Source organism: Sinocyclocheilus rhinocerous, unplaced genomic scaffold (genome assembly GCF_001515625.1).
Source record: "Sinocyclocheilus rhinocerous isolate Xijiao unplaced genomic scaffold, SAMN03320098_v1.1 scaffold366, whole genome shotgun sequence".
In the NCBI taxonomy this organism is placed as follows: Eukaryota; Metazoa; Chordata; class Actinopteri; order Cypriniformes; family Cyprinidae; genus Sinocyclocheilus; species Sinocyclocheilus rhinocerous.
The window spans coordinates 880,849-950,884 of record NW_015660877.1 but is presented as its reverse complement, the minus strand read 5'-3'; the positions used below and the strand labels follow the sequence as shown (position 1 = coordinate 950,884).

At 36.1% G+C, this 70,036-nt stretch overlaps 1 protein-coding gene and 1 long non-coding RNA gene across 2 annotated transcripts in view; both read left to right on the top strand.

Moving 5' to 3' along the window:
* The first annotated feature begins 9,348 nt into the window (after positions 1-9,348).
* Positions 9,349-62,863, top strand: LOC107725434 (KH domain-containing, RNA-binding, signal transduction-associated protein 2-like). The gene is made up of 9 exons (XM_016534676.1): positions 9,349-9,630; positions 24,985-25,112; positions 39,079-39,195; positions 43,847-43,993; positions 50,404-50,531; positions 52,642-52,840; positions 62,531-62,622; positions 62,735-62,793; positions 62,856-62,863. Exons 1-9 carry the CDS (start codon positions 9,540-9,542, stop codon positions 62,861-62,863), a joined length of 969 nt encoding a protein of 322 aa, XP_016390162.1. The 5' UTR covers positions 9,349-9,539.
* Positions 62,864-66,584: 3,721 nt separating this feature from the next.
* Positions 66,585-70,036, top strand: part of LOC107725499 (uncharacterized) — a 6,102-nt gene continuing 2,650 nt past the window's right edge. Inside the window, exons 1-2 of the long non-coding RNA XR_001638122.1 lie at positions 66,585-66,635; positions 69,723-69,845. This is a non-coding gene — a long non-coding RNA (uncharacterized LOC107725499). The remainder of the gene's footprint in view (positions 66,636-69,722; positions 69,846-70,036) is intronic.

The following is a 70,036-nucleotide window of genomic DNA, read 5'->3' as shown; positions in this document are numbered from 1 at the left end:
GGTGGAGGGAATGTAGACGGGCGAGTCCCTATCTTCTTCCTCACCCACCAGATCCAGTGCCCACTCTTGGGGTTCGGAAGCCCACACTGCGGTTCATTCCCCCCGGTGAGAGGGCTCGATGCTCCGCCTGTCTTCCTCCGAGGAGGTTGATATGGAGGGCGTCGATTTGCTCGCCAGTTGCACAAGCATCAGTTACACTGTTAAACGCTCCGCTCGGTTTTGATATGAATCTTATCACACCAGACCGTGTTTACTTGTCTGGGTTGTTGGCTGCATTTTATTCTGAGGAATTAAAATGAAGTATTTATTTTGACTATGAGAAGTTAGATATACAGGAGCTCTTGGAAATAATTAAATAAATAGGTCGTCATTAGGGGCTGCTAGGCAGGAGCAGCCCCAACCAACCGTGTTCCAGCTCCTCATATAGGGAGCGTCACTTCTCGTACTCCTCAGAATTTAGAGTCAGAGTGGCGCTCCCAGGCCGAAGACTTCTAGCGGAAGGTGGATCTGCGGACCGTCATTCCCACTGGATAGTCTTCAGCTAAAATGTCCTGACGCCTAGGGCCCAGGACTTCTGAGGGCCGGCCCCCTCTGGGGAAGAGTGGTGTACACCTCATTATATGGTGCCCGTCTCTCCTCAGTGCTCTCAGGAGATCGATCTGCCAATCCTGCCACCTACGGTGCATCAGGGCGCAGCGGTCTTTGGCGAGCACTTCTCTCAATCACCGCCCGGAAACGTAGCAGTAAGAGGCTCGCTACCTCTTGGGAGGTTTCTAGAGCAGCTAGTTCGGCCGTCCCCTGCCGGTTCGCCGCTTCAGGGCAACGATCTAGCCGCGCTGATTACACCAGAGATCAGTCTCGAGAGACTGATTCCCTTAGTAGACCTTTTTGGCAGCGTGGAAACTTCTGCCAAATGTGTCTCAATGGGTCCTGCACACTGTAGAAAGAGGCTACCAAATCAGTTTGGTTCTTCTCCGCCTCGTTTGAACGGGGTCATTCCCACTCTGGTGGGCCCCGAGCAGGCTCTGGTAATGGAACAAGAAGTTAACACTCTCTTGATGAAGGAGGCCATCGAGGTGGTCGCTTCTCTCAACAGACAGTCTGGGTTCTACAGCCGGTACTTCATCGTTCCAAAGAAGGATGGAAGTTCCTGAGGTTTGCTTTTGGGGGCAAAAGCTTACCGGATTCTTCCGTTCGGCCTTGCACTCTCACCCCGCACTTTCACGAAGTGTGTGGATGCTGCTCTGGCTCCTCTGTGACAGACTTAACGCCAAGAAAAGTGTGCTTTCTCCAGTACAGAGAACCACTTATCTGGACGTGGTGTGGGATTCGACCACGATGCAGGCACTTCTGTCTCCTGCTTGGTTCAAATCGATCCTCACTGCAGTCGCGAGAGTGAGAGAAGGCCGGTCACTCACTGTCAGCCGTTCCAGAAACTGCTGGGTCTGATGGCAACTGTGTCCAACGGGAGACCTTTTGGCCTGCTGTACATGAGACCACTACAGTGGTGGCTCAAGACCAAAGGGTTCTCCCCAAGGGGAAACCCGCTTCGCATGCTCAAGGTCAAGCGACGAAACCTACGTGCCTTAGACATGTGGAGTAACCTTGGTTATTGTCTCAGGGCCCGGTGCTGGGAGCTCCTTGATGCCGCTGCGCCAAGACGGACGCGTCCCTCACCGGTTGAGGAGCGGTCATGAGTGGCTGCTCAGCCCGCGGTCTGTGGAGCGGCCGCCATCTCACATGGCACTTCAATTGCCTGGAGATCCTGGCCGTGTTTCTAGCATTGAAACACTTTTTCCCAGACCTAAGAGGTCGCCATGTGTTGGTGCACCGACGACACAGCGGCGGTCTCTTAAATCAACCACCAGGGAGGTCTGCGACTCCCCCTAGTTACACGTTTCCTCCACGGTGCGCTGAGGCTGAGGCCTCTGGCCAGAGAAGCTTATGCTAAGCGGTGGATCAGGATGCTTTTTCATAGCCTCGAGTCCTCTGATCTCCCCTCTCCCTTAGGGGTCAAGGCTCACTCCTTCTGAAGTTGGCCTTCGGGACGCTGCGGGATGTCCCCGCCCACTTTGTCAGGTGCCTACCTGCATTCTGCGCCACTCCTGGCTCCTTTCTCTAGCCTTAGCTGTGCTCTTCCACACTAAGCAGGGATTTGTAAGTCTGGCCGCGTTGGCATACTCGTTCCCAAAGTGTTTTCTGACGCAGCTCGAGTTCCTGAAGGGGAACGTCTCCAGGTTACGAATGTAACCATGGTTCCCCAAGGGAACGAGACGCTGCATCTCAGTGCCATACTTTCGGCATCCCTGTGAGCGCTTGCTTCATTCCTAGAAGCTGACGCCGGTTCCACCATACGTGCTTTTATAGCTTCCTGGTCGCAACGTCACCCGCCCATGACGTCTCGCCCATCTATTGGACTGATTTCATATGTGATTCAGAGCATGGTCACGTTGGAGGTGTTCCCAAAGCATTTTCTGACGCAACGTCTCGTTCCCTCGGGGAACCATGGTTCCATTCGTAACCTGGAGACGTTCAGTAACATGTTCAATGTTGCATGTTCGATGTTGCAAAATTCATTAATTATAAATGAATTCATTTCAGCTATAAAGCAGCTCTACAGAAGACAATAGAGTCATTATTTAGCTCAATTCATTTAAAGTTTTGTTCACATCCAATAGTGTCAGTGCCGTCAAATTGATGATATTACTGAATATTAAGCGTCTTTTAGATTCCAACTAAGCACGCCAAAGATAACGCTGGCAGAAATGGAGGGCAACATAAAACATTGGAAGAAGCCAGACACAGTCAGGGGACCAGTTCTCCTCTCACCTAAATGAACGAGCACGGTGTGATATTGATCAGGATACATCACACTGGCATTAGGTGGAAAGGTATATACTAATGTCACAATGTATGTTGGTAGTTGGACATCATCCTACCATGCCTAGCTAAATATATGTGTAGACATTAAGTGTCCAGATTGCTTCAGAGCATCTACTGATTATCCATTTTACCTTGTATGCATTATTTAGATTTGATAAAATATCTACAGTACAGGTTCATGTTTAGTCATTTTATTGAATAGAGTGAACTGTTTTTAGAATTTAACTAAATATAACTCAATATGCCATTATTCTTTCAACCAATACAAAATATACCATAATTCAGTGATCTGTTGTTCAAGAATCAAAGTTTATGTGTGTATGATAACAAATGTAGGTGACTGAGTTAAACAGATATGTTCATTACAAGCAGTGGCATGAGGAAAACTAAAAGATTATTCTGATTTATGTTTCACGTCTGGAAGTGAATCATCTAGCAATTCACGTCTTTCAGAGTGAGCTTGACAGATTTCTTTAGTGTATGAAAAAATGAAAGAAAATGTGTTTTAGAGCCAAAGGGCATGTATTAACCCAATCTCATTGGGTTAATGATGAATTAACGCATCATATTTCTCCTAGTGGGCCTTACATATTGATCTGAGCATCGCTCATGCATTTAAGAAGACAACTGGGAGATCAAACACTTAAGCTATGGATTCTTTATTTAGATGTGGTTTGTGACTAATGAGTAGGGAAATACTAGCTGTTGTTTGTCCCTGAGAATGCTAGCAAGCTCATTTCCTTTCCTGCCACACTGCAAAACTAATGCCAGACACTCCCGATGACTTGCACTATGATGTATGGGGATGCATATACTGTGTGATGCATTGCTCTCCACTTACACATTCATTTGCACCTTAGAACCATTTGTTTCTTAAAATCAATTCCATGTATTTTTGCTAACATTCTGTATGCTGTGCATTTGTGGCAATTAAATGTATTAGATTCCCCCAGCACGTGTGTATGAGAAAAATGGTTGGTTGTAACACTGAAGGGGTACACTGACTCCATTGGTTTAAGCTGCTGATTCTTGTAATGTCGCTGCATTGATTATGACCATTCATCATTTTCTCGACCTCTTCGTGCAGTAAATTTCACTTTGATTTTACAATATAGTTCATTCGTCATTTTCCTTGGCCAGTATTTCATGTGTAGCGCCCAGTATGACACAAACTGTACTTACGACTAGTGTGATGCTGAAGCCTCAAGCCTCAAGTGGAAGATAGTGGATCTAATGTAGTTTGCCTGGAATTCATTCTTTTTATAATGATTTCTATTATAAGTTATTACTATTATTATTTATTATTATGTATTCATCTCACCAGTTATTTATACTAAACACATTTGCTTATCAGTTTTTCATAACATATTGTTATTGCAACATCTAATATTATTATTATTAAATGCTTTTCATTCCATTTCTAAATATACTAATGAAACTAGATACTTTTTTTACATTTACATTGTAAGTTTAAATTTTAAAGCTTATAAACTACCATTCTGATTAAGTTTGTAACAGTATACATCTGTGACTATTTTAAATAAATGCTGTTCTTCTTTTGAATCCTGAAATTCTGAAAAATGTATCATGTTTTCACAAAAAATGTTAAGCAGCACAACTGTTTTCAACATTGATAATGTTTCTTGAGCAGCAAATCAGCACTGAATGATTTCTGAATGATCATGTGACACTGAAGACTTGGTTAATAATAAATTACATTTTAAATATATCAAAATAGAAAACAGTTATTGGTTAATTAAATGGTAATATTTCACAGTATTACTGTTCTACTGTGTTTTTGATCAAATACATTTTCCATGACAGATGATTAGGTCTCTTTGAAAACACAAATTGTTTTATAGACAGCAAACCCTCAGTTGTTTGAGTACTATTTTTCTTTTTCTCAGTAGTGGTCCTCAAAAGACAAGACACGTCCAGCACTGTTTACAAGTAGCCCGAGGAGCAATAAATTGAGTTAATCTTAATTCATCATGGAGCGCTACCTCAGTAGAATAGGCAAACTGTAATAACTGCTGATATATGGCTGCCCTGTGGGTCAAAAAAGCTATTTCAATTAGTAATGTAAGGTCTTTTATATGCACTTTTTTTTTTGCCCAGAGGCTCTTATTAAACTTTCTTTTACAAGGGAGCTCACAGTGGAAATTATTGTTGATGACAAAGGGTTTGGGCTTGTCAGGGTACTGCAGACTCACTATTTAACCCTGCGTGGACTCTTTTGGCCAGGGGCAGTGGCAGCCATTATCTACTCTGGTCTTCACCATTATAAGCCTAATTTAGATACACTGTCCTAACATTGCCTTAACACATTTTGCCTTAATGCTGACCTTTATGAATCATAATATTTTAATGAACAGTAACAAACAGCTGTGTGCCCACCACTCGCACATTCTACTGCTCAGTATAGGCCTATTTTATATAAGTACGTTAAAATGTTAAGGTGTCCATTATTAGTTATTCATTAGTTTCACATCAATTATCATTAGTTATTTGTAGTTACTAGAATGTTAATATTGTGTTGCCGATTTGTTCCTGTGTTATTTGATTATTCATAGATGATGTAAGAACAGTATTCTAAATTTTGACCAAAAATGTCCTTAACTTGTTTGTAACTAAATTGTTACTAAATAATATATTTAGCTTATTGGTCTTCTGTCATTAGATTGTCATGATATCTAACATAAAAATAGGAGTTTATGAATGTGTTTGACTGCATTATCTCCCATTAAGGTTATTTAACGTCTCCTGACCTCAGTCTGTGATTTTCATTGGCAACACAATTTTGGACAACAGAATGTACTACAGACTAAGACAGTCGGCACCAGCCCATGCTGTTTATAGCATCATCTCAATAGCTCTCTCCACCTGTCAGGGTAGAATGGATTGCTTTGTGTGAAACAGAGAGCTTGTAAAAATAAATAAATACATAAATCTCAAGCGAAGAAGCAGGAGGTTGATGTGACACAAGGGCCTGAGATGCCATGTGAACCCTTAGTCCTCAAATTGAGCAAAACTTAATATCCCATTACCCCATTTCCTCCCCTCTCCTGATTTCTCTCTCAGTAGTGCTGGTTAATAATTCACACTGTGGGCTATTGCATTTCCACAATCGGAGACTCTGCTAAAATACCAAAGCTATTGTCCCTGAGCTGATTACATTCGCTCAAAATTTTTGATACACGCCAAAAAAAGTGCTTCATTAAAGTGCAGCTCAGGACTTTGAAAATGTTGCATACTACTAAACGTTATTTGTTTTTAATAGTTGTTAGGGAACTTGCTCTGAGGTGTAAAGTCAATGTACTTTAGCTCTACTTTCTATTTTGACGATGTAATAAAGATTGATTATTCCTAACACATGGTGCTGTTACAGCCTTGCAATTCATCATGTATTTTGTAAAAAAGTCTAATTATCCTTCAGTGCTTGATGTGCCATCAATCCAGAATGAATGACTGGACCTTCTGAATGTTTTTTTAAGAAAAAAAAAAACAAAGTGCCAGAAAAACTGATTTAATGTTTGACAGTTATATATTTTGAATATTAAAGATTTTCTCTAAAGTTTTCATGACAGATGTTTTTTATATGTTCTTTTAAAAAAAATGTTTATGAAAGTTAATATTTGTAAAATGCATCACTTTTCTAATTAAACACGGTCCAATTTAGTGTTAATGTGACAGCAGGAAACAAAAACAAATTACAAACAACAAATTCTGTGCTGGACAGAATTTGTTTTGTGCTTTGAATTATTGGCTGCCCGCAGCATGAAACTATTGAATTTTAAGTGACAATTAAAAACCAAAATTATTCCTATTCAGATTTGAGAAATTTACATTTGTGTAGTGAGTTGCTGCTCATTTAATGTAAAATCTGGGACCTGAAGCAAAACCAACTGAAAAGCACTGGCCTAATCTACCTGATCCTGTTGTGTTATTTTTGGCCACTAGAGTGCTGCAGAAAGCCATTCTTACTAGTGTAATACATGATGCAACGGAATAAATGATGCCAAGCTGTTAAGTGTAACTATGCTCTAGTTGTTTTTTCTTGACCAGATGCCTCATAAGTTCAATATAGCTGCAATTTATTTATTTCTAAAGTGGCTGGTATGAATACAAATATGGTAAAGGAACTGACTGATGGTGTGATGTTGGATAACTGTGGAACAAATACCATAATATCACCATAAATAGTCATCAACTGATTTTTTTCTTTCACCAATATGAAAATAAAAACTTATATATCAATCAGGCAGATATTTTGTAAAAATGAGAACACAAAAGCCACAAATTAGGCTAAGTGAGAGACTTTTGATGAATCGCAATCTTTTGATGAAGCAATAAAACTATTTTTCATCTTGTAGAGCTGAGACAAAAGAAGCGTATAGCAACTGATAGCTTTTGCCTTTCAGAAGGATTTCATTATGTTGAGTGGTGAGTGATGTTTAGAAGGTGTTGATCCTCCACAAACCCTTATTTATTTTTCCTTAATCCCTTCCCATTCACCACCCTCAGAAATCAATATAGAAACTCCAAATCCATTTGATTATCCTATTGCCAAACTGATTCCGACCAGAGTGTTAAAGCGTAAAATACAACATGGACCTTTCAGCTAAACCTGAATCGGCAGTCACTCAGGAAATAAATTAAGATGTTCTAAAGTAAGAACCCAGAGCATCTGCAAGTATTTTTGTCATTTTAAATTAAAGTGATGGTTAGAAATGTACTGAAGTTAGTATTACTTGTCAGAAATAAAATATGTGAATCAATATTTTAATATTGTGGACTTTTTTTTCTAGTTTTGTTTTTCTTTTTGTTGAAATTCTATTAAACATTTAATGCAAACCAGCTTTATATACTGTAGATAGCTTGCATGGCTTGTTTTGTGACATATTACACTTTATAAAATATTTGCATACTGTATATAAAAAGGTTTTATCAAATGCAGTACCATGCTTTCTATTTTTGTATGCTCTTGTTTTCATAACCCTTTTTTTATATTATGGAATATTCTGGATAAAACAGTATTCACATGAGACTTTTTGATGTTTTACTTTTTGATTACTTGTGCCAAATGGTTTTTCATTTGTAGCATTACCATGCAACACTCTGTCTGTGTGGACCAGTATTCTGTAATTATGTTCATAGTTCACAGGCAGACAGTAAATATGACACTTGGGGTGCAGATGTTTGCCAACAGCACTGTAATCCATTCAGTTATTAATTAGGCAAGCTGGTCCTGTCCCTCTTCCTCCTTTCACTGCCTCTCTCTCTCTCTGTCTTCTCTCCCCTTCTCCTCTGTGGCTATCTTTCCTTCCCTCTCATATGTTAGCTTAGCTGCTTGGCTAAGTGTTAGTGTGTGTGTTTGCACTATCTGTGACTGTCTGTCACAACAGCTTAATCCATCTTGGCAAACTGAGGCAAATGGGAAATCCACTGATTAGTATTCATGGCCGTTACCAAATTTCCCTTCCAACTCCGCTGTCTGTAGTGGAAAACTTATGTTTGTCCTGAATATCTGTTATTGCACCGTTCCAATTAACAAAATAATTTTTAATTATTTTTAATTATTTTCACTGTTGTTTCCAGCTATAAAGTCCTCTATCCATAATATTGCTTTCTCCGGTGAAAAAATTATCTTGTTTGAATCAGGAGAGAAATATGCACAGAACAAGCAAAAACAGTTGAAAATATTTCCAAACAAAGATGTCGGTGGATTTTGATGTGAGAGGACAACAGGGGATGGACTTTTTCACTGGAGGAAGTGCTATTGTGGATTGTGGACTTGTAGGTTGATATTTTGGCCAGAAGCGATGGTTTAAAGTTAAAATGCCTTCATGATCTATTTGTTTTTTACAAAATATACAGCTTTTCACTTTACAAGGCATTAACCGATGGACTGGAGTTGTGTGAGTTACTTTTGGATTATTGTGATGTTTTTATCAAGCTGTTTGAACTCTCAATCTGACGGCACCCATTCACTGCATGCAGATGATCCACTGGTGAGCAAGTGATGTAATGCTAAATTTCTCCAAATCTTTTCCAATGGAACAAACTCATCTATATCTTGGATGATCTGACGGTAATTAAAAAAATTCAGAAACTTCTCCTATTCGGGTTAACTATTCTTTTAAAGCATATGAAGATAAGAATGTCCAATTATACCTGCTTTATAATATTGTTACAACAATGCATTTGTTGTCTGATGTCTTTTCAAAGCAAATGTGCAAAGGAAATCCAAGGTTACTTGTCAGAGAGTGCAAAACCATAGATTTGCATAGAAGATTAGTTGTTCAGAACCATGGACAGGGGTCACAGATCAGCAGTGGGATCTCAGAATGTCCCCTGTTCAGTCCTATAGACAATATCTGACATTTGCATGCAGTTTGCTCTCTGCCATGACCAATCCAGATATAGATGGGCGGAGTGAGAGTACAGATTCGGAGTCTGAGGTGGGAGGTTTTACATGAGAGACTCGAGGAGATGGGTACACTGCATTGATATCTTCCACGTTGTGCGCGAAAACCACACGATCCCTCCCCGATATTACGCAGTCTATTTAAACGCAACATCCACACACCCATTCCATCACTTACCACTTTGGTCGTCTCACCTGCACTCGCGGTGTTCAGGAGAGGAATCCAGTGATGGATCAGGACAAGTACCTGCCAGATCTCATTGCCGAGAAGGAGAGCTTGGACCCGTCGTTCGTCCACGCGATGCGCCTTCTCGCTGAAGGTAAACTACGATTTTTTCTGCCATCATTTTTAGGCTCGTATCTGTTTGGTGTGGCGTCGCTGCTGTAGGCTACATTGTTTGTGCCGTTATCGCGAATACAATATTCATTAATCATGTTTAATTCAGATAAATGGATATCTGTTCTTGAAGCATGTAAGAATGAATCATGCGTGTCAGGTGTTATCATTTAGGCTATTATTATTTCAGGTGATCATTTAGTAAAATGAGGGAATTGTTCACAGGCGGGCTTGGTCTTTATAAATAATTTTTGTAGCTATGTAAAGTTGTCTTTTCCAGTTATTGGGACTGTGCACAACTTCGTTTTCATACAGCGTTCAAGTGAGCTTTCAGTCAACACATATGTTACCAGTGAACGGAATAAAAAAAAAAAATTAGAAGCAGCATAAACGACAATAAAATATTTGGCGGCTGTTCATCAGTTCTTCCGAAAAAGTTCGCGTGCTTCAACGACGTCGCTTACTATAATCACAGAAATGATTTCGAGTTGGGCTACTGGATCGGGCAATACGGCAAACGCATTCATATACTGAAACCTATGTAGCCTATTCATAATAATGATTCTTTATGCATTTGATCTAATAAATTCAAATTATACATTTATCTCTCATTCTGTTTCATTTAATAACCAGTATGATAATTATATCATAACTTAAAGGGAAGTTAGGTATTTCAAAGCAGTTTCGGCTTTTTCTAAAGAAATAAAATGTAAAATCATTAAATATAAAAGTAATTTCATTGCATAATCTCTCTATGTTCTCATCGCGAACTCATTGATTTAGTACCGCATAGTCAGCTAGACGTCACTTATCTAAAATACTATTTAATTTTGTGATATAGGTTATTTATCATATAGCTACAAGTCATGCACTTGCCTTATACGCACAGCACAAATCTGATCGCAATGGGAAACTGGCGAGCAGCTTTCTGTTGTTATGGTTACCTACTTTTGTCTACGAATTTTTATTTATTTTTAAATGTATTTAAGGTCTGTCAATAGATTAACATTTTTAATCTAATTAATCACACCCTTTTTCTGTGATTAATCGCACACTTCATGAAATTAAGCATAGACCATATACCTTGTTTCAAATGTTTTTGTCATCATTTGCTATATCCAGCAATGTAAACCAAAAGATTGAAGGGTGATTCTCAAAAATCTGTATTTTCTGCAAGCTTTTTTCAAGATAAATTTAGATGTCTTTCCAAAAAAGGACTCCAAAAGAACTCCAAAAGGAAACTCCAAAGAACCAAATGATGTAAGGAGCCCATATAAACACATATGAAAGAAAAAAATGCCAAAAAATAAAAATCTGAATTTTATAGTATGTGTACAGTGCAACAGCAAAGAGCTTTTTTACATTTTAGAGAAGTCAAGTTGCGATACCGAACAGGACCACATGGTGATGCTAAAAAACCCTAAACCATCCGCCTGCTGACTGCTGCTGCATATATCTACTACAGTACACGGATCCATTCAGAATAACTAAACACAGCAACATAAACATGACAAATCAAAACATTATCGTGAATGTGTGTGGAAACAACGTGAATGTACGGAAATGTCTGTGCCTGTGTATAAATACAATGTGCGATCAGTGCGTCAAGAGCTTTCATACACGCATTATTATTACGTACTCACGCGTGCTTACTGTACGACACCTGTACGCCACCGCGATCGTCTTTACCTTGATTGCAGTCTTCATCCATCAAAACTTTACTAACGAGACTGGTTATCCAGTCGAGAAAACATAGTTTGCTTGTGTTGTGTTGACAATCCGTTCAGTCTGTACTTCAAACAGCGCGACGTGTGAGGGCTCGCGCTCTTCAGAGACAATCACCGAATATGACAGAGCTCGTGTTTAAAAGCAAAACACACTGGAATTAATAATTCACTGAAAATGCAATGTGAGTCTCTGTTCTCTCTGCAATCTCTGATGTAATCAGCCTGGTTTCCTTTATATTAGCAATGTTTTGGACGGATTGTTTGAATGCATTCACTTTCTGGATCATTGGACTGAAAACTTTCCTGGAGTTTAGTGGCTTAAAATTATCTGATCGCAAACAGAGAAGCAAAATCGGGTTAAAAGTTTAGAATAGAAATTGTGCTTCAGTAATTTTGCGTTAAATTATTTTAACGAGTTAAGGATTGTAAAATTAATCGCATGCGTTAACATGTTAACGTTGACAGCCCTAATTTATTTATTTATTTTTGAAGTATTTGGCCAGCTGTGACTAATTTTAATCAAAATTTGATCACTAAAAACCATGTTTTGCCATATGAACTTCTATGAAAAATAATAACTTACAGGCTATAGCCTTGATTTGCTGCTATATCTCTATTGATTTATTGTTCAGCACAGAGAGCCTAAATATTTCATTGCCTACCCAGTATTAATTTGTTTGAGGTCATAAGGACAACCTAACATGGTAGCATTACATATGATCTGAAGTTATTATAGTTGGCATAAGATAAAAGCAGTCCTTGACAACTCATCAGATAGTAAGCAGAGTAATTAAGAGGCAATTACGGCTATTACAAAGTACTCACACTGGCTCAGATTAGCTCAAGTGCAGGGGAGCACAGTGGAGTGTGTGCTGTTGAATAAGCATGCATATAATTAAATGACAACAGTTGTAACTGGTCCAGGTTATCAGGAAATTGTAAACAGTAAACATATTTTTAATTGTAAATAATGCACAACATTAATTTACATGAAAACATAAGTCACTATTAATGCTGCTTCAGTTTGTTTTATAGAAGTGTTCTGAATGCCTGCATCTGGTTGCATACAGCCCATGTCATCTCATGTGCTGGATTTATTCATGAAGGTTAGATTCATTTTCACATGATAGAAGCAAACAAACAAACAAAAAACGTTCCGCAAGCTCATGGCAAATATAACATTTTTAAAGTGTTTTTATGTAAACAGGCCAGTATTTCCATCTGAAAGAACAGGAAACCCAAAAGGCTGAGCTGATGATTCAGGTTCTGAAGAATTGGGTCCTAAAACTGTGCTGTGCTTTTTCAAAAGAGAAAGTGTTACCGAGGTTTTCTGTAGGTAACAAATGTGTCTGGTAAAAAACTCTTTAGGTGCCCCAAAATAATTTGTCATAATCTTAAAACCAAATCACGATAACACAGCTCTCCACAAAAGGGATAATAAGTCATTTGTATGCTATCTTTCAAATAAACTAAATTGGCCATGGTTATGAAAGTCTGCATATAGCTTATTTTACCATTATTCAGTCTGAATATTTTGCCTCTGCACAAAAAGGCTTATTGAACTGGAATTAATGGCAATTAGTGGCAGTCTACTTACTCTCCTGTGGGTCATTTTTAATCTAAGTAGACACCTACTGTCTTAAAAGACTTCATTTTTAGTGCTTCCCCCAAGACATGTAGAAAAAAGTTTGTGTTTCATGTTCACATTTCAGTGTTATATAATGCTATTATTATAAAGTATACAATTTATTCATAAATAATGAAAGAAATAAAAATGTTAAACTTAATCATCTCACCTTGGTAGCACATTATGAAGAATGTATCAATAGTGGCAAAAATAAAAAAAAGCAAACCTTGTGGTTCATTAAATTTCATGCTGAGCCACTGGTTCCCTGGCAGTGTTTCTTTACCCAAGCACATATTTTATTTATTTCAGAATGTTGTATGATAGTCAGGCCTCTTGGTACTGCATGTACCTCGAGGGCCAGTGAACAGTACACCCGATTTAAACCTGGATAGGAAATGACTCTGGCCCATGTTCAGGGAACACTTTGATATATGTGCTTTCTTGTTAAAGATTTAAAACTCTACACTGTTAAGTTTGCTGTACATTTTGGGATATTAAGGGAATTTAAATCAAATGCTTTCACTCTCAGAGTTTCTGGGTTTAAGGAGAGTTCAGGCAAGGAGTCTCCCACAGCTTAGTTATTTTGGTTAAAATTTTGTCACTCCCTTTAAGAGGGAAGTGATTAATATTACAACGGCGATCAATACAAGCGTAACTTATCCTAAACACCAGGCGTCCTGGAAACAACTGACGACTAAGCACTTCAGCTAATGGCCCGTGCCTGCTGCGTAACTCTAATGTCAAGAACTCTCTGAAACTGCACAGTTCCAGTGCACTGTGAAAGAACTTGCACAAATTATTAGAATTGCTAATTTTAGGATTTTTTTATAATGTGAAAAAAAGTGATACTTATCATGACATATTTTAGTGCAGCAAAGCAATGGCCAGAGGATCATTTATCTTGTTTTTCTTTTGTTTTTTTGTTTTTCTCAGAGCCATACAAAATGAGATGATTTTTGATAATCTGCTCAACGTTTGGCTGTTTTCCAAGAGATCATTTGTACAGTTCATAATTTTTTTTAAGTTCATGAAATATCATGACATAGAGCACATTTGAACTTATACACAAATGTAATATAAATAAATATATTAGGTTTCCATACAGGATATGACATATATTGTCATATAAAAGTAAAAACGTGTATGAAACATATTAGAAATTGGAACAATTTCTTATATTAAGATGTATATCTAGCCCATGTGTAAAAATAAAACCCATCAATATATGTTGATATTATATAAATAATAATATAAAAGTAGTATAATATAATATAAAATAAATAATATAAAAGTACTACACTCTAAAAAATTAAAAAGCAACCCAACCGCTGGGTCAAAACAACCCAATAGCTGGGTTTGTCCCTTTTTAACCCAGCATTTTTTAGAGTGTAGTATAATATAAAAGTAAATATAAAAATAGACATGTATTTAAAAAAAATTACAAAAACATATATTAACATACATATATATATATATAAATATATTTAATAATATATAATATAAAGTTGCATATACATCATTTTATTCATCTATTGCTATGGATGTTTAAAAAAATAGCAGGTTGTGTTGATTTTCACATATGCCATGTATATGTTTCGTTTTTAAGAATTTGCATAATAAAATAAATAAATAAATAAATAAAGTTGCATATATAAGTAAAATATATATTGTTGACACATATATATAGTTGCTAAATATAGTGCCATATTAAAAAAATATTATTAACGTGCATATAAAAATTCTACTGGGGATTTTATATATGTTATAAACTTATATCTTCATCTACCCAGAGAATGCATATATGTGAAAATTATACATCACCTTATAGGTAGCATATGTGGCAATATCACTCTTGATATAAGACAATATTTCATATATTACATTTCGGTATTGGATATAAGCAAATTGTGTTGACAGGTTTGTCTCAGAAAAGATAGGGGAAGTTTGGCTGAAAGAGACTGTTTAAAGTTGAATTCATCTTCTCCGTCCAGATGCTTTGATTTTCAGGTGAGACAGTCCACTTCAGAGAACCACCAACCTGGAATGAGCTGTTCCTCATGGGGGAACAAAGAGGATGCTTCACATTCCAGTCTGTCATTTTGATCTTGTAAAGCACATTGCTGAATTGCTTTTATAGAGGTGACTTGATGCAAACCACTTACTTTAGAAAAGGACAGACTGCTACTGCATCCACTTTAGAGTCTATTTTTCTAAAATGAGCCTTCTTTGCCTCATAGGGACGAAAAGTAAGGCAACAAAAAAAATCTGCTTAGCAACACCATTTTTGGAATGGATATAACAAGGTGGTGTTAAAGATGAGGCAGGATTTTGCTGAAATGTTTCCTCCCTGATGAACTGAGATGAAAACGAAGCATTTAAATCAAAGTGCTCTTGTATGATTAAAACAGCTGGTCATTCATTTCTGGACAGATGTTTGGGGTAAACAGTGTCTTGAATGAAAAAGTTTTTAATCAGAGAATTTAGTAATATTTGATTTTGCTTTAACAGTACAGTACATCTATTATATCACACTTAACTGTAGTGATTAATTTGTGGTTTAAACAACAGTAGTATATGACCTCTGAAGGATTGCTGTGCCTGATGGGAAAATTCTACCACTACAACCTTAATTATATAGAACAGCGTGAGTGTCATATTTCAGTAATCAATCACCCTTCACTATTATAACCAGGCATGTAATATCTGGAGAAAGCTTTATGTCAGTATTCCCTTTCATCTCAATGGTAGTTGCTTGGCTGACGCAACACCTAGTAGTACTAGATTTGAAATGAGGTTTTTGCTCAACAAGGATACACACCGCATGCTTTTAAGAGGCCTCAAAAAAGTATCTGCTAATAAGACTACTATAATAAAATTAAACATTTGGGGTTTAGTAAATTGTCTAATTTTCTGAGAATACACTTTCATTTTTCAGTGTCCGTCAATTGAGAAAAATGCTTTTTTATTACCAGATAGTTGTGTAGTGTAGTTACAACATTTCCCAGCAGGGGCTAATGGGACCTTGCTAACTAGCAGTTTGTAAACTATTCTTTGCTTCTGAGAGACTCATAACCCATTGCTTTAAATTACACAGTGCGTGTAAAATGTTTGCAGTCCAAGTTAACAAGGATTTTCTAGTTATGTCTAAGGTTTACACACATCTTTCAGATTCTACACAGGTCATATGCTTCCAGATGTCTTAAATTAGTGCTAATGAATGCAGTTGATCAAATGTGTGATCTAGCAGTAACCTTGTCCTGACAAATCGAAATCATTAGGCCACAGAACGTGATGGAATGAATGTTTAATGATATGTCTCCATTTTCATAAGCAGCCTTTTAACTCGATTTAGTTCTCCTGTGCTATTAATTTGACCTGTAGATTGCATAGTCACAGACTTTGATAGACCAACTCCCGCAATCCTCCGGACATTAGTATGTAGAGTGTGAGCTATTTAAAATGGGTATGTTGATAGGATCAGCTGTTCCTAACAGCTTCCCATTTGAAAACATATCAAGCCACAGCTCTCTATCACAGAGTAATCATGTGCAGGCTAATAGGTTAATGACAGCTACCTTAATATTTTGATAAATATGTTGCTGTTTTTCCACAACTGAAAATGATAGATGGTTTGATACCCTGTTCTAATAATATGGGACGTGCCAGGTCTCTTTTATGTTTTGGGGGCCACAGGAAGACCTTGTTTAGCTGTGAGCTACAAGAAGTGTGACTATTAGTTTTTTCCTTCCATATATAGGCTTACTGATGGAACAAATGATTCCAAGCCACCAGCCAACTGTATATTTGCCCCCGGCTTCATGAATCTTTAGCATGTTGCCTTCCTTGAGTTAATGGCTGTGAAAAATGAAACATTATGCCTTTGTAGGCAGTATATTTAGGAAGGCATCAAGGAACATCTGAATCTAGCATTCGCATAACTGTGCCTTTATCCAAGTTGGTTTTTGAAGCAGTGCAGATGTAGATAATATCCCACAATCCTGTGCTGAAAATATTTAATTTTCCTTCATTTTTTTCGCCATTTGATTCATTTCTTCAGAGAAAAAAACACTTTTTTCATTATTATATATAAAGCTAATGAAATTTGCATTTATATATTCCACCAGGATATATTTATTTTTGATCCTCACCATGCATATTGTTTGGTTTCCTCAGCAGCATAACTGGCACAGGCCACTTGTGTTTGCTATGAGATACACAGTGAACTGCTCTGCATAGATTGTTCCTGAAACTTCAGCTGGAACAAAGAAATCCCAAGTGTCTTTGTTTCTCTGGCTGGATGGCAGGTTCCTTTTCTTCTTGCTGTTACAACAACACCTTCTAAAAATGGGATGCCCATACACTTGCTGTGAGAGGCAGTGAGTAGCACTCCCTTGCAAGCGTGTTTGGTGACTTGATGTAATACCACTCTTCAGGGAGAACAGGGGGTGGCTGACAGCAAATTCGAACGGGCTTGTCCTTGTGCTCCTGGAATAATTTGCATCAACATTATACATGTGGCAGATGTTAATGTGCATTTTGGCTAAAGAACAAAATGGATACTGAATTAAGTGTGTGATTTCATTTTGAAATATGCGTCAGACAGGTGAAGCAAATGTGTGGGATCTAAAAGCTAGCTATCTCTCTGTCCCTTTGCTCTTCTCTATGCTCATCTGTAGCATCGTGTGAAAGGAGACTGAGCAAAGCTGGAGCAGAAATCATATCGTCCTTTTAATGCATGACAGCCACACTCTCAGTTCCTTATTCATGCATAATACGAGCCCCCCGGCAAAAGTTCAATTAAGGAATCTTCTTATGATTGGGGGAGTCATTTAAAATGTAATGGAGAAAAGAGATTTGCTAAAAAGCATGTCAGAATGATTTTAGACTTTTTTGTATTTTTGTCTCTGTGTTACTGTTAGTGAGCTGTCAATAGCTGAATGAATACAGTCCAACTGCACAGTCTGTTGAGGGCAGCCTGTAATATGTGCACACATGTATGTTTAATAAACAAGTTTGAGGATTTTTGTTTTTGAAAGTGACAGTAATGAAATGTATAATGTTACAAAAAATTCCTATTTTTAATAAATGCTGCTTTTTTAAAAAAAACTTTCTTTTCATCAATGAATCCTGAAAATCATGGTTTTCAAAACTATTGCACAGCAGTTACACAACTGTCTTCAACATTTATAATAGAAATATATGTTTCTTAGCACCAAATTAGTATATTAGGCTGGAGTAATGGCTGCTGAAAATTCAGCTTTGCCATTACAGGGATAAATTGCATTTTAAAATATATTAAAATGGAAGTTATTTTTGATCAAATAAATGCCTTGGTGAGCATAAAGGAGTTATTTTAAAACATAAAAAACATTTTTAATATTAGTTAATAAAAATATAGCCGTTCATTGTTGAATTTTAATATTGTAAAATACATAAGACATTTTTTTTCAAAGGAAATAGATCTGCTACCTGCTGGGTGAAATTTTTAATTCTTGTGTAAACAGGTCTGTTTACTATCTCTATGCTCATCTGTAGCATCGTGTGAAAGGAGACTGAGCAAAGCTGGAGCAGAAATCATATCGTCCTTTTAATGCATGACAGCCACTCTCTCAGTTCCTTATTCATGCATAATACGAGCCCCCCGGCAAAAGTTCAATTAAGGAATCTTCTTATGATTGGGGGAGTCATTTAAAATGTAATGGAGAAAAGAGATTTGCTAAAAAGCATGTCAGAATGATTTTAGACTTTTTTGTATTTTTGTCTCTGTGTTACTGTTAGTGAGCTGTCAATAGCTGAATGAATACAGTCCAACTGCACAGTCTGTTGAGGGCAGCCTGTAATATGTGCACACATGTATGTTTAATAAACAAGTTTGAGGATTTTTGTTTTTGAAAGTGACAGTAATGAAATGTATAATGTTACAAAAAATTCCTATTTTTAATAAATGCTGCTTTTTTAAAAAAAACTTTCTTTTCATCAATGAATCCTGAAAATCATGGTTTTCAAAACTATTGCACAGCAGTTACACAACTGTCTTCAACATTTATAATAGAAATATATGTTTCTTAGCACCAAATTAGTATATTAGGCTGGAGTAATGGCTGCTGAAAATTCAGTTTTGCCATTACAGGGATAAATTGCATTTTAAAATATATTAAAATGGAAGTTATTTTTGATCAAATAAATGCCTTGGTGAGCATAAAGTAGTTATTTTAAAACATAAAAAACATTTTTAATATTAGTTAATAAAAATATAGCCGTTCATTGTTGAATTTTAATATTGTAAAATACATAAGACATTTTTTTTCAAAGGAAATAGATCTGCTACCTGCTGGGTGAAATTTTTAATTCTTGTGTAAACAGGTCTGTTTACTATCTCTGATCTTTTTAAAACATAATTAAATGATAATTACATTTAAAAAGCCCTTTGTAATATATTTACTGTCCTGATACGTTTAGCGTCACTCTAATTTTGTTATGGCACCCTCTGAAAGGTGCAAGAGCCAACTGTGCTGACATCTGTCGACCAACTATACTTTAGACCTGAGAGTCTTCTTTCCCACTTATTAGAAGTTCAGAGAGGAGTGATGCAGCACACGCCAGGCTCACTTTCATTGTAATTAGGAAGCAAGACAAGATGTTCTTTACTGTGGAGGTTAAACATTAGAGCTGAGTGTCTTTTCCTCCCCCCTAAGAAATATCCAGGAAATATCATTTTCATTCACCCTTAATTGTTGTTCAACCATTATAACATATTTGTTGCAGGGATATGAATTATGGAAGCATATCCATAATGAATGCTTTATGTCAGCGGTAATGTCAGTGTATTTGACTTTGAAGCATCTTTTTGAGGGTCATACATTTTTAGTGTAGAAGACTACTGTATTAATGGTTCAGTGTCTTAAGATGCACAATGCGCAAATATCACCTCTGACTAAGCTATAAAAAATATCTACATTCCTGCCGGACCACTAAGGTTAATTAAGTAATGTAAATTAGGGTGATGCACAATGAAAGGTGATGTATGATGGGGAAGGAAATGAAAAGAGAAGAGGTTTCTAATAGTAATGACTTGAGTAATATTTGTTGAGATAGGCAGAAGATGGAAATATGTTAATATTCAGAAACTGAAATGAGTTTCTCAAACTCATCTGAAACAAATATTATGAAGCCTATTGTAAAATCATGGTGTTGTAAAGTGACACATTCAAACATATCGTAGAATAACATTTTAAATGTCAAAATATTACAGGCAGGTGCATTTGTTTCATTCAAAAATAGCAATATCACTCTTTGAATATGATGTGTTTAGTGGATAGTGTGTGTGTGTGTGTGTGTGTGTGTGTGTTTTGCACTCAATTTCTCATTGACTGCATTTACAGGCACAAGAATGTTGATATTAATCAGAATTGGATCATATTTTGACCATTTATATGTAAATGAACAATGTGCACTCTTTATGTTACCTGCACCCAGATCTCTCAGTTTATTTGTCAGCTAAAGTCTGCTGGATGATGCAAACTTTGGCAAAAGGGAACACTGTAACCCGGTTTGTCCATTTTCTCTAGTCACATAGCACTAATTAAAGCACCTATTATATAAAAAATGCCTTTCTACTACACAGACAGCCAAGTTTTGTTAAATATACATATCTTTCCTGCACTGAATAACCCCTTTAAGTGCCATGCAAACTTGATTTCTTAACCACATTAAACAGAATCTCTGATTTCTAGAAATCTAAGCAAGAATTATAATAAAAATTTAACCAGAATATAAACCTTCATCTAAAATTGATAAAGGTGGTCATTGCTCGCTGAAGTAGTATGAGTAGTAGACAAAAAGGTTGTAAAGCAGATTGAAAAAAATTTCCCTCGGGTACAGCAGGGCAACAATTCACAAGCTGACGTAACATAAGTGCTGCCAAAAAAGTTTGTATTAAATCCTTTGTCTGTGTTCTTTGGATTGAAATTGTCCAAATTGGGTTTTATAATAGATCAAGAATATCCTTCAAAGTGGGATATATGTTATAAAATAGGAAAGTACAATCACAGAGGGCCTTGGCAGCTGAGATTGCCTCAGTTCTCTGTTAATTTGTGTTCTGGTGGATTACAAAGCTACGATTCCTGCAGAGTTGACTTTTTTGAATAGGAAGGGTACTGTGATTATTACCCATGGTTCGTAATATTGCTGAGGCAGAAACACAAGACTGGTTTGAGCAATGCACAATTAGCTCAAACTAATTTTCATCTCTCACTTGTGCCAGTTGCCTCCTCCATATCCTGTGACTGAGTCATCACCTTTATCTGTATTCAATCATTTTCAAACCTACACCTTTGTAACCTTATATGTGTGTATGAGTGTGTCAGGAGAGTGCAAACCAAAAAGATTATGTTACAGATTACAAAGAAATAGTGAACACAAAATGAGGGTGACAAAAAAAAATCTGAATTGTAACAGATAACCTTCAAATGATTTTGGGTTGAAAATGTATTTTACTAGAACAAAAGGGTGATTTACCTTTCTTTTTCATAGCCGTATTATTCTAATGTGAGTGATTTTGAATTTCTGAGTTCCATAGGTCCTGATCAAGAGGTCAGATTGATGTGTTTTACACAATGTGAATGTCATTTTCAGCTGAAAGTTTCATTTTCCAGCCAGCAGGATGCTATCTTCAGAGAGACTGTGAGTCTTCAAAGTTCCGTACGGTTATGTCTTTTTAAAGGATTGTTAGAAAAGGTGGATCAAGTAGTGTAAAATGTATTGTATATCAAGGAACAATACTGTGACACTCCAAATAATATTATTAAAAGCCATATCCACCTGCTTGATCAGCCTCAGATTAGGCCCAAAGGTCTTTTCCGATTTTCTTTTGTCATTGTGAACATTATTATTTGGACAGATCCAGCATCCCTTAAATTGTACCCAATTGGTTCATGCTGAACAAGGATCATAGAATTCAATCTAGAATCTTCTTGTGAACTACAACTGTAGAGAAACTTCACAGAGCCTTTAGATGAATATATTTGACATTCTGTGATGTGCACGTTTTTCTGCTTATTATAATGCCAAGAAGATGAAAAATGTTCTGATTTTAATGCTTTTTGGTAGATCAGTTAGAGATTTTTTTCTTAAATGCTTAAAATTTAAATGCTTGAATATATATTTTTACCTTTGAATGACCAATCAATTGTTTATGCATTGGTAACCGTATAGGGCACTCCTTAAACAAGCTGGGCTGAAGTGTTTTATGCAAAGGCATAACAACAGATGTCGGAAAAAGAAGCCAAGCCAGAATTTAAGCCTGGATCTTTCCTATTATGCTACGATACTCATTCCACAGAGCCACTCACCCTTGAAATTGTTATATGTATCAACTAAAAGCTCATTTATGGACTTTTTGGTCTTTTACTCATCCAATAAGATCAGATCAGCAGCTCCTAAATAGCACTCAGAGACTTTTGTTAGTTAGCGTTGTCAGGCATGCATGGCATACTTAAGAGATGGCTTTCATTGTGTTTAGGGGCATCCAAAATCAATGAAATCCGAAGACACAGAGGTTTTACAGCACTCCTGTTTTTTTAGTGTTTTTTTCCATGTTAAATTTGTTTTTGTTCAGTTTGCATGTTGCAAAAAGTCAAAGGAATAATGGCAGCTTTGAATTTTGTCTGATCAAATCTTTTCTGTGCAAATAAAATAGCATTAGACATGCACAGAGCACAAGTCTGTTCCCAGTGGATTACAATGAGAATTTGCAGCTACTGAGTCTGCAGAAGTACTTTTATATTTAAAGTGAACTTACATATATTCATAAGCAAGAGGACAAAGTGATTATACTTTCCTAATTAATATGTTACAGTTTCATGCAAAAATAAATATGAATTCAGGCTGTGTGTGGCCACTCTTCGTAAAATCAATTTTAGTATGCCTTATTGTTAGGTCTCCTTCTCATTTTCAGCCTGGTTTGCTTTCTATCATACCTTTCAGAGGAAAATGTAAGGCGACAGGAAGAACAGCATCCCCATAAAATAGCATTAGACATGCACAGAGCACAAGTCTGTTCCCAGTGGATTACAATGAGAATTTGCAGCTACTGAGTCTGCAGAAGTACTTTTATATTTAAAGTGAACTTACATATATTCATAAGCAAGAGGACAAAGTGATTATACTTTCCTAATTCCTATGTTACAGTTTCATGCAAAAATAAATATGAATTCAGGCTGTGTGTGGCCACTCTTCGTAAAATCTATTTTAGTATGCCTTATTGTTAGGTCTCCTTCTCATTTTCAGCCTGGTTTGATTTCTATCATACCTTTCAGAGGAAAATGTAAGGCGACAGGAAGAACAGCATCCCCAGTACAAAAAAGGTTAAAAAAATCGATCATCACGATCAGGTGACTTTTACATAGACCATGTCATCGTTTACTTTTTTGATAGAAATTTCACCTTTTCGTGCTGTTGTCATTTTGCAGATGCTTTGCCATTAGTCGCTTGCAGCCACCTGAGAGTAAGTGTCATGCTGAAGGGCACACAATGAAGCAAGACCTCTGTAACTCTCCAGTTCATGCATGGTCTCAGCTGGCGTTTGAGCTCACAACCATAGGGCTGTTAGTGCTACAAAGTTTTTTAAGCAAAAATGGGTGTGTTAGGTTTAAAGCAGTGGTTCTCACTTAGGGGGCCGGGGCCCACTAGGGGGCTCAGCAAGCTTCCAAGGGGACCTGAAGTATTTAAATTAATAATTTTTTTAAATATTAAAATCAGAATTAAAAGGCTAAATATAAACATAAAATCAAGATGTAAACTGAGATCATATTTTCTTTCTATTGTTTTTAGCGAAGAACTACTGGTTTAAAGCGATAATACTGTTCAAAATTAAGGAAAAGGTTTTTTTTGAAGGTACCAAGTAGGCCTACCTTCTGGTTTTCAAAAATTGGTGAGACATGTTCATCCTTAATGTGCTGAACTACACCTGTGGTTTCTCTGATAGGACACCTTTGTGAACTTGAGGGGAACTGACTTCATATATCCTCTAAAAATCAACTTGAGACCAGCTGGTTCAAAATAACTGCAAAAATAACTTTCATTATTTATTCTTTTTTTTTCAGTGATTTTATCCTCTGTTGTTGCACTTAATTCCAGCTGATTATATTATAACCAGCAAATAATTGCTTTCTAGCTGTTTATTGCAAAGCGTTGATAATAAACAATAAGTGGTTTATTTAGAAAAACAGAGGTGATCATTACCGAAGAACTATACAGAGAGAAAGTTTCATTTTAAATACATAAGGGGCCATATAACTGCAGCAGACAAGCTGTGTTGTATTCACAAAGACCACCACACTAAGCTATCATTAAAACAAACACGCTTTGGGTCTACAGGACTTAAAACTTGAAAAGACATTGGGATGAAATCCACGCTGCTCCTCCCCACTACATTCAGTGTAGAAGTGAAAGTGAGACACTGTGGTTTTCTGCAGGTCTAAGCAGCTGAGAGACTCACCAGAGTTGAGGTGAAAAATAATGGTCTCCCTTCACCTGCTGACTTCCCTTCCCTTCTTTCCCCACTCCGTGTTTTACACGACTTGCACAGGTTCATAATTCTCAATTCTGCTGAGCATTAATTTAGCAGCGACAGAAGGGGATCCCTGGAGGAACCCAGGTGACAGCTTCATTTCAAGCCTCTTTAATGTTGTGTGGCTGCTAAGTCTCCGGCTCAATTCTCAAAAGCACCATAAAATTCCTCAAGCACAAAATATTACAGTTTTGCGCAGCAGCTTTTCAATTTGTGTTTGTCATGTGAATAAGGGCTTAGCAGGCTTACGCCGACAAGTTACTTTCTACGTGGAGTATTTATTTAATTGCTGTTAATAAATGTGCCACCGGAAGCTGAAAATATCTGAAAGCATTTTGTTGAGTTTGTCCTAATATTCTGGGCTGGAATTTGTGACATTATTTGATCCGAGCTATTTTTTTTTCTTTCATTCAGAGATTGAAAAGTTCGAAGGAGACGAGTTGAGAAAAGATGGCGAGGTGAAGAAATACTTGGATATCATCAGCAACAAAAACATCAAACTGTCGGAGCGCGTACTGATCCCGGTGCAGCAGTATCCTAAGGTAAGACCTTAGTGCTCCATGCAACATACTAAAGGAGCGGTGACGTGCCGGTCAAATCAATGTTATAGTCATGTGGAGATCAGAGAGGATCAAAAGCAATCCATCAGTTTTATGGGATTGCTGTGCTCGTGGGTAATGACTTAATAAGTTCTGTATCTGGCAGGAGCAAACTAGATGGTGTCAGACTCTGATTTGTGCTGCACTGCAGATCTGCTGTTATTTACACCTTATATTTCTGTCCTAGCTGAAAAGACTCCTGGCTCTTTCAGAGTAACAGGCACGCCACATCTGTTTCTACCTGTTCAAACATTATTCTGCCTCATTTCGTAATCAGGAAATTATTCTTGATTTTACCAGCTGGCCTCTCACGCATCTGTTTAGCTTCTGAAATTTTAGCTTCTGAGCACCAACTGAGAGAGACATAAAACGTGGTCAGATGGTCAGTTTTGCATCATGTTATTGTCTGTTGGTTGATTGATCTTCCTGTGGGGCTTCGACTTTGTAGCTCTTGTATTTGTTATGTTGATCGCTTTTATTCACAGATAACAGCTGAAGTCTTTAAATGTGCCATAAAAACTATACATGTAGCGTATTTGGCACTGAGTGCTTATGTTTGATTCCTGCTGATAGTTTGATTATAGAGATTCAGAACTGTCTGGTTTGATTCATCAATATAATGTTAAACAATATCCCACATCACGTTTTTGTCAGTAAGAGTGATTTATTTTAGAAGAATGTTGTGATGGTAGCTAAAAACAGAGTTTTTTCTATTTCATGGAGCTGGTTATTTATTTCAGACTACTCTGTCGTTATCACGTTTGGTGCACGCGGCACTCTTTTATTCAGCATTGTGCTGCTTTAAAATGATGCTTTGAAAATGAGTGGGAAAAAGCCCATGAGCATCACACAGACGGATCCATAAAGCTTATGAGCTTCTCATATGCTCCCTTGTTTTTTACTGTTTCTGCTTTAGGAAATGAATCCCTGGAGTACTAAAATGTGCAGACTGTTTGATGGGTTTAGTAGATTTGTGCTGTCGAAAAAGAGAGTACAAAGAACACGCCTTAGGTTTAGATTTTACATGTCTTGTTCGAGTTGTAACAATGGATTTTTGTTTTCCCAAATCCCCCTTTCCTCAGGATCTTGGCTGCTTTGTAGTTATGGAAATTTGATGGCAAAGTTCTCTTGGGATTTTCCTGGAACGTGAGAAATATCTGTCCAATGTCATCGGACTGATTAATGTTAAGTGTAGATTATGTAATTTTCCAAGATTTTATTTACATATCGTTTTTGGTAAGAGGGTGTATTCCCCTCCCAATATACGCATAACAAAATGTGTTTTTGTGAAGAGTTATATTTTTCAGGTGCAAGAAATAGTTTTGCTGCAAAACATGACTGCACAAAATAGAGTCAATGTTTGCAAGTTATTTTAGCATCTCAGGTTATTATTGATTCGAGACAAGACGAATTATTTGTAGAGTCTTATGGAGAGCTATGGGAATCCTGGCTTTTCTTTCTGTAACTGCAGGCTGAAGCAGGTTTTAGGGTGAAGAGTCTGGGTGAGAGAGGATAAAAAAACCTAATGATGCACAATATATTGCTACCATATTGATTATGACCATCGGTATTGTTTGAAATGTCTGTATTTGACTTTTCACACTCAGTTCTCATGATAAAAATTTTAGATTACCTCTGCAGTCATTTAACTCACTTAAAGTAAATCATTAATAATTTAAAATGCTTATTTTTAAATGTAATCTGCAAATTTATTTAGACTTAAAATTGTGTCAGTGCATTAGTGAAAATAAGTCCTGCTAGGAAAATATTTAAGAGGTATCCATGCTATATTCTTTTGCTTGTCATGGCACTTGATATAGAGCTTAAATGTTTTGCTGCATTTACGAGCCATTTCTCTTGTAGGGCCAAGCCAAAAAAAAAAATAAATAAATAAAAAGGTTAGTTTAATGCTTAGAAACCACTAAACCTTAACATCAGTAGATCAATGAACTTGTGGACAGTGTTGGGAAGGTTACTTTGGAAATGTAATAGGTTACAGATTACAAGTTACCCTATTTAATTACCCCATTGCTTAGAATATCTTTGTTTTTCCTGACAAGATATTAATTGCACATCACTGCTGTTATAATGCATGTGTTCAATATACATTCATGGTATGTTTATTTTTTCTCCAAATTATTGCAGAGCACTTTCTTTATTTGAAATGAAACGTGAAATGAAAAATTTTATGCATTTACAGTGGCACTGACAGCAGGTATTGTTTAAATTATTTTATTCATTGAATATTAAGTTCAATGGCACCTCTGTGCTGAATTGGCAAGGTTACAGAAGACAGGGGGAAAAACTTTATTATTTTTTAAGAATGCTGTTTCTTTTCTGTTTTTGAGTTGCAGCCTATTAGTGTCCACAATCCTCTTTATGAGCTTATGAATTTATGACACAAAACAGAGGCATCAGAACAACTTATACAACTTGGCTTTATCATGGTTATTTATTTATTTAGCATGATTTTGCACCTACTGATTAAAACATACCACAATAAGTATGGTAAACCAGGGACAATTGTAACATTTTCCTTTATAATTCACAGACCACTAACGTCTCTTCTAGTATACAGAATGTTGGCTAAATATATGAAAATAACAAAACTTACAGTGCCATTAACAGACTTCTAATAGAAAAATAAAAACTAGATAATATAGCAATTGAATTTAATACAAAAAGTGTGTGTGTACCTGGTATTCCCTACATTATGAGGACCACATGTCTCCACAAAAAATGGAAACTACTATGAGAGTGTATGCACGTTTATGTGGTTTATGAGGAGGACACAATTTTATATAATGGCATGGGTATGACATAGGTATTACAATGTGAAGGTGATTTATGAGGACACTTTCGGTGTCCCCCATAATTCAAAAGGCTTAAAAAACATACTAAATGGTGTTTTTTTTTTTTTATCTAAAAATGCACAAAGTTTTCCGTAAGGGGTAGATTTAGGTGTAGGGTTGGTTTAGAGTGATAGAAAATACAGAGTTTGTACAGTATAAAAACCATTACGCCTATGGAGAGTCCCCGTAAACCATAAAAACTAACGTGTGTGTGTGTGTGTGTGTACACTTAAACTACTTCAGTCTGTGTGCATTGAATTTATTTAATACACGAGTTTCACAATTTGAGTTGAATTACTGAAATAAATTAACTTTTCCACGACATTCTAATTTATTGAGATGCACCTGTATATAAAATGTTGTGCAAAAACACACAAAATAACGTTTAATTTTAAAATTGATTCTCCTGACACAAAGCATTCTGGGAATTAGAAATTTGCTGCAACTCATTTAGTTTAAGTTCAGCTTAATATAAACAATTATTTAGTTCATGTAACTTTTTCTAGTAAGTACAGTGAACTTTCTGTAATGTTTAAGTAAAATTAACTAATTTCATTGTTCAGTTTTACAGTGTATGTAAAACACTTTTTTTCTCAGTTAGAGAGAGAACTTTACTGAGCATATTCTGAATAAGTGTCATCCCACATCATTGAGAACATTTAGTTTGTTAAATTGCTCCCGGTCTCCCCTACATCTGGTTGGGAATCCAGTTTCTGCTACTGCATTGAAAAACTCAGCAAATATGCTTAGTTGATGTGTTTTGGACGGTGTCCACCAAATGTTGAATCACCGGATATTTTTATCCTGGCTCGTATTACCTCTGTAACTGTTCTATGCACAGATCTGTATGTATTTCATTGTGACATCACAAAACTGCACACTGTTTTCATTTTTTCATCAGTGTCTTTTATCTGTATGCAAATAAAGTGTTTGATTTACCATAACTTGCAGAGAAGCTCAGTCTGTGGTTTGCAATGAAATATAGTCCCTTCTGACACAGACCTCAGATACCTGTGAGAACTGATAGAAATCAAGAGAGCGTCACACACATATAGACCAAAAGGAAGGCCAAGAGATGAACGGGTTACCTGCATCACCATCTAGTAAAGTCAAAGACACGGTCGCCATGGAAACCACTGTATTTAGATTTAAGAGATGGATTTGGGCAATCTATCAAAGGGCGTTTCTGCACATCTGAGCATTGCTGCAAATTTGTTTTATGATGGTCTGCGGGTTTTTTCCCATAGGGGATGGTGTTATTTTGATCAACAAAAGGGGTAACTGGGACATGTGTGTAAACATTTGGGACGTCTTGCTTTACACTGTAGTGTAATTCATTGTGTTTGCACGGGTTTACAAAGTAGCCAGACCGCCTTGGTGTCTGATTTGTCAGAGGATTCTAATTAAGACTCAGCAAATGTCCTATGGGTACATCTGTTTGTGCAGAGACTCATTAGAGGCGTAGTAGACGCTAAGCTTGTTTTGGACGCTAAGCTTGTTTTAAATGGCTTTTTAAAAATAAATATGTTTAGTTGTAGTAGTAGCAGCAATGGCCTGTTTTTGCAAAAATCATTTCATGGCCAGGAAAAAAAAATTATAGCTGGCAAATTTTCTCAAGTCACCAGCCGTTGGCAGATGTGGCAAAAAGTTATTTTTAGGCCCTGCTTGCAAGTTTAGAAATTAGGACAAAAGTATTGTAATTATTTCCCTACTGTAGTAGGGAAATATGATGAATCAAAATGGTGCGGAGTATATGCTATCATTCACCTGATTCCATTGGGCTGAACATCAAATTGACAAACACATGTCCAGTAGCACATGTTAGTGCTGCAAAAAAAAACTTGCATCATCAGCACCTGGATCGAGGCAGTAGCTGCATCGCCCATATTTTCAGCCCATTTTCTGACTGTTATGCTGCACTATTTCAAACCCATGTCAAATCATGATATAAAGAATTCCTTGAAGGTAGAAATGTGGTTAGCATGGCTGAATGGAACAACACTGCAAACATTTTGATAAAATGTAAATAGTATCTATCTATCTATCTATCTATCTATCTAATAGTATCTATAGTGTCTATATCTACCCCCTCCCCTCATCTACCTGGTGCACTTTGAGAGTTCAAAATGAAGAGCTCCAACACCAGTTCAGAGAGCAAACTAAACAAAGAAAAAAGCTGGAGAAGTGACTTTTGCTTGAAATTTGATTGTTGTGATATAGTGTCTCAGTCTAAATTATATTCACACAGATGAATTTGGAAGTTAAACAAATTAGAATATAATAATATTAATAATTTATATTATTATTCCAATGACAGTAATAACCATATATTGTAAAACAATTGCACTGTAAAATATTTGAAAATGAGTTTTTCACAGTTATATTATTTGAACAGGCCATTGCTACTACTACTACAACTAAACATATTTATTTTTAAAAAGCCATTTAAAATTAGAGCCAACCACTGCATTTTAATCATGATACAAAGAAAGATGCTAGACACATGTAGCATGAGCAGTTTTTGATTTAAATTTGATTGTATCATTTCAACATTTGAGGCAAAAACAGAATGATCTGACTTTATCTTGTGAAATTATCCTAAAACGAAACAAAAACGACAGACAGGCTGAATGAGAACACAAATTCACTCTCTCTGACAGCAGGTGGCCCTTATGAAACAGCAGTAATATAGCGTTTCCTTGGTTTGAAATGCATTATACGGAGGTAATAGGGGGAAAATGCCATTGAAACTTTTCTGAAGTCAGTCAGTTCCCTTCAGAAATACATTCATATAAACATGTCATAATGAGAAGTATAAATATAATACATAGGTATTCTAGGTAATGAATGGGAAACACTGATATTTGTACACACACACACACTGTATGTATATACTGTGTATATTTAGTATATACAAGCATATTGCATATTTAGCATATAATGAAGAATGTATAATTATTTATTATCATATCTCTTAATATTGATAGATATAATAACATCTAATTTAGCATATATAATGATAATAATTATTAAATAACTGTTGTTATTATTAATATTGTTATTATTATGTGTATGCTAAATTAGATATGACTTAATGTTAAAAGTTTTAAAAGGTTTCAAGGCTTTAACATTATAATTTTACATTTTTGTCATTGCTAAATTGCTTCTCATTTAAAGTGTTGTAAAGAAAGTCAGGCATGCAAGAAATGAAAGCATGGGAACATATTTTTTAAGCATCTGACAGCAAGAATTATACTCGTGTTTAGCCAAAAGATCTCGGAAGATATTCATAAAACCATTGTAGTGTAGCATTGAGAATTCACAATGCTGTTTTATTGCAGTAGTAAACACCCAGCTTTACCTAAACCTTTCATTAAAAACCAGCAACAAGGAAAGACGCAAACAGATCTACCACAAGGTTTGCCTTTATAGTTCTGAAAACACAACTAATCCGTTGAATATAACGCCGGTGGTTGTTGTCCCCATAGATTGTGGCTTATCTGTCTCCAGTTATATGACCTTTACATGGAGGTGTAGGCAAGCTCTGCACACAAAGATAATCCAATTGTTGTCTTGTTAAAGAATTCCCTAGTCCCAAAGGCCGACCAACCTTGTCAAAGGTGTTTAACATAGATAAGCTGCTGAACAGATTCAGAATCGAACAGTACACAGTAGGGAAAAATAAAAAGAAAAAATCAACAATAGTGAGGAAGTTGTATCTTCTTAATGAATTAAAAGCCTGCTGAGGCACCTTTTATTTGTTTTGAGGAAGGTTATTTACATAATTGCAAACATGAGCTCAGATAATGTGTGTTTTTTTTTGGTGGTGCACAATTGTTGGTTCAAGATTTGGAGAGACGGAAAGTCATGGAAAGAAACACTGAGCCTATGGGAATATGGCTTCTTTCCTAATCGGTTTATAAGGCTTATCCCAGTATGTTTCAAATGACCAGCACCCCATGGGATAACACACTCACTAAGCAGCCAGCAGAAAGGCATTCATTTGTGATGCTGCTGCCATAATCTTTAGCAAACAAATATTTTTGCACTTGGAAAACTTGTAAATGTGTGCCTTTCCAGCTTTTTGACCTTTCCAGGACAGCATTTCGTTTCAAAATGACACGGGAAATGTAGTCTGGGGAAGAGAGTGGATGCCTCTCATCTGTATGGGTAGCAGTCTTTTAACCTGTCAGCCTCCTGACTCTGAGATGGTCGTAATGCACTGTTTGTTTACCCTGCATCTGTGCTGTCAGCCCCAGAGTGTCAGAGCTCAATATGGGTTCTGTAATGCAGGGGATCCATCATCAACTTTTCCTCAGGCTGTTACCTTTTCTAGAGCTGCACTGAACACAATGTTCAGAATGTTGGAACATGCGTTTTTAGTCTGATATCATACATGCTTGTTATGCGTTCTATTTATGTGCATCTTATTTTCTCATTTCACGCATTTTGACAATAAATATGCTTAAATATTAATATAACAACAACAATAATAACATTATTATTATATTGCTAATATTTTTTACAAGTAATATTTATCATTATTTTATTATTATTATTATTATTATTATTAGATCTATTAATGTTAAGAGAGGTCTGTTAATGTCAATGTTGAGAGATGTTAAAGGTTTCAAGACTTTAACATTACAATTTTACTTTAAAGTCATTCTATATTGCTCATAATTTATAACATTGTAAAGAAAGTCAGGCATATATAAAGTAAAAAAATATTCATATTTTTTAAGCAGGGATCAAATGTAACAGTAAGGACTTTTACAATGTTACAAAAAATTATATTTCAAATTAATGCAGTTTTTTTTTTCATAAAAGAATCCTGAAAAAATGTATCACACTTTCTACAAAAATATTAAGCAGCACAAATGTTATCAACATAAATCACATTTTAAAATATATTAAATAGAAAACAGTTATTTTAAAGTGTAATAATATTTAATAATTTAAATAAAAGCAACCATGGTAAGCATAAGAGTTCTTTCAAAATGATAAATAAATAAATAAAAATGTAAAAAATCACATTAATTAAAATCACATCACAAAATTGTAACAACTCCAAACATTTGAACGGTATAGTTAATATATTTATTATAAATATTCAAAGATACTTTTTATTAGTCATTATCCGAAAGCCCTTTGACTTATTTTGATGTTAAAGCTAATAATATAAGGTGAATATTGGGCAGTATCAAAGCTCTCCCTCTTTCTCATAGCTCATTAGCCTCCACTAACAGCCAGCACTGGCCCTTTGACTCCCGCCTCTATTTAACACCATAGTGCGCTGCCACTGTTTAAACCATTCTTTGCTAATGCCCATGTCCATTGGTTGCGGCCAAGCCATTTCTCCTGGCCATCATTACATCTCTCCCAGTCCTAGTCCCCAGCAATAATCCTGCTATCAGCCAGTGCTAGGCCTCGGTAGCAGCACAGCTGGCTACACTGGCAGTAGATATCTAACCCCATCTGTGGATCTTATCTGGTTTCACAGCTTATGGCAAGGGTGCTATATTTCAACCTCCAACTCAAACAGAGGCAAACAGCCTAACTGCACTAATGGTTATGTTAAGTGTTTCCTTTGCCAACTTTGGCTGGCAGCACATTCTGCTGTGAAGCCTGAGGAGTTTTGTGCCATTTTTGCTGAAACAGCCTTGAGGATATTTAGAAGTTTATTGGCCCTAGACATCATAGTCATTTATACAGCATAAGATGCAGACTAGGGATATGCCGGTATCAAATTTTCATGTTGCGATTAATTGCTCATGCTTTTATCACGGTATGCAATATTATCACGGTATTGAAATTTAGTTTTAAAAAGTGCTGTCATAATACAGTATAACAGGTTTAATAACATTTTTCTTATAACAAAAATAACTGAACATTTAAATGCAATAAAGCAATACAGAAAAATGTATAAAGTTAAAAGTTTTACACAGATTAAAGTGCAAAAGAACTATAAAGACCAATAGGTATCACTTTACAATAAGACCTCATTAGTTAACCTCAGTTAATGCATTAACATTCACAATGAGCAATAGCTACATTTGCTACAGAAGTTATTAATCTTTGTTTAAAAAATACAAGTCTTAGTTCATGTTTACATCAGAGTGCGCATGCGTCTTTCACGCAGCATACAGCGGTGTTGTGCATTTTGACCAGTTGATGGGAAAAGTATTCTTAAAATGCATTTAAAATTCGGAATAATTTGTAATATATAATTATTCACGGTATTTAGAAGTGCCCACGATAACAATACTGTGCATATTCATTACCGTGATATATCGCATAACTGAATACGGCACAAGTCTAATGCAGACTGTAGCTGTTGTAGCTATTTCTGCAGTCTATAATTCCAGGTTTAATTGGCACAGTCTGAAGCCCAAATCCGTAAATAACACAAGTTAGCATGTGTATCTCTTTAGCTTAATGTGTAGATCATATTCAGTCATTGTATATTGGCAGCAGATAGAAATTGTGCCTGTGTCCTTCAATATCTCCTGTTCCAATTTTTTGATGCTGTGATAAGATTCACCAAAAATAGATTAGTATATTGCTCTTTCATGATAGATAAGAATATGCACCTTCAGAATGAAAACGAAATAGATAAGTATAGAGGAGCAATTTGCATAAAGTCTGTTGAGATTTGGACAGCAGAAGAGAAGTGTTCTAGAACAGCACTCTTAATGCACCACAAAATTAAATTCAGAATTAAGTACACAATGCATTAGAGACAGATTTTAAACTCTTAAGACTCTTTCTGAGGAAGTTTAAATTAACAAGTAAAGCTGGTCTTAGTGCAGGGATTCTCAACCATATTTGGTCTGTGACCCATTTTTAAATGCCAAAATTCTTGAAACTCCACATCAAAGAATTACATTAGACACTTGATGATCTCACAGATATAATTCCTGACAAAAAAGGAGGTCTATGATACCTGGAGAAAGTTATGCATTGGCATTTACATTCATATCTGTGGTAACTAGAGCTGGGAGGCAAACAATATTGTATCAAGATTGCAATAAAATGTATGAATGAATGAATGAATTAAGGATTTTATATAGCGCTTTATTGTGTATTGCTGTGCACCCAAAGCGCCTTACAATCAAATGAGGGGATCTCTCCTCATCCACCACCAGTTTTTTTCTCAAATGAAACAGTGTAAAGCTGGTGAAGTGACTCTGAGAGCAGATCTGGAGATGAAGTTCATGTGTTCATGTTCTTATATATTAAGACAGCAGACACTAAAAACACTGTGAGTGATATGTTTATACCGAGGATAAGTTTTAAACATTTTTACTCAATATCGATTAATCACATAAATGTGATAGAGCCAATCAGTGCATGACACTAACAAGTCTGCACTCGCAGTGTTTTTACTGTTTGCTGTCTCAATATATAAGAACATGAACACATGAACTTCATCTCCAGAGCTGCTCTGAGAGTCACTTCACCAGCTTTACAACGTTTCATTTGAGAAAAAACTACCGTCAAATACACACTGAATATCAAAGATTTGCCAAAATAAAAGTTTGGTTTAACTTAAAGAAATGATGACAGAAACATATTACTAATGTATACAAAATTGTACTTCTCAAAGTAATAATAATAATAATAATAATTTTTAAGAAATATCATACAACTAAGATATTTTTCATTCATGTTTTAATTTATGCAGTTTTGCTGTGCAGCATCTTCACATTCTAAATAAATAAATAAATATTTTGTTAGAGCACACGGTTATGTTTGCATGGCCCTCAATGGATAAAGATGCTTTTCGTCTCCAGATTGTTTAGTTATAGCATATTGGACGAAGCAACAAAAATGTCTCCAATAGGATGACTGTCAGTATGTGATGATAGTAAAATGTGTCTGGTGATTGTGCCAATATGAAACTGATCAAGAGCTTAGTGGTCTGAGTGGCTTGAATGACTTCTGAAAAGATTTTGACAGAGAAATCAATGTAATGCACACGAGAGAGCGCCGAGCGCAGGTGAAAGTCCCTGTCAAAGGGACTCATGTGTGAAAAGTCATTTGTTCAGCCAGCCACACACACACTCTGAAGTCACTGCGGGCTCCAAAAATAAGTGATTCTGCATGACAGCACACTGAATAGCCATCCAAGCTTTTTAAGTTATCAATAAACACAACAGTGAATGCTTTTCCTGGATTTTGGCAGTGTTGTCTGACGTACACACTGATCCAGGCTCCAGAAGTGAGAGTTAGTGATCTAGTCTCCATCACAACAGCACACTATGCGCTCTTTCTTAGAAGTCCCATTTGCTCATAGTAAGCCGATGCGGTTTGACACTTATGCCTCCGGTTGTCAGGTTTATCATCCTCAGCCTGTCAGTGCTGCATAATGCTCATCATTCTGCGGCCTGCCTCTGCCGGGGACTGCGAGGGACAGCTTGCATCGCTTCAAACCTCATCCAGCACTGAACTGTGCCCCCTAATAAAGCCTAAATTGCCCACCGTGGAGCAGGAGAGTGGCTCCAGACATTCATTAGCTTAATGAAAACAGGCCACTCCACTGCAGCCGCCCAGTGAGCATCTTCACACTGTAGCTGAGGCAACCATCTGCTCCGAGCCACCCAGCCAGCTGCAGAGTATTCCTGTCATACACACCCCATCAGAGGGGATGCAAACGGCACACTTCCAGCTCACCCGCTCCGAGAGAGTTGGTCATGCTGCTTTGGCGCAGTGCTGCAGTGTTGCTAAATATACTGCCCTACCCACACCTCACCCTTTCACCTGAAACTGTTTGCATTTGCTTTGTGACTCTGGCCAAATTCGGTGACGGTTCTTCTGCGTTTCATCAGCTAGAGTTCCCTACAGCTGCATCTACAGCCTGACAGGGAAGCGCATGTGTTGAGGAGTTTCCAGCCATGTGCTAGGCAGGGTATGTCAACATGTGTTATTGCCAACTGTTTCATTCTGGCCGCCACATATCAGCTAACCTTTGCAAACATTTGAAGGACAAATTCACTTCCCTGAGTAATGTCTGGCTTATTGGGCTGGAAATATACAAATACTGTAGTAAACAGCCATATCGCTAAAATTATGCAATGTCAGATTTTACAAATGTGTTCCATACAGAATGCTTTATTTGTGTTATAGTTGAATTGTCACAATAGTGGACTAGTTATACACAACCAATATTTATTTATTTATTTGGGCCTCTTAGTCTTAAAGGGATCGCGCACCCAAAAATGAAAATTCTGTCATTTATTACTCACCCTCATGTCGTTCCAAACCTGTATGACCTTCGTTCATCTTCAGAAGACAAATTAAGATATTTTTGATGAAATTCGAGAGCTTTCTGATCCTGCATAGACAGCAACGCAACTAACATGTTTAAGGCCCAGAAAAGTAATAAGGTCATCATTAAAATAGTCCTTGTGACATCAGTGGTTCAACCTTAATTTTATGAAGCTACGAGAACACTTTTTGTGTTCAAAGAAAACAAAAATAACTTTATTCAACAATTTCTTCTCTTCCATGTCAGTTTTTGACGTGCATTCACGAGAGTACCACAATGCATGCGTTTACAAGCAGTCTTTGTAAACATGCCTGAAGATTTCGACAGAGAGGGAGTTTTTGCACAGCCTTACTTATTTGAACCAGAATATACAGATGATGAACTAAGAGAGATGGACATCAGCAACACCACACATGTGCTGTTGCACTTTCCTGAACGTGCATTAAAGACTGACACGTTAGAGAAGAAATTGTTGAATAAAGTCATTATTTTTGTTTTCTTTGCACACAAAGTATTCTCGTAGGTTCTTAACATTAAGGTTGAGCCACTGATGTCACATGGACTATATTATCGATGTCCTTGCTACCTTTCTGGGCCTTTTCATTTCAGTTGCGTTGCTGTCTTTTTTTTTCTGTTTGCAGTAAAATTAGTTCAAAAGTTCATTAGTTTTACAGTTCACACAGAAGATTTCTTTTAAAATTCATCCCCACTTCAACATCCACGCACACAAAGACATTTTGTGTCTTTTTTTTTGTCTTTTGCCATTAGCACTGTGTTTTTAAGACGTTAAGTTAAAAATTGTGAAAGAAAGTGTATGTTTAGATGCATTATCAACATCCAAAAGGTCACTTTCTTCTGTTTTATTGTCCTGTGTAAAAAACATACAAAATGTTTTTTTAAAAGGTTTCTAAAAAACATATTACATCTAAAGAGAATTTAGAGAGGCTGCTGGCTAAACGCATTGTGGCGATACATCAGAGAAAGTGATGAACACTGAATATGAGCAGACAGTGATGAAGTGACACTGTTATAAAGGGAATCTGATGCACCACTTTATACAAGGGCACTTTTTCTTACAATGGCAGCATTTATTGACTGTTTAAGATTTGTTGTTATCATGGGCATTAAACAACCCTCAGCAGCCCAAATCTGATTGCAATGTGTAAGACTCAGAAATCCCTTGAAGATACAGTTGTATGATGCACAGATGTGAGTAAACCAACGGAGAGAGCGGGTGAAAAAACGGTGAAGGCCAAGTGTTCTCAGTGACCGCTGATCTGCTGTGTGACTGAAATGTTAGTTGCTGCCCCAAGGCAGTTGCTGGATAGCTCATCATCTGGGTAGTATTACTTGAATCCCCATTGGAAATGAACTCATTATGTTATGCCTCATTCAAGCATGGACTTCTGGATCATTTTGAAGATCCCTTTTGGCATTTGGTGCATGTTATAATATCTCTGAAAGCAGCGGAGCCCAACCACTGACCCCAAACATCGATTAGACACATGAGTGGCTGCAGTGCCCTGCAGAAACAGGTGTAGACTCTCACATCTTTTTTGATCGCTTCTGAAAAACTTGAACCTAAAAATGATCGACGACTGCCACAGATTTAATTTTGAATCCAAAAATAATTTTTCATTCTCTCACTGTAGTTTTTGTGCATGATGAGAAAAACCAACTTACTTTTGAATGTGTTTTATTTGACTGTGAGGTAACTGAGGCAACTGTCTATGAAGCAGGCAGTGTGAGAGACCAACCGTATTGCCTTTTCTCTCCTCTATTACAGTTTAATTTTGTTGGGAAACTGCTGGGGCCCAGGGGCAATTCCATGAAAAGATTACAAGAGGAAACGGGAGCAAAGATGTCCATCCTCGGCAAGGGTTCAATGAGGGATAAAGGCAAGGTAGGATGACTGGCAACAACTTCCTTCTTTATCCTCCTGTGTACTGTATAAATTTAATATATTCCATAAATGCTTTGAGTATTATTATTATGATTTACATTGATTTGTCTGTAACCATATATGCCATAACTGTACCAGCATATTTTCGGATATTAATATCTAAACTGACTGCTCATGACAAAAACAAACTACTTGCATTTGATTAGACCTGTATTAAACCATATATTGATTTTTGTCAAGGAGAAAGTATAATAATATAATAATTCTATGGAAGTCTGTTTCTGCCACGAAAGAAAAAAAAATGTGTTTTGATATGACATATAAAGTCAGAAAGTAATATATAAGTTAAAGGGTCATTATGACATACTAAGTCATAATTATGAGATTAAAAAGAATTAATTATGACATAAAATGTTGACTTTTTATTTCACAATTGTGAACTTTTATCTTATTATTTCAGTAATATGACTTAATATTCATAATTTGAAAAACCTTTTATGTTATAATTATATTGAAATATTGGCTACTAAAAATGAAAACATTTAAATGACAATTTTTTGTCAATTATGACCTTTTATGACAATTTAAACTTTTTAATTATTATAACTTTTTATCTCATAATTATGATTTAGTATGTCATAATTTCAACTTTTTTTATCTTAAATTATGACTTATCTCATAATTTTTCATTGTTATATCATAATTATGATTTACCAAACCATGATTTTTTTTTTATGTGGAGGAAATGGGCTTCCATAAGCTTGTACATGTTATGCACACTACATTTATTCCAGAGCAGAGTACTTTATCCCTTAAATCCTGTAAACTTTTCATTTGTGTGAGTCTAACAAGCATCAGCAGTGGCTGACAGAGCAAAGTGTGAGATGACGCTGAGACTGAAGATCATTACCTGCACTATATGCTCCTAGATAAAGGAAGAACTGCTGTTTTTAGCATTTACTGATGTTGTATAAATTCTTGAAAAAAGAAGTATATATACTATATCTAAACTATATCACAAATAGATAGCACTGACTCACATACTGTGTAATTTGGCTGAAAGTAAAGCCTGGCAGCCTAACAGACCTATGTGTTTTTTTTTTAATTGACAGTGTTTGTAGAATCAACAACATCTCTAGGTTGTAAAGGAGCTGTTGAGACTATTCGCAGTATGGTTCTTTCTCAGTGGATCTGATTTAAACAAGTGCTTTGTATTAAGTTGTGGTGAGTGTAATGTTTAGAAATGGCATTTTGTGATTCAGCCAAACAGCTGCCCTAAGAGACATGCTGGTCATTTACCTAGCCAGAGAATTGTTCCAAATGTAATATTTCTCGGTTTGCTGCTCCTGTCATCTCATAATAGGCCATCCTGATTTCCCCAGCTCAATAAAATGTTCATTTTAATGTAATATTATTGAATGTAACTCCATTGAATGAGAAACATTCATATCAAGCAAATATTAGTTTTCTTTCAGTGTAGTGTATGAAATGGAATGAAGCAATAAGCAAAGTGAGGCTGTGTTTTTACCAAAGCGATTTTACCACTGTTAAAGGGTGTTGTTAGGCACAAGTGAAGCATGGAGACTTGGCATATTAATAGCATTCAGTTGATGCGTGCATATTTACAACAATCTTGAATGTTGTTTAACCAGTAACATGAAACAATCCTTTTTTTCAACAACACCATGATGAAAATTAAACTTTGTTATCATAAGATTTCCACAAAGTCAACAGAAACTTTGTTTGTGCAATCAGCAATGCTTTTACAGTTACCTGAGTAGTATGAATTATTTACACAAAAGCTGTTTGTTTTCATCTGGTCTCTGAAGAATGTTCTGAACGTGTTAGAGGAATGAAATGTAGTGCACAGTGCAAAACCCAGTGTCTTGTTCACATTCCACCTGCAATCTATTTTAGCCAGGTGCTACAGGAATGTGCGCTGTTTAGCGCTGTGTTGTGAATATTTAAACATTCTTTTCAGCGCAAACACCTCCTTTCTATATAAATGAAGTGAATGCACCGGATCTGCCTATGGATTAATCAATGTGGTGTTATCACTGAAATAAGATTCGTTGATCTATGACTCAAAAAAAGAGTAATGAAATATTTTTTTCATATGCAATATTGATCAGAAACCATATAAGATGTCGGAACAATTTGTTGCAACATGACCTGGTTGTATCCAATTGAAATAATTTTTACTAGATTTATTTTCACATCTCCTTGTATATTGTGTATACTGTATGTGGCCTTGCCTCCATTTATATATCAGCATTGTGCAAACAGCACTGTGTACATCATGTCATGCACACAGCCCCAATTTTACCATTACCTGATTTACATAATTTCTTAAGTGAATTCCGTGCTCAAGCAATGCAGATAACATGCAAATAAAAGATGCTTTTAGGGCTATAATCCTTTCTTAATGAATTCCCTCTCAGACTTTAATTTAAGCATATTATGCATATTGTTTTTACTAAAATCTTTCTTCGTTGCAATCATTTCACAGAGCCATACAAGACCAATGTCTTGTTATTGTTTATTGTCTTACATTGTTACATGCTAAAAAGTTGTCCAAATGAGACAGGAATATGCATTGTCTGATTCCATATAGCCATGTGGGGAATTTCTACAAGCAGAAGGTTCCTTTTAAATTTACAAACACATTGTTCACCACAATTTCACACTGTTTTAACAATGCGGATGAACCATGGTCTGAAATCTATTTAAATTTATGGCAGAACTCAAACAAGAGCCTGTTGGATTGTTTTAAATCCCAAAGGCAATCATTAATGCAAACATATTCCATTATAAAGAGTCACCATGAGCTGGTACAAGTTTGTTATACATATGAAATTAAGAGTCTGCCGTGCATCTTTATAGACTTGTCTGTGCAGCATCTGAAAGTCCTGCTGAGGTCTTCATATAACAGACTCTCTACATCCAAGGATCAGCAAAGCAAAGAATATTGCATTTAGAATGATTCCCTAGGCAAACAAATGAACAGCTTGTGTCTAAGGGCAGCAAATTGACTGAATCAAAAAATGGCATTTCAGGATATTACAATCACCACAAAGCAAAATGTAGTGCAAATCTCAATCTGGGGATACACAGCAGAAATATTTAACTCATATCCTTAATTTTTTTAAGGAAGGAAAATAAATGCAGCATTTATTATGACCCATAGTGCCATTTCCATGAGTCTCAGGAATAGATTTTATTTCGCTTTATAAGCTTTTGTTCGAATGTTTCAAATCTGAGCTCTTTAACTCCATAGGGGCGCTGGATAACTGTCAGGCTTATAAGTGTCAGATTCACTATTTGTACTTTACCGGGAATAAATTTGAGGAACCCTTCATTTTGTCACATTTGAAGAGGATTCTGCTGTGCTTAGACATGCTTACTTGAGTGCCTTTTGAAATGCATCCTGGGAGACAGACCTACCTTTTTAAATAACAAAACATTTTCTTCATGGATTGACATGAAAGGAAAGTTAAAGCTTTCAGGCTTGAAACAGAACAAATGTCATCTGACGAATGGTTTTCCAGAGGACTGTAAATAAGGCAGCAAACTTTTCACTGTCTCCTGCTTCCCCTTTTGTCTGTCCGTTTTTAAGTCAATCCGGAAACACCCACAGCGTCCATCCAACGCGCATATATTTGTGTCTGCTCGCAAAATTATCACATCTTCACAATTCGTCAGCGCCTGTATACGGAGCCCACAAAATATGATTACGCCTCTCAGAAATGTTGTGAAAGCTTAAGTGTATCCTGACCTTTCGTATATGCAAAGCATGATGGAAAAAATGCTTGGGTCACTTTGACTTGATAGAGAGATGGCATCGGTAAGTGTTTATTAAAGCTGAAGGGGCTACAAGGGCCCGCATCAGTGATCAGACATCTGTGAATGGCCCCTACATCAAAGCCCTCCTGTCTTTATGAAGAAGCCACAGCCGAATGGCAATCAACATTAGACAGAAATGTTGGCTACCGTAATTACAAGCTTTGTGAAGTTTTAAGTTTTTTGAAGTGCCACAGAACACCTTCAGCAATCAGAGAGAATTGAGAAACCGAATATTTCTGTGAAATATCACCCTTTTCTGCTCTTCCGATGGCAGAATTTAATCAGAAAGGTGATAGTGTCAATTTATTTCTGACAAAAAGCCCTCGGGCAGATTTAAGCATAATGATTTGCAGTATCTACGTACCCATTATCTGTGTTACAGAGTAAGGGTGTTGATAGGTACCATTGTTCACAATTTTCCTATGCCGTTATGAGAATTATTATTAAATGTGAGCTAAACAAAAGTCATCTTTGTGACATTTTGTCAAAATACATTCAAAGTATAGAGCTTCTTTCTTAAAGGGATAGCTCACCTAAAAATTATTATTCTGTCACCTTCATGTCCTTCAGGACCTTCATTTCCTTTCTATGTGGGACAAAAAGATAATTTGAAAAATGTCCCACGTGAGGGTGAGTAAATGATGACAGAACTGAACTATCCCTTTAATGCCTTTCCAGTTCACTCTCAGTTCAAAATATGCATAATGTGGATTGGAGGTGGTGGAAAAAAGTGCTATTTATTTAATTCATTAATGACATGATTAATTCTTCACACAGAAGTCCTGACTTGATATTTTTCCATCTCTAGGAGGAAGAGCTGAGGAAAAGTGGAGAGGCGAAATACGCCCATTTGAGCAACGATCTTCATGTTTTGATTGAAGTTTTCGCACCACCTGGAGAAGCCTATTCCCGCATGAGCCATGCCCTGGAGGAGATTAAGAAATTCCTTGTTCCAGTAAGTTCATACAGTTGGATTCCTTGAGAGGGATGGTGAGCTGGAAGCCAAGATGAGATGAGTGCACCAACCAATACTGAACTCTAGTGATCTCCTGCATACATAAATTTGTTCATGTTTATTGCGTATGGGGAAAAAAAGAGATTATAGAGTTATGCATATGATTAAATATATACATTGGAGATCTGCCTTACAAAATTGCATGTTTAACATGCTGGAATTGGCTAGAAACCGAGAGAATGCTGCTAGTTTCTGATAATGTATTTTGCAAATCCACATTAATTTAACCCTAGGTTATGATTCTGAATTTTCTTAAAAAACAAACAAACAAATGGCTTAACATGAAAAGTTCTTCTGCTTTTTTGACTATATTTATACAGTTCAGAAGTCAGTAAGATTTAAAATAATATTACTTTTAAAGAGATTTCAAATTAATGTGTTCAATCTATACAAATAAATAAATAAATAAGCAGAACAACTTTTTAATAGTAGTAGAAATAATACGATTTATTTATTAATTCATTTATTTATTTAATTTTGAGCACCAAATCAGTGTATCAGAATGATTTCTGAAGGCTCGTGTGACACTGAAGACTGGAGTAATGGCTGCTGAAAATTTTCAGCAATAAATTACACGAAACATATTAAAATAGAAAACAGATATTTTAAATTGCAATAATATTTCACCAAATCACCATATTACTGTTTGGACTGTATTTTTGATCAAAAAACGCATCCTTGGTGAGACTTTCAAAAACATTTAAAAATGTTATCAACCACAAACCTTTGAACAGTAATGTACACACACTAGCTTACTTGTAACGTTAGAAAAAATGGGTCCTGGAGCTTTCAAAGGTAATTAATGTGTCAAATGAATATCTCTGTATATAGTCCAGACTGTAAATATTAATGTAGCAGTATGAGTTATTGGCTTCAGGGAGGAAGCGTTCTAGGCAGGGCCGGATTTACCTCTTTTCGTGACATATAGGCAAAACAAATTTTTGGGCCCCCCTTCCCTATTAATATAATAGGCCTAATATTACCACCCAAGCAAACAAAAATATTTCTTAATCAGTGGAAACCGTTTGTTACAGTGTTTTCTAATTGCATTTCATTCCATTAATAGGCGCGGCGACGTGGCCTCATAACCACTTCGGGAGTGCATTATTTCTCTGATAATTTTAACGGCCCTGGTTCTAGGAGAGATTCCCTACATTCACCTCTCCTGCCCTGGGCTTTAGGCAGGCTCTTAGCCTCTTGGGCCACATCTTTGCATCACTGGTCTGGTCATATCCTCCATACGTACTGCTGTTAGTGTTGTTCCATGTTTTATCTTTATGCCCACTGCAGAATACCAAGCAGATGAGTTTTCAGTCTCAATAGCTCTGTTTCTAATCTATATCTGTAAGTTTTTTAAAAATGTCATAGACATGCTCTTGACATAGTTATGATGCCTTCTTTTTTACCCAAGTTCTAAGACAGCAATGTGTGTCCATTTCAGTTAGGATTCTGCCATAAAAGCAGCTTCCTATGCAGGCAGTAGGCGGCAAGGCAGCTCATTAGGGTTTGGAGCTAATGTCTTGATGTCTTTCCGTCTTTGAATTTGTTTATAGTGGTCTACTCATTTTTTTTTTTGTCAGAAAGCTTGATTCCTGTCAGGTTTAAAGGAGTGTGCTGGCATCTCAAGATGGTGCACTTTGAAATGTTAATAGTATCTAGGCAGCCATGTGAATATGTCATAGCATTTGTTTTATAGAGACATGAAATTATGGCCCCCTTCTAATTAAAGGCTTTTGCTAGGCCCCTTAAATTCAGTGAAAACAAACCTTAATGCTATGGCACACATGACATTATAGTGTATTGTGTGCTTCTTTCTTGCAATAGTTTCGGGAAGCCATTTTCTGTTCCAGCATCACACATCACAATGCCACAGTGTACAAAGAAAAGTCTATTAAGAAATGTTTTACCGAGTCTAATGTGGAAGAACTTGACTGACCTGCACCAAGCTCAACTCCTATTGAACCCCTTTGAGATGAATTGGAACACAGACTAAGAGCCAGACCCCTCACTCATCATCATTACCTGTCCTTAGTGATGCTCTTGTGTCCGAATGAGAGAAAATGGCTACGGCAAAACTTTCCCAGAAGAGTGGAAGCTGTTAGCAAAGGGAGGGAGACTCAGCTTCCAAATAATTCCCAACAAACACATACACTACCATTAGTAAGGTACTTTTAATGTTTTTAAAGAAATCTTTCATAGTTACCATTGCTGTATTTATTGAATTAAAAGTACAGTAAAAATGTAATATTATGACATATTTTTACAATTCAGAACAACCGTTTTCTGTTTCTGTGAATATATTTTAAAATGTAATTTATTCATGAATTGCCATAGTGGAAAATAAATATACTTAAATGTATTTGAAATACATTTATTTCATGCTAAGTATACTACAAATACATTTTAATATTTATTTACTTAATAAAATACCCTGCAATTGTACTTTTAGTATAGCCTAGTAAACTGGTATACTTAAAGTCTGCTAAATTGGAACAACTAATTTTGTACTTAATGCAGTTTAATAGTGCTGAAGTACAATTAAAGATATACTTAGTAGGGCTGGGTAAAAAATATTGCTATCTCGATTTTAATCGATTCTCATTTTTAAGAAACTATATCGATTCTTAAATCCCAAGAATCGATTAGTCTAGCCTGTTTTCAGTTAATGGATGGAACATTGAAGCGCACTTCCCATCCAATAAATCGCAACAAGGATTGTTCGTTGGTACTTTAAATATGAAACAAAGTCTCATATTTCAATTTATGTCCATTGTATTGCAGTATTTAAACAATAAATGCCGTTTTGGCGCTGTTTAATGTGGAGTGACAGATCGCTGTAGCGCCTCAGTTCAACAGACGCGGCAGCGCGAGGCGCACGTGAACTAATCATCTCCTCCACATTAATACCAGCTTCAGCACAAAATAATCATGACTAAACATCCGAAGGTAAGTTAAAAGAAAGAGTACAACTTTACAATCTGTATACTGTCTCATGTAATTGCTCAATCAGTGTTTCAGCCGCGCAAAGACCTCAATATAACGGCTTGTAAACAATGTCACGTAACGTCACATTTACCTCAGAAAGCATATTTGGTGACCATAAACTGGATAGTCAGCCAGAAAAATAAACTCTAGAGAGGAGCATTTGGCTAAATATATGCACCATATAACATTCATTGAGACAAATCTGCTATTATTTTAATCTCCAATCTGTTATTTATCAGTTTAGATAATAATATTTATTTATTAGATAATAATAGATTTAGTACAGCACAAATCAGTCAATTTTAACCTTCAATATTATAATGTAGTACCAACTTACTCTCATGTATATTTTAGTTGAGAGATTTATTTCCTTTGAGAAATAGCTACTGTACCTGATATGTATCCAAAATAATTGATATTGAATCGAATCGAATTGGTAATCGAATCGAATTACAACTTACACAAACTGAGAAAGTCAAAAAGTGTTACTTTGTGCCCCGTTCTCCCCTACACTTCAGGTACACTTTAAATATTTTGCATTTAAAGACCAATATTACTCAAAGATCATACAATCCTCATCAAAGGTGACATTAAAACACATTTTAGACTTCATATTAAGAATTGTGCATTGTGCACAAGTAGTACGCCAAATAAAGCATAATTATAATTTTTTATATCAGTAAGTTTCGAGTTATCTGTCAGTAAATATGTTAATAGATTTTAACTATACTTAGTATGAAATAAAGGAATTTTAAATATATTACTTTTTACTAGGGTGGCAAAGCTGAATTTTCAGCATCATTACTCCAGTCTTCAGTCAGGATCCTTCAGAAATCATTTCAATATGCTGATTTGCTGCTCAAGAAAAAAAATCTAACTTATTTTCAGTTTGAAACAGCTGTCCTGCTTAATATATTTGTGGAAGCCATGATACTGTTTTTCAGGATTCTTTGATGTGACGTTTAACAGAACAGCATTTATCTGAAATAGAAATCTTTTGTAACATTATAAAATGTCTTTACAATCATATTTATTCAGTTTAATGCATCCTTCCTGAATAAAAGTAATGTCTTTTTAAAACAATAGAGCATAGAGACAATGATTTATGTATGTATCATTGTCAATAAAATAAAGCTGCATGCAGATTATCTCTAGCTCTGGATTAAATTGCACTATGAATTGTGAAGTTCCATTGAATGAATTTTGTAATTCCAGATTAGGTTGGTTAACATACAATGAATATGTCTTTAAAAAAACAAACAAACAAAATGCCTTTGCAACCTGGACTGATAGGCCTAAACCTTTGTTGATAAAGCCTACAGAAAGCCCATTATGTGAATACGATTACACAATCTCACACACTGCCAAAGGAAAAGAGTGATTCATGCAAAACGCAGCATCTTTAGTAGGTGTCAGTGGGCTCTTCTCAGCGGCAGTACTGTACATGCATTGACTGTAGTCTCATTAAGAAGGAAACTGGCTAGATTTTGCAGGAGGAAGTCTAATACATACCATTAATACAGAATGGATGTACAGACTCATACGGAGACTGAAAAGCAAAAGCATTTATTTTTAGCCTGACTGGCTTGCTGGACACAATTTGGCCTGGTGTTTTTTAAGACTCCCTGTTTATATATCTGAATCAATGCATTATCGCTGTTATTAAATCTGATTCAGAACATAATTAGCTTTACCTCAAGACACTACATAATGAGTCCATCAGTATGCTCATTACATCTGATCAGTATAAAATACATTTCTGTCTGTCCATGTGTTACCCTCATTTCTCAAGGCTAGGAATGCAGTCAGATTGTTTAGGCTACGACATGGCCTGCCCTGGCAACAGAGAAAACCTAGCTAGCGCTGATCCAAGAACCTAACACACCTCCCACCTTTCAACATGTTATAGAACTCTAGGTTTTAGATTTCTTTGGTGAATCACCCCTCATTTGTCCTGTTTCCAAAAGTTTCACCAATTAGCACTGTAGTGGATGGATATTTATGTAGTGTTTTAATAAATGCACTATGTTTGGGATCTTTTTTGAAGAAAGTTAATTAAATACTTTTATTAGTCGGGGATGAATTAAATTGATAAAAAAATGACAGCAAATAGATTAATAATGTTATTGAAGATTTCTCTTTCAAATAAATGCTATTGTTTTTAACTTTCTATTCATTATGGAATCCTGGAAAAAAAATGGATCATGGTTTCCACAAAAATATTAAGCAGCAAACCTGTTTTTAACATTAATAATAATAAGCACCACATTTCTGAAGGATCATGTGACACTTAAGACTGCAATAATGCCTGCTGAAAATTCAGCTTTGTCATTACAGGAATAAATTACATTTCAAAATATATTAAGTTTTATTTTAAATTGTAATAGTGTTTTACAATATTACAGCATTCTTTGATAAAATAAAATAAAATAAAAGCACCCTTGACAAGTATAAGAGACTTCATTCCAAAAAAACAAAACAAACATTTTGTCATATATATTATATATAGCTTTGCCAGTTAAACACTGTATTTGGTATATTTACATTTTATTTAACAATGGACAAGCCCGAGCCCATTTATTGGACACAAAAGCAGCTCTAAATCTCAGCAATGCAATCTTTATTGATTGTTGAGCATATCTCTGTGGAAAGGCCACTCTCTTTTAGCTGCCATGTCTGATATTTGCCTGTACCCAGCTGTTGTGCCAAACAGGAAGGGAATAAGTGGCTGGTGGAAATGAGGCTCAGTTTATCTGCCTGTGGCAGTGACATGATAATAAAATAAGCGCTATCCACTCTGTAATCGTCCTTGTGATTCAGGACCCTGTCATGTTCAATCAAATGAGAGAAGGACTTTATAAATGCAGAAAGTGGAATTATTCTTTCACAACAATGCACTGATAGCTGATGTCAAACAAAGTTAATAAGCCAGCACTCTATTTTTCTCCTGCCTCTATCATTTCTCTTACTCTAAATGGAAGATATGTGTGCATCACGTTCCCTCATTCTGTACCATATTTTGGAGTGCGTGTCATATGGTGCCTTTTTGTCAGTATGTATGCAAAAATGTTTCTTGTCCTCCACATCTGAAAAACAAGCTAAAACAGATTTCTTTTTTTATCCTTGTTTTTTGTTCGAAGTCAGCAAAACTTTCTGGCAGTATATTTAACATTCTCTGCCAACGTTCTGGTGGTCTGGCGATGCATTTAAAACGCAGTTGCTTTGACGCTGGCTTCTGCAAGATGTACATCCAACTGGATCAGTTCTTTTTGTAAAAGCATGTCGGATGAGATGCACATACAACACATTCACATTTGTATAGAAATGTATTTTTATGTCAGGTTTGCTGTTTTTTCTTTCCACAGGATTACAATGATGAGATCAGGCAGGAGCAACTCCGTGAGCTCTCCTACTTAAATGGCTCAGATGACCCAAGCCGAGGAAGAACCGCACGAGGACGAGGCTTACGTCTGACCTCCACAGCCTCCACCCGGTACAGTAGCTTCACCTCACCACCCCTCTGAACAATCACAGAAACCTTAAAGGAATAGCTCATCCAAGTATGCCATCATTTATTCACTTTCATGTCATTCCAAATCCGTCTGATTTTTTTCTTCCGTGGAACACAAAGCAAGAGGTTTTTGAATATTTCTTGTATATTCTCCCTTTGAGGAAAAAAAATGTTTAAAAAATCAATTATTTTTAGTCTTATCAGAAGGAGAAAATGTCTGTCTTTCAGAAAAGCTCAGGCTCAGGTAACTTAACAGGGAAGATGTTTTAAGCTAATGAAGCTGATACTAGTTAGGAAAGTACACAAATTAAAAAATTAAAAATAAACAAGGGTGGACATGTTATGTTATATGCTAATGACCCCAAAAAATACCAGCAAAAATATCAGCATGCAAGTTTGGAATGATATGAGTAAATGAGAAATAAGTTTTGGGTGAACTATTCCTTTAACTAACATAGTGATATAATTGTGCTTGTTAATAAATTAAGTACAAATCAGATCTAAAAGAATAAATATCACATAACCTTAAAAAAAATCTTATTCTGCATTTCTGATGAAACCGAAGTCTTCCAAGTTTACTCTAACTGCTTTAACTCTTAACTGTTAACAACTCTAACAGAGGCCCAATTTTCACTCCCAAACATCTGCGCACTGTTGGATCATGAAAGTGCCCTGAGGCTCAGTGTTATTAATCAGGTTAGCAGGTGAAGCTTTAATTGTTCTCATCAAAAGCATAACTTATATATACCGTCATACATTATTTACACCATCTTTAATGTTTATTTCATACATTTCACACTGCACTTGTTCTGGCTTGTTTGAGCCTCTGAAGATCCCTCTAGGATTCTCCCAAAACAACGACAGCTTGCATTACCTCAGGTAGTAATAATAGATTCAAAATATGATCTTTCTGTTTACCGTTCCTGGCGGATAAACCTATAAAGCGCCTCTTGCCCTTGATGTGCCCTGAGAAGTCATTACCACAAATCAGCATGGCAAAAACAACAACACTGATGAGGCCATTAGTCTCTGTAGGATCTTTAGATTTGGATGGACAAAATGTAGAACTGGACAGACCGAAACATCTGCCATTCACCAGTGCTGCCAACTCCATCTGCCATGCTGCAACAGTAATCAGGTTGAAAATTACTCCAGAAATGGACAACTTCACCCCTTGATTCCACAATGGCAGCACAAGGGAGCGAAATAAAGCTGTCTCTCATCGCACTGAATGAAACAATGTGTTCTACAGACTGATTTTTGATGCCATTCTTCACTGCCACTCTTACAGTGTGTAACCAGAGCAGTGCAATGAAAGAAAAGAGCTGAGGCGGTGAATATTGCAATATCTTTGAAAACTCTGCTGTCTCACCTTATTGAATCACTGACATTATGGTTCACAGGGCTTTAATAGGCTGTCGGTGATGAAAACACCAGCTAACAGCAACCCACTATTATAGCACTGCAGCAAATGACTTCACACAAAATGCTAATTATTATTTTTTTATCTGTAAACATTGGAGTTGTGCTGCACTAATTTTGCATAGAGCTGCCACTGCATCAAGCCTTTGGTATGTGTCTATACAGAAATGTGTGGTTCTGCAGAAGAGTTATATCACAGCAATATCAAACAATTATGGAAAGGTTTGGTGCTGATATACTATCAAATTAACACTTTTATTGAAGCGCCTAAGAAAATAAATACTGTACAATGTAAATGACTTACAGTATTCATATGAATCAAAATTCTTATACATTAAGCTAAATCTACACAGACACAAACTATTTTGAGTTTTTTTTATTTTTTATTAATTAAAATAAATTTAGTTAAATTATTGTCGTTATTGGAAAGTTGGTTTATCCGTATTTTTGTATTTTATTTTAATATTAAATACATAAAAATATAATAAAATAAGCAATTAAAAACAAAATAACAACAAATATACTGCGCCAAAAATCTTAATAAATATATAAAATATTATAATATAAAATATAATATGTATATTTTCATAAAACAAAATAAAATAAGAAAGAAATAATATATTTCTATTATATATTATATCATATATTTTCTCTTACTTTATGTCTTTAGAGGTCGAGGGGGGGCAGCTCCACCCCCTCCACCTGGACGAGGAGCAGCAGCACCCAGAGGAACTGTGGGAACACGCACCTCTGTCCCAACACCCACACTAGCCAGGGGAGTGTCTGCACCCCGGGCCAGAGGAACTACAGGGACCCCTGGATACAGAGCCCCGCTACTGCAAGCCACACACAAATCATATGATGACTACGTAAGTCAAGATTAATTGTTTTTAATGACAATTAAAAGTTTTTTGAAGTGTGTACTGTATGTGTTTTAGTTTTGTTTGAAGAACTACTGAGGTAGAAACGTTTTGAGTTGAGTTTGTGTCCAAAAGCTCTTCATTATTGAAGGTCTTGCTTACACACCCACACAAACACATATACACACTCACAAAATAGAAGGCTTGACAGAAAAAAAGGTTTATGAATCCTTAAGGATTCTTGTACAAGGAATGGCCTTTCTATTTACCAAATGTTGAATGAATCAGTGAAGACAGAATCCATTCTGACAGATTGAATGCCATAAGATGTTAGTCTACATGCTGACATACTGTAAAGAAAAGCCATGTGGTGCAAAAAGAAAAGCAACTGCTCACTTGATTGACTGTTGTCTGTGAGACGATGAGCTTGACTATCACTATCAGTATCTGACTGCCATTACCAGTATTATAATTATTGATGATGGTGATGATGATGATGATTATTAAACAATAATGGAAGCTTTTGCTGATTTGTAGGACAACACCTATACATTGCAGACTTTTTGTACCCAGGTGTGCACAAGGTTATTTTTGCGAATTCTGAGCCAAGTGAACGTCAAACTCCAACCTAATGAAAAAAGCAATATCTCATGGATTCGATTCCCTCTGAGCTTTTGCCTAATGCAAAAGCCCTATATGTGCAGCGCTGTGGTAGATTGGTCTGTCTGCATGGGGAAATGTTAGAGTACAGACTCATTACCAACGTGAATTGAGTTCTGCTGGAGAGCCTCTGTATTACGGGAGACATGGAAAATGTGGACATATTTCTGTGAGTAATTGGGTCTGGGGTAGGCAGGTGGAGGAAAGAGGACTAAGAAATGAGCAGTTCACTAGGAACATATTGTATATCTTTCAAAATCTAACCTTGCCAATCCTCAACCTCGGGATTTTTACCTAGACTTTGAGAATTCCAGAATGTGCATGTATATTTGTGGAAATATATATAAGTGCATATAAAAGTGTATATGACTATGTACAAGTGTATCTTGTTTCTATATTTTATACTGTATATTATACATAGAGAGAGTTATCTGAATCTGAAAATTGAATCTTGTATTACTTATTCACATTTCTTTGGTAAGAATCATTTCAAAGATTCAATATCTTTCTGAATCATATTACATTTGTGTGATTAACATAACAGCAGAAGAGTTATATTACAGTAATATCAAACAATCATGTGAAAGTTTATAAATAATGAAATACTATAGTCAAATTAAAACTTTTACTGAAGTGCCATAATGAATTCTTATAGCTACACAAAGCTAACCTGTTTTGAATATGAAGTGCAATTTTTTAAAAACCCAATAATCCATTTATAATATTGGGGGGAAATGGTTTATGAGTAATTTTTGATACGTGTAGATATTAAATATGTAAATATAACATTTATTAATAATAATAAGATATTAATTAGATTTTTTTTGCCATGGATATTTTATCCAAACCCTTAAAAATAACATGTCCTTCCACTTGTCATTAAAAAATGACAGGTACTGTATAGTCAACAAGCAGCTTTGAACATATTATTTTGAAATGTTACAGCAGTCTAGTTTTTCTACTAAGCCACAGAGATATGTGTATATATGTGTTCAATAGAAATAGTCTTTTTTTCTGTTATTAATTTGCTGTCTGCTTTTACACAAACTTAAACTGTCATCCAGGTTTAAGATGTATAAAATGAAGACACATGAATATCCACTGTTGTGTGGCAGCGTTCTGCTCTTTTTGTGGCAGAGGATTTGAATCCAGTTAATCACAGCTCTTATGTATATCAGCCGAGCCGTGCCAGACTGCCTCCTCCTCTCCCTCTCAGCACAACAGCTTTACTCAAAGATCACAAGTGCTTTCTCAGAGGGCTCTTCACTCTTCTACAAACCAGTCAGACACTCCACTATGAGCTGACGCCCCTTTTCCTCCCACAAAATAAACAGATCTCTGAATGTGGCTTAGTAGAAAACTAGACGGCTATAACATTTCAAAATAATATGTTCAAAGCTGCTTGATGATTTGTAATTTTCCAGCTTTTCTTATCCGTTGGCCATTGTTTGTATGTTGTTTGATGTTAAAATACTTTTTCTTATCCCAGTTTAATATGCAGAGTGCTTGTAAGTCATTTGTAGGTTGAGTATGCTGAAAAGTGTAAACACTGAGGCTCTGTGGTGTAATCAAAACATTGTTTTGTTTGTTTGATTATCCTGACCAGCCCAGCATAGCAACAGGGTCTCAGCCAATGGTGTTAGTTTGGGGCGGGGCTATCTGTTTGTTTTGACCAATGGCAGACAGGGGAAAGGTGTTTGAGAACAATAATTATTTTTCCATTTCTGTTCGGTAATAGTGGTGCAGCAATAACACACTGGAGAATTATTTTTTTTTTTTACAATTTACTCACCCTCTTGTCCTTTAGAAAACTCACAAGACTTTTGTTCATTTTTGAATCACAAACTAAAATATTTTTAATGGAACCTGAGAGATTTACAGTACATCTTACCATTGAAAGTCCATTCCAACCAAACGCTTTAAACAGCATTAATCAAGCATGTTTGATTTTACATTCATCATATATGTACTGTACGGTATGTGCATTTATCAATGTTTATATGTGAATTCAAAATATGTTTATTTGTGTTTTGAAGATGAACTAAAGTCTTGCAGGTTTTGAATGACGTGAGGGTGAGAAACTGATGACAGATTTTTCATTTTGGGGTAAACTAACCCTTTAACCGCCTCACAGTTTTCTTTTTTTCCTGCATAATATACAGTTTTAATGTGCTAACTGTTTGAAAACCCAATTAAAAAGCATACAGAATGCCTTCTAAGGTCACAACCAGGTCACTGTGGATAAATAAATGAAAAGGGTCAATCGCTGTGAAAGAAGCCCTTGAGTGGCTCGGATAGTATCGCAGTAAACCTCTTACACACACAATCACGCACCACTTCACATGGCAAAAGCCAATTCAAGGTGCAGAATAGAATGTTTGGAAAAGGCTTCATTCGCACTATTTCAAAGCAAGGTTCTCACCACGGCTGTAATTGTTTTTTAACAATGGGCTCGCTTACACCGCTGACTTGACATTTCTGAGGTGAACTAATTATTGAAATGGAATTCTTCATGCAGAACTCCCTCGTTTAATAAAACAGATGTACGACATACACCTCGAGAAGAAGTTTAATAATTTCCTGCTGAAGAGATGCATGTGGAGTGCCTAGAGGCTCAGTATATTATTTCAGCTCTGCACATGAGAAGGCAGTTAAAAAACTGGGAAAAGTAGCGCTTTTGCTGTGAAAATATCAAGGAGGGATGAGCTGCATGTCATGACCGGTTAAATTGTTGTGTACAGTACACGCAAATATCAGCACTTATGATTTCCATGAGCTACAGTATATTTACTGGTCAGTGATTACTGAATCAGGGAACACTGGCTACGGCTATCACAACTCCTTGTCGTGCATGAAATAACGCCTATTAAAATTTATTGCAACATGATTTGCAAATGCGCAGTAGATTGCTCCGTTCCAGGAATTGCTGCTTCTGAAGGTTAGAAGTAATAGCCTACTTGTCTGTCATCAGCTTACTGAATTAGTTATTTTATTTGGGTGATTGTAAAAGTTTATGTAACAAGTAATATGTGCTCCTATATTTCTACAGTGAGATCTTTGGCAATAAACAGTCCTAGTTTATCACATTTCTGCTGCCACTTTCTTAGTACTGGCAAACGACTGTGCTTTCAGGCAAAGCCAGTGCTTTCTAAACTGTTATTTTAGCTCTATAATTATTCATGTGGTTTTTCTTGGGTTGGTGGAAAGTGCCTTAATGATTTCCAGTGAGCGGTTATCATATATGAATAGACATATCAATTATCTGTATTTCCAGTTTGTAAGTGGTAAGAACTTTTAATTCTCTGGGGAAAAATCATATAAATATCCTGGCCATAGACAATAATTTGCTTGATTAAATTATTTGAGATATTGTTTGCCTAAAGCAAAGACTGTGTAAATCTGTCCTGAATATGTGAAGATTTCTCTACATATGGAGCAACACATGGTAATTGACATATTTGCATGGAAATGTATGGAGAAACTCAGAGAGCAGCGGTTTTAGAAAATAATCTATTTAATCAGATCCTCAACAAATCACAACAATTCCATGCAGTTAAACTTAACATATATCAACATAATAGTTATTTTACAAAGAATTTCCCATACCAGGATGACTAAATTCCACTTAAACTCATGATTCTAATATATTTAATATACAGTGCTTCATAAATATTGTTATTTATTTCCTAAACGTTGGCCAATAGGTTTTGAGTAGTGAATTGCTGATGCAAATACAAACAGAGATGCCAATGACAATACCAAAAAAAAAAATGTTTTGAGTCAGAACACTGGTCTTTCTGCCTTCATTATCCTTTTTCCAATAAACTGTGGTTAACTGAATGTAATATTTAATTCATTTAAACCTATTAGTCACTAATCACCATGATATGAAATACAGTTTCCCTTTAATATAAAATTGATGTGCAATGAAATCCCATTTTGATTATGTTTGGAAGAATTATGTGTCCTTTCAATGTTTGCAACAATCAGAACGGACTATTAAATAGATATATGGCCTGTTGGATGTCAGTATATTTCAGACTGCTCCATCCTGTCTGGCCTTAAGCCCATGTTTGCTCATACTTCAAACTGAAAATATTAGCCCTGAAAAATTGGTTGAGAAACAAGTGGTAGACAAAGAGGCTTCAGTAAGCAGACGGAATCACAGACAAAAAGCATTTTCAACCATTCATTTCCCTTTGCTGCTCTCCAGTGAGGAATCATATTCAGGTGCTGTCCCACACAGAGATCAGTCACTGTCAAGAGGTGTTGGTGGTTGTCAATTGATAATGAAGCTGAGTATTGAAGACCTTTGGCTGTCTGCTGTATTAATTACTCTTGCAGTGCTCTCTACCACTTGATTTATTTCCTGTTAGCTTGCTCAATAGGACCAGAGTTAATTGCTCTTTCAAACGAGTGTTGAAATGTAACGATCAAGCACCATTAACTAGAGCTTGCTCGAAGCATGTTAAAGTCAAAAAGGTCAGACACAAGGACCTCTTAAATAACACTTTGTTATTATACTAAGTAATATCCTGGCCACATAGTGTTTGCATAGATGTGCAAGACCTCTGCATACTATAAAGTACTAAATAGTTTCATATAGATGTTTGAATGGGTTTTCATGTGTTCCTATTGTAGAATGTCTTGCTTCTAACTTTTTGACGTATAGGAATAGACGTTAGTCAGAGTAGAGTATTTCTTACAGGAAAACGAGGCTGTACAGTGCATTCAATGATTTGTACTGTAATGATGGTCTGATGGTCAAATATGTGATCTAATTGAATTATTTAGAGAAACAGCCACTTTAAAATGCTAAGGAGAAAGTCGAACAGTATCTAAAAAGGCACATAAACTAAAAAGACTGATGAAAAGAGGAGAAACCAGCACTATCATATATTGAAATCTTTTTAAACTACTAATGACCACCTTTACTAGAATTTATCACGTTTTATTGTAGGCTTGTTTATTGTGTAAAATTGAGTCTAACTTGTTGTAGAATTTATATTAGATGATCTGTTGAGAATAGCTTTTTCCCTATAAATTTTTATTACAACTGTGGCATGTTGTAGCTATTGGTTCTAAAAGTGCAGGCGATTGTTTCTTAATAACAAATGCTATATTGATTAATTTTTTTTAAAAGTCATTATTGATTATAGATTCTAATCTCACTACCGTCTGTAGTTCACTCATATCTTTTCAAACCTAAATTTTCTCATTTTAATCTTTCTGAATCAAACAATTCACTGAAAATATCTTAGTCATACAGGTAACAAATGACATCAGGGGTGAGTAAATGATGACAATTTTCATTTTTAGTTGAACTATTCTGTTCGTTCATTAAATGTCATAGCAGACAAAAAGGACACATCTTCATCTTCGCAAATGTTAAAATGAAAGCTACTCCTTCCGTTCTTGATGAAATTACCCTATTAAACGGGTAGGTCAGTCACTCACTACCTCTCACTGTTCTACCAAAATGTATTTCCTTAGAGTGCTGTTGGTATTAGAGTGATTGACATGTTCTGAAATATGCCATTAATAGTAAAACATGCTGCTTCTTCTATACGCTGCTGCTTAAGATATGCATAGCACTCTATCAAGAGGACATGTTAACAAACCGGTCAATTAGTGTGAGAGGACAGAACCCTGACCCTATTAGCATGAGGAAAAACTAATAGAAGGAAACTTGTGTGTTAGATCTGGACCTGAACAACTTAATCCCTGGCATAATCCGTAACTTTAATTTACTCTAATCCTTCTTCATACTCATAAAACCTAACTGTTGTGAAGAATTTTAATGTAAAGGGAATAGACAGGGTCAAAATAGCTTACCCAGGTTTTTCTGACAGATTAGGCCTAATAAAAAATGGAAGCGCTTTCAGTTAGTCTGTCTGAACAACAAAATGGAAACAGCATACTTGATGTTATGAGTTTGAATTTGTGCATTATTTGGAGTTTACCCAATAGTGAGTTGTTTTAATCAATCCAAAATGGTGTCATCACCACGAAATTGTGTATTTAGCACAGGACGAAGATGAATTTTCATTTTATGATGCTGTGTATCTTTTACAGACCAAAAAGTCTGATTGTTGGGGTGTATCTCACAGACACAGCAGATGACTTCCAATTTACTAAAATCCGGCATCTGGCCAAGAGGGACACAAAAGCCACAAAATCTGCCTTGTACCCTGAACAGCGAACTGACAAAGGAAGTGTACCAAACAGTGCTGTTATAGACACAGGTTTAATTGCTGTCCCAACTACTTGAGACATTGTCTCAAATATTTCCGACCAATATCCATATAGAGTTGGGCAGAACCAAAACATATATGCCAGGGTTGCAGGAGCCTGACGACGACGGTCACAAATAGGATCAACATCAGAGTAAATTTGAGAAAGTTTGACCTTAGTCCAATGAGTACGATGAAGTATTTTGCATTGGATCCAACTGTGTTTGGCACACACAGATGAGGAATGCACCCTGTATAAAATGCTTTCCCACAGTTCGTCTGTGATGTCTTCTAATAAGTCTTCCTCCCATTGAGTTTTTATGGATGTCAGAGAATATGCAGAGAACATATTTTGTCATAAAAAATTGAAATCATCCCTTTCTCAATACACATTGGTTCGAGTATTAAATCTATAGGAGTAGGAGAGGGGAGGCTAGGGAACTGAGGATGCATATTATGGATAAAACTGCGAACCTGCAAATATCTGAAAAAATTGTTTCTGGGCAGCAAAAACTTATCTGAGAGCTGTTGAAAGGATGCAAAAACATCATCTATATATAAATCTTTAAACGTAGATAAACCATATTTTGCCCACTGAGAAAAAGTCCTGTCCATCATTGATGGTGGAAAAGCAAAGTTTGATGCTATAGGGGCAGGTATAGAAAATATAGTTTGTTATCCATAATACAGCCTAAACTGTCTCCAGATTCGTAGTGACGTTTTTACAATTACATTTTTTGTATATGTAGAGTGTAAACTATTAATAGGGGAGTATAACAGGGCAGTCAATGTAGTTAGGGATACATGAAGTTGTTTCTATGGCAAGCCACATAGGTGAGCTTTGCGACTGGGACTAGTTTAACCAGTATTGAAAAACCCTGAAATTGGCAGCCCAGTAGTAGTGTCTAAAGTTGGGTAAGCCCATACCCCCCAGAGATTTAGATCGCTGAAGAAGTGCTTTGCTAATCCTAGCAGTCTTTTTATTCCAAATAAACTCTGAAACTAACCTATCCAGTTTCTGAAAAAAGGATTGAGAAAGAAAAATGGAAAATCTGCCTTGTACCCTGAACAGCGAACTGACAAAGGAAGTGTACCAAACAGTGCTGTTATAGACACAGGTTTAATTGCTGTCCCAACTACTTGAGACATTGTCTCAAATATTTCCGACCAATATCCATATAGAGTTGGGCAGAACCAAAACATATATGCCAGGGTTGCAGGAGCCTGACGACGACGGTCACAAATAGGATCAACATCAGAGTAAATTTGAGAAAGTTTGACCTTAGTCCAATGAGTACGATGAAGTATTTTGCATTGGATCCAACTGTGTTTGGCACACACAGATGAGGAATGCACCCTGTATAAAATGCTTTCCCACAGTTCGTCTGTGATGTCTTCTAATAAGTCTTCCTCCCATTGAGTTTTTATGGATGTCAGAGAATATGCAGAGAACATATTTTGTCATAAAAAATTGAAATCATCCCTTTCTCAATACACATTGGTTCGAGTATTAAATCTATAGGAGTAGGAGAGGGGAGGCTAGGGAACTGAGGATGCATATTATGGATAAAACTGCGAACCTGCAAATATCTGAAAAAATTGTTTCTGGGCAGCAAAAACTTATCTGAGAGCTGTTGAAAGGATGCAAAAACATCATCTATATATAAATCTTTAAACACAGATAAACCATATTTTGCCCACTGAGAAAAAGTCCTGTCCATCATTGATGGTGGAAAAGCAAAGTTTGATGCTATAGGGGCAGGTATAGAAAATATAGTTTGTAATCCATAATACAGCCTAAACTGTCTCCAGATTCGTAGTGACGTTTTTACAATTACATTTTTTGTATATGTAGAGTGTAAACTATTAATAGGGGAGTATAACAGGGCAGTCAATGTAGTTAGGGATACATGAAGTTGTTTCTATGGCAAGCCACATAGGTGAGCTTTGCGACTGGGACTAGTTTAACCAGTATTGAAAAACCCTGAAATTGGCAGCCCAGTAGTAGTGTCTAAAGTTGGGTAAGCCCATACCCCCCAGAGATTTAGATCGCTGAAGAAGTGCTTTGCTAATCCTAGCAGTCTTTTTATTCCAAATAAACTCTGAAACTAACCTATCCAGTTTCTGAAAAAAGGATTGAGAAAGAAAAATGGGAATGCACTGAAACAAATACATAAACTTTGGGAGGGTATTCATTTTTACTGAATTAATTCTGCCAGCTACGGACATGGGAAGCACCGACCATCGTTCAAAATCTTCTGAACCTGGAGCAGTAGATGACACAAACAAATTTTAATAGTCATACAAATGTGCTCCATTTTGTTTATGCAAAATAGAATGTCCCATTCAGATGCTTTTTCCCAAAAGATTCTTATGTGCTGCATATTCCGTATGTGCATTGTAAAAAGAATAATTTATTTCAATATCAATGAAAGCTTAAAAAAAAGAGTAAGAAAAAGTGTATGGATGACATGACTCATGTAGGATCTCCTGAACATCTCATCATGAAGTTTTAATCTGTTTATTGTTTCTTTTGTCTGTAATACTTGATCGACCTAGGCATTATCCACTTGTCTTCAAACATGGCAAATGAGACAATTGTCGCTCATTGATCAATATTTTCTGTTGGACATGATTCAGCTGTGCCAGTCCTCCACTCTGGGAGTATATTTACTAGAGAAATCCTATTGCGGTGTAATTAAACATTGATTTTTCAACCCTAAACAATTAGAGTGCTGCTTTGAGACAGATTCAGTCCTCTAGCGTCGCCCTCTGTGATTATTCTTTTGTGTTTCTGTGATTTCAGGGATACGATGATGGTTATGATGGGGAATATGATGACCAGAGTTATGAGGGCTATGATGACAACTACAGCAACAAGTGCACAAAGCAGAAAAGGTGCACATTTATTTTTAAAAGACATTTTGTCGCAACATGAGCTAATTAATGCTTAACTTTGACCCTAAGAATCTGTCAAAATGTCTCATAAGAATTATTTTCCCTCCTACAGTGTCTCAGAATATTATGAATATGGACACGGTAATAATGATGAAGCCTACAACAATTATGGTAAGCATCTGATCTACAGTTCTTCTAAAACAACATAACTTTTTCATCCACTTTTCTTTTAGCTTACTAGGAAACTATTAGGATTTTAGGTCATCCGTTTTGAATGGTGCACCACAAAGAGAAACATCCTCTTGCATAGCAGTAGTTTGCATAGCAGGCGGGCTGAAACTCAGTCATGGCACATTGCCCACACCAGTGAGAAACCTCTTTTCCTCATTCATTTTCCATATTGCTGTTAAATGTTTCAGAGCTAAAGGTAAGGAAAAACACCTAGCGGCATTTGCCAGTTGTTAAATCACCGAGGCCCAGGCCATAGCAGCTGCCATCTTACCTTACTAGTCTGCTTCAGGGCTGGGTTTTAAGATGCACTTGAAAACGTGGACTTGAGCCAGTAGAGAGCTAGAGGCATTGCTGAGGCCCACCAACAGAGTCAGAATGGCCTTTCAGCCATTACTTTGGCTTTTGAACATGTGCCCTCTGTGGATTACATTTGATGCAGTATTCCCTCTGTTCTTGGCATGAATTGTTGTTTTCCTCTGATGCCAGTTTCCCATTGTGTACGTGCCTGCTCATTCATTTTGCATTGTGGCAAATTGTGCAGTGGAGTGTCAAAGTGTTAACAGGAATGAGTTGACGTTTTGCCACTTATTGGCTTGAAACCAAGATTTAATTGTGTTAGGAAAGGTTTTGCCCATACCACCTCAGAGTAAAAAAAAAACAAAACAGTAATTGAGACTCTGTATCTCACAATAGCGCACAGTGTCTTTAAGTTTCACAGTTGCAGCTTTGTTTCTCACAGCTGTTTGGTTAAAAGACAATATTTAGTAATATTATTGATTTAACTACACTGTTACTTCACTACACTTTCAGATAAGAACAGAATTTGAACTGAATTGAGCTGGATAATGACACTAACTTTGCAACATTGACCCTTTTATTAAACTGAATTGAAACAACATTAAACTAAATAGAGCAGAATAATGACACATTAGATTCATAATTGATCAACTTGATGAGAAGTCAAGTCACATTTATTTATATAGCGCTTTATGCAACTGTTTCAAAGCAGCAAGAAAATAAGTAATTCATTTTTAATAATTGCAAATTTATTTCTTGCAATGTGACTTTATATCACAATTGTGACTTTATATCTCACATTGTGACACAATTTCTAACAGTGTGACTTTATTTTTCAAAATTTGACTTTATGCCTCACAATTGTGTGAAACTATTTCTTGCAATGTGACTGTATGACAATTTTGACTTTATTTCTTGCAATGTGACTATATCTCGCAGTTGTGACTATTTTGCAATGTGACTTCATACAATTGTGACTATTTGTAATTGTGAATGTCTCACAATTTTGACTTTATTTCTCACAATAGTTAATTTTTGTCGCAATGTGACAACACTATTGTGACTTCATTTGTTGTAATTGTCACTGTATCACAATTTTATGACAATACAGTATAACAAAATGTGACTTTTTCCTCACAATTTGACTATATCTTGCAATTGCAAATCAATCGTTATTATTTACTATTTGACCATTTGATCTCACAATTATGAATTTATTTCTTGTAATTGTAACAATATATACCTCACAATGTGACTTTATTTCTTATTTTTAACGTATCTCACGGTGGAAACAGACTTCCATAAGATTGCAATGAGCAGAGATAGTTTTTCACAGTGAGGAGGAACTAAGGGGAAAAGCTATTTAAATATAATGTGAGTGAGAGAGGGCTGTTTGTGCGGTAGTGATCATTTCACCGAATACCGGAATAAAAGGGATTTTGTCATGATGTATAATGGTTTTTCCTCCTTTCTCTGTGAAATGGTAGTTAGCAACAATGAAGGTTAAGGTTCTTTGCCCTGAAGGCGGGCTGATTGTTTCCTCAATGGCCCAGCGATCACACTCAGAGAACCTAATGGAGCATCGGCTCCCAACACATACTGTATTTAAATGACAGCAGGGTCATACTGTGAGCTTAAATAAACTAAAATGGGATTTTTAAGTGATAGGTCAATCATGTTTTTAAACTCACATTAACCTTGGGGGGGGGGAAGCAACATGGTCCCTTTTCTTATCTGAAACTGTTGACTTCTTTGTATGATACCTTATGAACGTTAATTCTGGCCAGGATTTGGCAGTGTACTTTTGTCATTGAATGCTCCTTCCTTTAGTTTTCCATTGTTTGTCCCCCAAATGTAAAGCATGGAATTAGCCACACATTGCGTTAAGACAAAAATGTATGAGGAGAGACTCATTTTGTACATAACATCTTTCGTAATACTTCTTGATTTGATGATGGTAAATACTGAGTTTGTACATTTAATTTTGATATCAGTATTGGGTTTGAAAGCAATTGGCTATGTATGTAGCCACATCCAAGTGCTTTGCTTTGTGTGTAGCTTGTATTTGTACATAAAAATGTAATAAAAAGGATGTAAAGCGCCTTGTGCAAGCTTCTCTAAATAGGTGATCATAATTGTTAAACTTGTGTTGCTATAATTTGTTAATAAAGATTAGATCATTTTTGTAAAATTAGATTAGGTACGTACTTGTCTCTAGTACTAAATGCCTGTATTACCTGAGGAAATGGATAATATGGTTTTTTTATAGATATCTATTTAACAAAGAAAAGCCACAAAAAGGAACCGTAGAGACGTTGTCAAGTCATTTTGTGTAATAATAGATAAGCTTAATTAATAGAATTAAACTTTGTTAAATAATTTTTAACATTTAGCTCTAAATTGTTCATTGACTCTTGATTAGTCATTTAAATGTTTAACATGTTAATGGAAATCAACTGTTTAGACCAATAAATTGAATCTTTTTTAACACACTCTTTAAGCTTCAGCTTATTAAACAATAAGTCGGACTGACTTGTCTGCGCTAACGTGACTCTGAGAATGATATGGAGATTCAGGAGGTAAGAACGTCCCAATATTCCAATAAGATGTTCTAAGTGCCTTCAGTCTTTGGTGTTAACCACTGTAGCCAATGTGAATATGGCTGATATTCACACTGTTTCATCACTCGCAGGAGTGAATGGGGTCCAGTTAAAATGCTTTATCTCTGTTACCTACAGTACATTTTCCTCTTTTGCTATTTATGTTAATGAACATCAGAAGGCTGCATCTGTGTTGTAATACCAATGCTTTTAAATATCAGCACTATTGAAGGCCCCATAGAGACCTGAACTCTTTTTTGTGACTATTAGAACGGAATGCTGACGCGTATTAAGACTTCGAAAGGATGACTAAACGTTAAGCAGGTAACCCTAATAATAACTCTAATGTTGCGAATGCCAGTCATAAATTAAGTTATTTATACTTCAAAAAGTAAACCTGCCCTCACTAACCCCTAATAAATGCCTCGGCCCTCTAAATCCGCTAATAAAGTTAACTAGTGACATCAAAAATGACTTACTAACACATAAGAAGAAGAAAAAACTATTAACAATCCATCTTTTAAAAGAAGCTAAAACTGATCTTTAATACCTGACCAGCTAAACTAAGCTTTTTAACCAGACACGCTGAAAAAGATGGTTGCTCTCAAATCATATTCTGCTCTGACAGCTTTTGTCCAGCCCCACAAATTGGTTTACTTTTTTGATAGTAACATATGCTTTGTCAAACTGTTTTCAATCCATCTGTTATTTGTGCATGCGAGTGTACGTTTGTTTTGACTTGTAGTCTCACTCATTGTCTCTTCTTACTTCATTTTGTGTATTATACTAATAGCGCCTCGAAATCTATATCCTAAATTTGATTTATCCTTCCAACAGGTACCAGTCTCTCTGTGAGCTGAGATGCAGTGGATTGAATCAGACTGGGTAAGCTGCAAAAGTGTCTCTAAACATGATAACAAATGCATTCAAATATAGTTTAGGTGTATATTTGCTGGGGTTTATTATGACTTCTTGCCTGATTTTTATTATTATGGAAGTTCATACATCCATTAATTTTCAGCCATATAGGTGGGAAACACTCTCATTTGGCATAAAGCTGTCATGCTACATCGGAAACACCCAGTATACACCTATATGTACCATACAGCTGTCTTAGAGCGAGACAAAACAATAAAGCAAACAATTTTACTTCAAACTGAGGAGCATGTACTAATGTTTTGTTGTGACAGTACAATTAATAAACCATTTAACAAGTAACACAAACATCCTATTGGGTTATAGCTTGAAGACAGAAACCCACCCAGTATGATATAGACTTATGACACTACGCACAGATTAATTGCACGACTAAAATATTAAGTAGTGATTGTATGACCTCGAGTGAAATGTGGCCTTCAGGAACAATGCTTTGAACGTTTGGGTAATTAACTTTTTTTATTGTTATTAAATATGCTGCAGGAGATCCCCGAATGTGAACAGCAACAAGAGACAAAAACACAATATTCTTTGGGACTCATTCTGTTTGGTTTATTTTTTCTTTTGCTAAGGCAATTATGCGCATCAGAAACAAACAAAAAATGTCAAATCATTAAACGCAACACTTTCAATATCGATTTAAGCTTTTTTTTTTAATGCTTGGGGCTTCCAAAATGCGTATATTAGTCATTCTATTAATTTTGACATTTTTTTGGTTCTCTTGATGGATGGAAGTCTTTTGTAGAGGTCAGCCATGTTTTATAGTCTAATTAAGGACAAGACAGGGGCATGCTCAAACAGATGCGTTTTTTCACACAGAGAACCATTTGTAAGCCAACAAAGGATGAGTAAATCACTGATGCTTATCAGATGGCTTATTTGAGAATGGAAAGGTAATAGGAACGGAAACGATGGCAAAGATGTTTTAGTCACATTAACACTGCTGTGATTTTTGATCGTTAATGGTATGCATGAAATAAATCTTCAACCGTTATATTAAATTTGTGTAAAATAGTATGTAATTAAATGTAATGAAAAAGGGATTATTCATTATTGAAATCATTTTTATGGTATTGTGATTTGTGGACTGGTATGATTCTGAATGGCTTTAGGCTTGCTAATTAAAATGGGCATTGTCTTGGAATCAGTGGCACACAGGTGGCGATTCTGCTATTTCACAGTAGTGCCTTCAGTATGAACATGTCAGCAGAGGATTTTGAAGCTTGGATGCATATCTCATTTGTCTTTATACAGTGTTCCACGGTGAAAGAGAGTGCATGAGGTCTGATATTTTGGATGCAAACGTAAAGGTGGTTAATATGACAAAAATATCAGTTTATGACTGATCTCTCATGTGCTGTGAATTAATGAGATTCATTAGTAACAAGCAACTGGACTTTTTAGGCTGTTAAATCTGGTCTTCTGTGATTCACAATGCATTTTCTTTTTGCGATTTTTTTTTTTCTGCAGTGAGTAAGAATACATTTATGACAATAACAGATTAATGCATGATGCTTTCTGTTGGGTGTCTGTAATTCACACACAAGACATTCAGTTTGCTGTCAAATACTTGTGGAGTTTCCATCACTGTTGAAAATCACTGTTGTTTTCTATGACAGAGTTGGTCATCACATAGAGAGCAAGAGACAGAGATGGAGAGTCGTTTGAACAAAAGGGCTTTAGAATCGTCATCACATTTCTTTCGCATAGTAGGAATTATTTGTTTGTATAAAAAAAATACAGCTGTGGCCCAAACAGCAACTTTTAATATAGCCATGATATTAAAAACTAAGGATACTTTCACAGCAATACAAAGGCACAATAAAAAAAAAATTGTTTTTGGTACATAAAATACTTTCCTCAGCTACTGACAATTTTGCTTATATTTATTTATTTATTTTTAAGATTAGTTGCATTTTATTAACATCTACAGAGTAATATCAGCACATCAGAACTAAAAATAAAGAGGACAGATATAAAGAGTATCATCATTAACTACCTAAATTTTAAATCACATATAAATATAAAAAATTTAACCAGCTAGACAGAGCTACACAAGAATGAATGTTAAAATGATTTTGTTAGGCAGCATGGTGCTTGAACACATTACATGCTGGTCCTGAAATTCAGTTCCTTTGGGTTTAACACAGCAGGAGAACAGACAAACAAATGTTAAGGACACAAAGCTCTTAACTGTACAAAAAGAGAAATCGACAAGCTCCAATTTCTTAGCAGCATTCAGACCTTCGAAATGTGGGATGATGATCTGTTGGTCTTTTCATCTTTTAAATTGTGGTCTTATTTTATTTTATACGCCTGTGATGTTGATATCCCACAATGTAGTGCCTCAGTTAAAGCCATTGTATGGGAATTAAACAGACTTTTATGACTCAGGCTTGAAAGAGTGTGTGAGCCTCCCGCCTATAGCCTCTTCAGAGGATCCTTCAGGATGAACGTGGATAATGGAAAGAGACCAGTTAATCCAGCCTCCATTACTTTTCCATAATCAATAATCAGTGCAGACGATGTAGAGATTTGAAAATAAATCCACTAAATTCTTTTAAATGAAGCTTGTAGCTTTTATTTAAGCCTGAGAATGTAATGTGAGATGTAATCATTACCTACGTTAAGCCATCGGACAGTCAGCGTGGAGGAGAGTGAAAGAAGATACAGCCTTTTCTTCAGTAGATCATGAATCATAAGCGGTGTATAAAAATAAAACAGCCGAAACAACTGCATGATGTGGTTTGAGGCAAAGAGACGTGTCAGGCTATTAATTCTCCAACAAATACCAGTTTGTCAGACTGTGCTCATATTCATGTTATTTCATCTATCTTCAGGCAAGATTTTAGACACACATATTATCGCTGAGGAGGGTATGACTATATCATCAGCAGTTCTCTGACACCAAGTCCTCCCACATATCCAGCTATATCTCTGCCTTTTATGCTGCCGAGAGTAGGATATCCCTTCCCAGCCTCTCCTTAAATGTTCTGTTTGTTTAACCTGAGTAACATCTCTTCCCTACCGTTGCAGGCACTCTGCAGTCGATATGTGGAGCATACTGATAAAAACCAATCAGTGAGAAGTGAGGGGGCTCCGTCTCATTTGGCTGAGGAAGTGCTTATAAACAGTCTGTGCACAGATGCTGTATGCCAGGTAAGTAGTGTGTTTGAAAACATGGAAAGCGTAACCGCAGCACTTCAACATCCAATTACAGAAGCCACACTTCCTTGAGAGGATAGATGCAATTTCATGTTACATATAGAGTATTGTGTATACCTGACTCTTACAAGTGTACTGAAAGCTTAGCGAAAAATAAGTAAACTGCCTTTACTTATAATAGCCTT

Excerpts from the sequence above, each read along its gene's own strand:
- LOC107725434 (XM_016534676.1), top strand. The coding sequence starts at position 9,540 with ATGGATCAGGACAAGTACCTGCCAGATCTCATTGCCGAGAAGGAGAGC. Across the intron at positions 25,113-39,078 it reads CGGTGCAGCAGTATCCTAAG|TTTAATTTTGTTGGGAAACT; the intron begins GTAAGACCTTAG and ends CCTCTATTACAG. Across the intron at positions 62,623-62,734 it reads AAGTGCACAAAGCAGAAAAG|TGTCTCAGAATATTATGAAT; the intron begins GTGCACATTTAT and ends TCCCTCCTACAG.